Genomic DNA, 63,139 nt, shown 5'->3' with positions numbered 1-63,139 from the left:
TCTAGTGGATTCACTGGACCTAGGAGTCTTGTTATTCCCTACTGTGCACACAGTCTAAACAAAACCTAAAAAGGAAAAATGAGGCTTCAATAGTCCAGGGACTATTTTTATAGTTCACTCTAAAATCTAAGGATGGAAATTTGGTCTTAATTTTGAATTAGATACTATAAACATTAGAACATGACCCCCAGTATATATACACATGTAAAGTGAAAAAATAACTTATTTATAGTAAATGTGGCCTTCTGATACGCGCGTAATCATATTCCTTAGTATATAATCCACGACTCATTAATTGTTGGAAAATCCTCTGGCATTGATTATCAAAACCATTAAATAATCCCAAAGTCACTTATTAGGCTCACTTCACATGCTATAAACAGTGGTAAAATCCATTTTCAATGTTTTAATTCTTGACTTTATGCGTGGCTTAGCCTCCTTAACACTCGTATTAGGTAAACTAACTTGTCCTACAGTTCAAACAGACACCCATTTTCAATTTTAAATGTTCCAAGATTCAACAAGTGAGTTAAGCATCTTCCTCATAAGTCCATTTTTCATATCTATACCGATTTGATCAGTAAATTGAATTGTTAGAATAATTGAATGAACAATTATATAAACATCTCTATGATGATTAACCAAGATTAACGGATAAGGAGCAGGAACTGAAGAGTGGAAGCGTACATTGATCCATCTTGAATTGGACGGCGGAATTGCTTTGCAGCGTTTATGGATCTTCCAGACGATCAGAGACGTTCTTCACAATATATAGTTTGCCTAGAGAATACAAAGATATCGAATCGTTCTTCTGACGCATGTGGACCATAACCCAAGCTATTTATATAAAATATAAACCCCCTTTATTTTATATTCGGTCTCTCATCAAATAGAAAATCTCGTATGGTTTCTACACTTATTTCCAACAAATAAATACACTTTTAGCTCAAACTTAATCTTTATCGGATCACTTTAATTGGACGACTAAAAGACAGTCATACACATTAAATTAGTCATATGGAAGACCAAATTTCTAAAAATATCCATTCTTTGCAACACAAAAATAAAAAAAAAATGAATATTGTTCTAAAATTATAAACTTTGGTCCAATTATGCAGTTTCCCATCAACTTTAAAATGGTCTAAAATATTACAAATTTTACATTATTCCAGGTGTTATTTTCTAACGTGGCCCAAATAAGATATTTTTGGCAAAAACTTATTCTATGTGACAAATCGTGAAATATTTGTAATATTTTAAACAATTTTTAAAGTTCGTGGTAATCATGATAAAAACTCACGTTCATTTAAACAAAATTTGGTCTCTCATTTATTTTCTAAAATTAATAAATTATATTTTTATTATAATTAAATATAATTTAATTTTTTAACTACAATTTAATTAATACTTAATAGTTAGCATATAAGATATGTAATTTAATTTTTTAATTATATATTAATTTCATTGACTTGTGATATTTATAATTTTGAATTTTTTTTTATGATATTATTGTTAGATCTTGATTCTTATGAATTATTGAATTGTGATATTTATAAAGGATGAATGTTTGAACTTATTAATTTTGATGGTTATTGACTTATTGTGGATGGATGAAAGATGTTAATATGTATAACTTATGAATTTTGTATTTTTCAAATTTTGTAGTTATTTTCTTTTAAATTCGAACTACTACATCAATTTTGTAATCCTAAAAGTTTGTAGTTATTTTCTCTTAAATTCGAGCTACCGTATGAATTTTGTATTTCTAAAAGTTTGTAGTTATTTTTACTTGAATATTAGTACTTCAACTTTGTATTAAATTTGAATTTAATAATATTAAATAAATTCTAAAAGTTTGTAGTTAATTTTTAAAAAAAAAATCAAAATCACAATTGGGACTGGATACCCGAGTCGGGTATCCGGGTACCCAAAATCAAATTCGCGTCGGGTATCGGCTATTGGATTTTGAGAATTTCGGGATCGGATACCCGAAAATTTCGAATCGGGTATCCACGAGTACCCAATTTGACAGGCCTATGCATATATGTTTTCGGTTGCGAATGTTCAATTTTGGGATTGATTTACTCAAAGTTTTTTAAAATGGACATGGCATCAATTTAAGTCCCTTTATATCATTCCCTTTTGTTGGGAACTGCTTTGAGGCCGTGCGTGATTAGAATTTAAGTCTTTTTGGTCTGTTCCTCAATTATTTCGTTTATAGTTCCTTTTATTTACTTTTCTTAGATATATTCAAGATAGTAACATTCGGGGACACATAAATAATCTTTGATAGGAGCTATATTTTTTTAAAAAAATTATTTAAAATATAATTATGTATAATTAAGCTCATTAATAGGGGTTTTGTATAAAAAATACATAAAGGTGATATAAATATAGAAATTTAGTACAAAAGAAATAATAGAAAAAAAAAACATTTCTAATAGGAGCTTAAGTGTGTCCACCTATGATACCATACCACTTACACTTGATTCTGCATTAATTATGTTGGCGAATCACATTCACAATCCTAAACAATATATTCCCCGGTTCCTAAACAAGTTTCATTTGATCCACAAATTTGTTGGACTTTATATGTGGAGTCATATCAGATCCTATTCGTAGGGTTTGTAACTTTGTGTACAATGTAATTATTAGACTATTTACTAGAGTTGATTTTTAAAAAAATTTGCCAAAATTTAGGGTGAAAAAAAAATCATCCTTAAATTGAGGATACAATTATCTACTGCATTTTAATTTTTTGTTTTTTCTATTATAATTTCATTTGCATCATTTATTTTTAGTTAGAACACCGGAGAATGATGATGTGTTTTAATAACCATGTATCAATATTTAGATATAAAAATTAACATTAATCAAAAAAATATCCTTAGCCATTTTGATTGTAGTGTAGTAAACTGCAATACTCTTGTCTAAAGTGGATAAAACGTAGAGTATTTGGACTTATCATATTATTTTTTGTTGTTTGGGGAAAACATCAATAAATTTAATATGTTGAAAAATAACAATTGAGTGGACGCAATTTTTAGATGGAATGTACGTGTCCAGCTAAAAGATGGAGTAGTAACCCAAGAGGTGTGATCGAGTGGCATGTGACTCGTCCATCCTTAACCAAATGGCCAAGGGATCAATCTCTGCCATTGGGTATGAAACAACTTTAAATTCTTGGGTCAGTTGTCTCACCCACTGAGGTGCCTACAAATCAGCGCGGGGAATAGTTATTAGGCTCGCAGGTGAATATCCTTGTAATTACCAAAAAGAAAAAGATGGAGTTGTAAGTATTCAGTTGTAATATTACATTAAAAACGATTCAAACATGTGTGTGTATGAAAAAAATACTCCGTAAATATTTTCCACAGTATCCACGGTGTCCTTGGAAAGTCCTACTCATCTTTCCTTTAGTAGAAATATTTTTCACCTGACATACAACTTGTTGGAGAGGTCGGGAGTTTTTTTTCAAATTATTTTAGGCTGTGTTTGGAAACATGGAATTGGAGCTGTGGAATTGGAATTGGAGGCTCCAATTCCAATTCCATTGTTTGATAACACAAAAATGCAAAGAATTAGAATTGAATTTTAATTCCAAATTTTTCAATTCCATAATCTCAATTCTACGGCTCAACAAAAGAATTCTAATTCCAAAATTTCAATTTCCGGGTCAAATTTTAAAAAAACGCGGATCTTATTCGGGTCAAAATAAAAAACCGGGTCATAATTTTTTTTTCCCCAACGCTCTCCGCCTCTTCTCCTCTCTCACGACTCTTCCCTTCTCTCTGCAGATCTGCCTCCATCGCTGTTCACAGGATTCATCAAGGTAATTATTCCCATAAAAAATTTAGATTTACAACTATCTTCTTATGTTATGGTGTGTATTTTCTCGTTTTTGCATTTGAATTTGCGAATTTGTAAAAAATTAATCAGCCTAAAAAAAATTCAGATATCGATTGTACGTTTTAGGTTTATCTTAGCCAACGTTTTTGGCTTTTGGGTATCTATCTAGGGTTAATTTTTTCGGATCTCAATTGTAGTTGTTAGCTAGGGTTAATTTCTTTGTGCTCTTTTTAAATCCGCCACAAAATTTGTTTGATTTCCTAATCTTCTAAATGACTAGGGTTAATCCTAATCACATTTAGAAAATTAGGAAAATCAAAAAGGAATCGACAATCCTTATGCAGTGCGTTATCCCCAAATTAATTAAATTTTAAGGCACAGAACATACAAATCACATTCATTTTAGGGCTGCCTACAGCAGCGGTTATGCCCAAGCAAATTTTAGGGCACAGAACATACTAATCACCTAGTTTGATTTTCCTAATCTTCTGAATGTGATTAGGATTTAATTTTTAAATATGCCGATTCCTTTTTGATTTTCCAAAAATTTGGTTGATTTGGGAGAAGAATAAAAGGAATAGGTGTGAATATTGAACTTGTAAATTCAAGTTGTGAAAGGGGAAGGCTTCTGCATTTACACAGGTTTTATTTTCTCTCAAAATACACCTTTAGTATACCTTTGTCCTAATTCACCAGATTTTCTTAATTTCTTCTCCACAAATGTTCTTTCAAAGCACATTATTAGACTAGTTTTACATGGTTAGATGTATGAGTCATGAAATAAAACATTAATGTCCAACTGAAAATTTAATCCGCTTTCCCGATTCTATAAACGATTGCCTGGTAATAAATGGCATGTCCTCTAAATAAGTGTTACCACCAGCCCTACTACTTTTCATTATCTTATCCACAGGTTTGCCCTTATTGATGATGTCAGTCAATCTGTTAAAATAGCAAATTACAAGTTGAGTTTTGATTGATCTCTTTTATGTTGCTCTAATTTTCTTGTATGGGTAGAATATTATGTTAGGATTGCTAAGAAATTGCTGGGACATCGTTTATGAACGGTCAAATTGCTGGGCTAGCTCAGAATGGACAACCAGGTATGATGCAGAATGCTATGTCTGAACAACAATGTTGAAGCCAGCAATATCCTCCCCAAACACTTCGTCATATCATATTCAATAACAGCGACAACAACACCTCATCCAGCAACATTTAGCTTCTTCGCAGTTGCTTCAAAATTCAGCGGGCATTAACCCATAGCATTTGTCTCAAATGGTACAGCAGCAAACACAAGCCCAATCACAGATGCAGCATCCTCCACAACAGCAGAAGTCACCGAGAATCTCTGGGCCTGGAGGCCAGAAATCTGTGAGTTTGACTGGATCACAGCCAGATGCTGCTGCATCAGGAGCAACTACACCAGGTGGCAGTTCAAGCCAAGGCACAGAAGCATGTATCCAAGCAGCACCATCTCAATTATTAACTATGCATCAATTAATATTTAATGAAGCTATATAAATTTTAGGGATAGTCTAGCCGAAGCTATGTTTCTTCATTATCAAAATAGGCGTAACTTGTAGTGTCGTGCTTATGAAACTAAATACTATGTAATAGAATTTGTTTTGTGGTACAATGTTTTGTGGTGTTTATTAATCTAAAAGTTATGTTTTGTGGTGCTTATTAGACTAAGCCCAACTTGATAAGTAAGTTGTCTTTCAATTTGACCTTTGTTTGAATTTGAATATGTTTTGTATAGTCTAGTAGACTTAGTTTATGAAGAAACTAAAGAATAGTAGCTTTTAATGTACCTTTTATACCTAAAGTATCTTAACTCACATAATTAATCATCATTACTTTTGTTATTATTATTATTATTATTATTATATTACGTACTAATTCTATAGTATTTTTTATCTTTGGAATATAAGAAAAAAAGTTTAGATTTACTTAGTTAATGCATATATAATATAGTATATTGTTCAAAGTGAATGTGAAAGTAATTATCAAAAGATAATAAAAAATAATATAGTATATAGTTCAAAGTGAATGTTATTTTAACAATGATTAAACCAATTCCAAATCTATGTTAATTTTTTAAGTTATCAAACAATGGATTTGGAATTATAATACAATTCTACATCAATTCTGTAATAATACCAAACAATGGATTTGGAATTGAATTAGAATTCAATTCCATCCAATTCAATTCCATAGAATTCCAATTCTAATTCCGTGTTCCAAACGCACCCTTAAGGTTTTTTACAAAATATTCAGACTTTGGTCATCCCAGTGTCCAACTATATTTTCAATCCAATTTTTTCATGAGCTAATTTTACATTTCTTCGAAAAGATTAGAATTAATTTTACTTATTTTATAATCCGCCTAATGAGACCATCTCCAATCATACTCCAAAAATGAGTTTTTGTGTAAAAATCTTCTCCAACCATACATCAAACTCAAATCCATTTTTTGTGTTTTTTTGAAACAATAATACCAAACATGGTCTTACTGCAAATTTTCAGTGAGTCAAAAACTTAAAAATGATTTAAATTTTAAATTTGGTGCGATTGAAATAGAACTACTTTTTAGTGTAACGTATACTCAAAAATATATTTAAGTTTGGTATAAATGGTTGAAAATGGTCTGACGAGGCTATAGTTAAACTAACTCTAATTCTAATGAAAAGGCAAAATATATACGCCGGTTGAGAAGCCCAACGGTCACAACTTAATCAATTTATACGAAGAGTATAATACTACTGTAATACATATGGAATGATGGTCGGCTAATTGTAAAGAAACACGATATAGATAGAGTGGCCCACAAATATTAGATCCAATATTGTAGGGTTTAATTAGGCAAAAATTAAGACCAGCCTGGCTTTCAAAATTGCATAATGATCAGCTGATTTTAGAAATTTATACTTTGATACAATGATATACCTGTGTTTTTTCAATTAATTTTTATAAAATGAACTACAACGATGAAAAAAAAAAAAAAAAAATTCTATGATCCAATAATGAACCTTCATATTTTGATTCTGTAGTTCTACATTAGAAATTAATTATATTTATATCACAACTTTATTACTATATATATCTTTATATACAATATGTATACTACACATACACTATTACGGTATAATACTTTACTCCATTCATTCGTTATTAGGAATCTCATTTGAGTTGCGGATCCAGATGCGTCTTCTCACAAAACAAAAATAAATTTGAAAATTTTACTATTAATTGAATGGGGTCAAATTTAGACGTAGGTTAATACACTTTGTAAGTCTCTATTATCTAGAATCGAATGCAAGATAATGTAATATTATTATTACTACTATTTTTATTCCTTGAACTTTAATTGGATATATTTATATTTGCAGCTTTATTTATTGCATCCAAAGCCCCGGTACTGCATGCATTCCTTAGCTAGAATATTGTAATCCCCCGTCTCTCCGAATATATAAACATTTACATTTTTGGTATGTTCTGTAAAAACTTTCTATATTATTGAAATTTTTTTTTAATGAGTTGAGACTCATTTTCACCTAACATATTTTTCTTTCTGTCTCTTTCTTACATTACTATTTTGCATTAAAATTCGTGTCGTTTCAAAAGTTCCATTTTTAGGAGACGAAGGAAGTACCACTATCAAAGAATTTTTGTTGTTATAATCCGCATTTCCTTCTAACTAGTACGCAATCAATATTGTTTACTTATCGCTGTGATTTGTATTTCCTTATGAACTTGTGCTTGACCTTGCTTTTTGATTCATGTCTCGATCTTGAGAACTCTCTTTTGGTGGCTTATGCTCTAGGTGTCTCTCTTGAGTTTGTGTTCTCTCTGCTAGTTCTTCTCTTCTTTTTATTTCTCTTGTTGCTCTTTTGGGAAGATTGTTAGCTAGATTTTGCCTTCACTTTTTTTTTGTTTTATTTTTGTTGGACATTTTGGATATCGTACTTTAGCTCGCCACAGCTGTAGGCTCGAGCGGTTGTTATTTTATCAAAAAAAATGTGCTACCTCCATTTAGCATTAAATGTCACATATCTGACCGGTGCGCGTTTTAAGAAATTAGTTGACTTTATAAAGAAATGAATAGAAAAGTTAAGTGAAATGTAAGTGTAATGAATAGAAAGTGGAATGTATGAACCCACTTACTAAATACTCCAGTAAAAGTGTAATGAAACATTTAATAACGGACGAACAAAAAAGAAAATATGAGATATTTGATGGCGGACGGATAAAATAATTATTATAATATTTAAATTATGTATGTACTTATTTTCTAATTGAACATATATAAGGCCATAAAGGGAGTGGTTCTTAGTGAGAACTTTTTAAAAACGAGAACTTTGAGAATTGGAAATCATATTAATTCTCTGATATATTAATGTCAGTTACCATTATAAAACATATAAATTATTGATATTGAGTCAGAAATATTTATGAATCAATGAACTGGTTTGAATAAAAAACTGATATATTTTGTGTTACTAATTGATATGGAATACTTTTATGTTCAGAAAAATTTAATTACGATCCAACGCATGTATATAACCCTATTGATCATCGTACATTAAAATTGTGAAATCGATCATTCCAAGTAAGTAAACACTGCAAATAAAATGACTCAGTTATCCGCTTACTAGTCACATGAGAAATATCTTAGTACTAAATTTAGGGATTTTAGGACACGTATGACTAATTCATGTTGAGTCCAGCAAAATAGAATTGTAACCCTAAATCCTAATTATTGGTTATGCCACAATAAGATCGAGAATTCGAGATGACATGTGGGAGCACCACCTCCATGTTGTTGCGATGATAGATGGATAAAAAAAAGAATATAGATAAATGAATTATTTTATTTTATTTAAGTGGATTCACTAATTTTAAAAGAACACCTATCTCAGTATTAGTATACGAAATCAGCATTGGCTAAATTTAAACAACCTTTATTACAAAGTCCCAACTCTCAAGGTATACCATATTATATAGAATAGCTATGTAGTATATGAATAAAAGAATTAATTGAGATGCTCAAACATTTATTGTTATAGCATATTAGCATTGATGGCTGTTTCCCATTTTCGAAGTTTGATTTTGGTATTTTCAAAGGCATGGATGTGTAATTGCATATGCATATTGAATTTTCTTTAACAAAGCATCAATATAACTTTAGTTTTTGTTTTATTATTATTTTGTAAAAAAAATAGTCAATAGATGTTAACTTTAGGCTTTGCTCATTAAGGAAATTAATCACGCCACAACTTTATTAGTGCATGCGTTGATTATCAAGTTGTGCCATTCATAATTTTCTTGGCCGACATTAAAATGGTAAATCTCTTTTATATGTAAAAAGTTAGGAATATAATATTAGTCGTGTGATCAAATACTAACTAATTTACAGTAATAACTAATAACTAATATCAATTTTGTATGTTAAAAATATAAACATAAAGACATAAATTTATCAATTTTCTTGTGTTGCTAAACTTATGTCTTTGTGGTAATATTTAAATTTACATATTGTATTAATATAATTATGTCTTTGTGTTGATAATTTTAATACACTGAATTGAAAGTTATTAGTTATTACTGTAAATTAGTTAGCACACTCACACGACCTATATTATATCGAAGCAGTGATGTATGAATGTATCTAACATTTTCAATTTGAAAATGCAATAAATAAATACTCCAATATACAACCTAGACTGTTAAATTAAGGATTTGCAACGGAGTACTGATAATTTTGGTGTTCAATGTAAAATTATACTTCTAAAACCATCTCCAATCATTTTCACTAAACTCAAATTTATTTTAGTGCTAAATGTCATATCAAATAGTGATTTTACTCCAATTATTATTTTATACTAAACTCAAATTTAAAAGAATATTCTCAATGTCATACTTCCTCCGTCACCCAATATGTGTCCCATTTTAACCCGTAGCTCGAATAGAGTTGGCCCGAAATCTGCTAGGCTGATCCAATGAACATACCTAACAAATTGTATTGATATAGTCAAGTAACATATCAAAATCCGCCAATCCACTATGAGCATCTCTAGAGAGAGGGTAAATGGAGAGGTAAAGAAAAATAACTACCATATTTACCTCTTCTTCATAAAATTTAATGCTCCAATGGAAATGGTATTTGAGGAGGTATTATACCTTCTTTCATTTTGAGAAGATATCTTACCTCTTCATGATAGAAAAGATAAAATGTTAGTTATTTTGTTTCCCTTATTTAAGTTACATTCTTTCCTTGGAGTCCATTCCTTCTTATTTTTTAAAAATGTATAATAACTTTTTTTAAAAGGTAAATAAGAAATATACCTTCTTAGTATACCTTTTTTCCTTGGAGATGCTCTAACGGTGCCATTGCCAACATATGCTCAAACCCCAACAGTTGGAAATTTTCCTAAATAAATAGGCATTTCATTTTGATTAACAATTTAATTAAACCATATATATACCCTTTTGCTGACATTCGGCATGAAACGTATTAACGTTAGTTAAAACTCATCATGTCCATTTATTTCTGGTTCCAACTATCTATAATGGTAATTATGCACTAGGGATGACAGCACCTTAATAGGACCTTATACGCTATATTACGCCTATATATATTGAAAAATGTTCAAATGAAAATTATTCTGTATCTTTGAAATACTACAATTTAAATTATAAATATATACTTTGACTGTATACAATTTGAAATATAAAATTAAACCAGCAAAAAATATACTAAAAGCCAACAAAATCACGAATGAGTAAAGTGACAAAAATAGAAATTAAGTAGACAATTCATTATTAATGTAGTCATTGTTAATGAATTCAGAAACTTACAAATACAGATTATTAAGATTATGCTAAAAAGCATTTTATCCCTATTCTACTGCAGATTGAGTATACTGTTAGAAAAACGTATTTATATTTTAAGATGAAATATGATGAAAAGAGATAGGGGATTATTGTTGACAAATTAGCATAGATTTCACAGAATGGATACCGATTTGATAAAAATAGTTCAAAGTTTGATAATCCGCTTAGCCAGCCTGGTTTATTCTATTTATTTATTTATACATTTAATGTATTTGATTTGAGTGTTAATAATATTATCCTAATTCCTAAGAGAGATTGCACTTGCACACATGTTCGCTGACACTTTCCTATTTCATGGGCAAAATATATATTTGTTGTAATATAAAACCAACCGGCAATATATATTTTCCATTTATAGTAGTTTTATTTACGATGGTCAATCAGTTTTCTCCCTTCTATTCTTATCCTCTTTATCCTACTTATATATAAAAATATGTTAATAATACCATCCCTTTATTCTTTTTTTTACCATTCCAATTTTGTATTAAAATTTATATCATCCATTTACGTCAATACTAATGGATGCAGTGAAGTAGTAATATAATTGCATGTTTCAACAAGGAGATAGAAGAGAAAATTATTTGAAAAATTAGAAAATTTTCATTTGAATTGGAAAAAGGTGGCCATTATATGGGAAATATATATTTTAAAAAGCTGGAATAAAGTCGTGTATGTCACGAGGGAGCTGCGACATACTATACTTGCATTTTTAATTTTAATTCACACATCAAAGAGAGACTTTGTTTAGAGTTGACAAAATGAGAAGAACCAAAACAATTATTGCGATAAAATAATTACTAGTACTAAAAATTTCAGCTGTATATGTATAGAAGTCAATATTGCATAGAGCAAGGAATAAATCCAAATTTGTTTGCAGAAAAACAATGGCGGATGTTTACGGCAACAGTAGAGGCGGTGGCCTGCTCAGGGTTTCAATGTGCGGCGACGCTCAAGCACGTGAACTTGAGCAGCTCTCCCGCGAAGGCAGTCAATACAGCCTCTCTACTGGAATTCTCCCCTCCCTCGGCGCCAGAAGTAATCGCAGAGTTAGGCTTCCTCCTTTCATCGTTTCACCTTACGATCGCCGCTACAGGTTCCTTCCTTTTTTTTCATTTCACTTTAATTTCTGTTTTTCTGAGTTTTCTACTCACCTGCATGTCTTCCGCATTTTTCGAATTTTTTGTGTTTTTCCAATTAATTTAATTTATTGTTTTGTTTGCCTGATTTGGAAGATCGTATGAGTGCTTGATTTCTCTCTCTTGGAATATTTCAGTCTTAACACTCAGCTTTTTTCCCACCGCAATCTTGTTATTGTGTATTGAATTTCTACAGAAATGAACAACAATCTATGGAGAAACATAAATATATTTCCAACTTTCTGGTCAAAAAGGCTGAGTAGATCTTCAAATATTCCCAACTTTTCGAATTGACTTTGAGAAACTTGCATAATTGACATAATTTGGATGTCCTTTTATCATTTTGCACTATGCTTTCTTGTGTTCATTTTTATGCAATTATATTTCTCTTTGCTGCACTTTTTTTTTTTTTTTTTTTTTTTTTTTTTTTTTTTGTATTTTTGTATGCCGCTAAAATCACCCCAGGTTGAATTGAATCTTACAGAGCATGGCAGAACTTTCTTGTTGTGCTGGTTGTTTATACTGCTTGGGTGTCTCCATTCGAGTTCGGGTTTCTTGATAAACCAGCAAGGCCTCTCGCCATCACTGACAATATTGTCAACGGATTTTTCTTTATCGACATCGTCCTTACATTCTTTGTAGCTTATCTGGATAGAAGCACATATCTTCTTGTTGATGACCGGAAGATGATTGCGAAGAAGTATCTATTATCGTGGTTCGTGTTAGATGTTGTATCTACTATCCCATCCGAACTAGCTCGTAAGATAATGCCCAAACCATTACAAAGTTATGGAGCATTCAATATGCTACGTCTCTGGCGTCTTAGAAGAGTTGGCTCCTTATTTTCACGGTAGCACATTGTGAATTTTCTTATGTATATATTCTCGACTATAGTGAAGCAAATGTGCTCTTTTTTACCCTTGTGTCTTTCTTCAAAGCAGATTGGAGAAAGATAAGAATTTCAACTACTTTTGGATTAGGTGTGTGAAGCTCGTCTGTGTAAGTTAAATCTCGAGCCTTTGGAACACTTTGGTGAAATTATAGTTTTCATTCTATTGAATATAGCTTTGTTTGGGTGTAGGTTACTTTGTTTGCAGTTCATTGTGCTGGTTGCTTCTATTATCTACTTGCTGCCCATTACCCTAATCCACAAAACACATGGATTGGAGCAGTCATAGAGAATTTCAAAGACAAAAGCATATGGCTACGCTATGTGACTGCAACTTATTGGTCCATTACAACTCTCACAACTACTGGATATGGGGATTTGCATGCTGAAAATACGAGGGAGATGATATTTGGTATATTTTACATGCTTTTCAACTTGGGGCTAACAGCATATTTGATAGGAAATATGACAAATTTGGTCGTCCACGGGACTAGTAAGACCCGAAAATTTGTGAGTAACTTTTGATGCTGTATATTGAACATTTCTTTGGTGGTCCTTCATGCCTCAAACTGAATGTTTTGTTGTATTTCTGATATGTGGTATCCAACATTAGAGAGACACAATTCAAGCCGCTTCAAGTTTTGCACAAAGGAATAAACTGCCCGCTCGCCTTCAAGACCAGATGCTTTCACATTTGTGCTTAAAGTTCCGAACTGACTCTGAGGGCCTTCAACAACAAGAGAGTCTTGATTCTCTTCCAAAAGCCATTCGTTCGAGTATTTCCCACTTCCTTTTCTACGCTCTAGTAGAAAAAGCATACTTGTTCCGCGACGTGTCAAATGATTTGCTCTTCCAGCTGGTAATTTCCTGTAACTATATTTCATTTTTCTCCCATTGCTATACACTAAACATTTGTCATTGTCATTCATGGAACCTTTTTGTATGGAAGGTATCTGAGATGAAGGCTGAGTATTTCCCTCCCAAGGAAGATGTGATCTTGCAGAATGAAGCTCCAACCGACTTTTATATCCTGGTCACAGGAGCAGTGGTAAATTTTGGCATTAATAACCTTCACTTATTTTTCTCTCTTATTTGCCTCGAATATTTCTGCTCTGTAAAATCATGCTAGAGCATGGACTGACTTCTCATGTGTCCTCCATTTGTACTGATGTCATAATGTATGAATTTCTTTGCAGGATTTATTGGTCCAAAAAAATGGAGCAGAACAGGCAAGTCCAATTTGCATTGGTCGCAAAGATGTTTTATATTGAAAACCGGACTAAAATTTCAACAATTGTTTATATTCAGGTTGTTGGAGAGGCCAAAAATGGTGAATTATGTGGAGAGATTGGTGTCCTTTGCTATAGGCCTCAACTGTTCACAGTGCGTACAAAAAGATTGTGTCAGCTATTGCGTCTGAACCGTACCACGTTTCTGAATATTATTCAGGCTAATGTTGGAGACGGAACTATAATCATGAACAACCTTCTTAAGGTATGTTTTCTATACAATAATCCTTAATGTGGGTGATGAATATGTCCATCTCAGATTCTTTCACTGTATATTCTAGATCACTGATTGAGGCTCATATAAGATTTGGAGAATACTGATACATTGATTTTTCTGATATTAGCATTTGAAGCAATTGAAGGACCCAATAATGGATGGAGTTCTTGTAGAGACCGAGAACATGCTTGCTCGAGGAAGATTGGATCTACCTCTCACATTGTGTTTTGCAGCACTTAGGGGAGATGACTTGCTATTGCATCATCTGCTGAAGAGGGGTCTTGATCCAAACGAATCTGATAATAATGGAAGAACAGCACTGGTCAGTACATTTCAGCTAAATATCAGCACACTTTCAGAAAAGAGCCCAATCTTCCTATTTATTTACTAATATAATTGTCTTTATACTTGTATTTATTCAGCATATAGCAGCAGCACAAGGAAATGAGAACTGTGTGCTTCTTTTGCTGGATTTTGGGGCAGACGTCAATTGCAGAGGTTCGTTATAGTTACATAACAATACTTCTTCTAAAAACCATATTATAATTCTGTTCAAGTCAGATTGGTGTGCTTTAAGATGTGGTGGATAGGCTTAAGTTCTCTGTGCTTGGCTAACTATAAAATCCATAATACTTCTTTGCGATCAACTATGGACTGCTTTAGCTACAAGCATCGACCAGATATGATTTAGTGCGTGTCATTGTTTTGGTTCTACTAGGGATTCTCGGACTAACTATCTGTTTCCTAATGTGGAACGATAAATAAAGATAAGTTTAATGCATAATTTGACATATGAAACTCTAATATGCCCATTGCTTGCTACAAGAGCTGGGGTTGCATTAAGTAAGCCATTTTCTATCAGGTTCGGTTGACTTCATCATTCACTCTACTATTCCTTCATGTTGTGTTCTATAACCGACTTTTGACAATCACTGGAAATTGTTTATGTTTAGCAATTCACGTCAATATAGCAAGGCATGTATTATTACGTGGCCATACAAGTTGGCGTGGCTGGTTTTTAAATTCTGATTGACTCATCACTCTGGTGTATGTGATAATGCTTTTGTATGAACTCACTTGCTGTTTTCAAATCTTATCTTGATTTGTTTATTTTCTTTAATGATTGATTGATATCATCATCGTGTGATAATTAACTACCATCCTTTTCAGCATTCAATTAAATCACAGATGTTCATTAGGGGCATCTATCCTTAGTTTTCTAGTTATATGTTTGCTACAATTGGCATACCTTTTACCTGATAAGCAACCCGTTATTTGTTTAATAGCTAATGGTTGGTGCGTCTGGGATCACTCTTGGGGCCCTTTACTTGTAATGAACATTTATTATATTTAGTAATAAACGATTCCTTTTTTATATGAATAGGATGAAGCTACACCAGTTATGGCCGGTAATGGTCAGAAATACTTATTTATTGTAATCTCACATAATCTGACTTTCAGAAGTCAACTTCATGACTAAAGAAGCACATGACTACCTGTCATCTTGCCACATTAGGTGCATTAATCATCATCAGCTGACTTTACTTCAAATGGACTTTTTCTTGCTGGATATATTTTAGAAAGTAAAAGTGTATTATTTGACTTTTTCAGTATTATTGTTATTATTAATAATTAATTATAATATTGTGTTTATTTTTTTACTGTTTTCTGTGGCTAAGAGAATGGTTGTTTGGCTGAACTTGCAGATTCAGAGGGAAGTATACCACTTTGGGAGGCCATGTTTGGCATGCACAATCAAGTTGTTAAGCTATTGTCGGACCATGGTGCTGCAATAACCATTGGTGATGTTGGTCTGTTTGCTTGCAGTGCTGCTGAACAAAATAATCTGGTTTTACTCAAGGAAATTGTTCGCCGTGGAGGGGATGTCACTCTACCAAAGAGCAATGGCTGTACAGCTCTCCATGTTGCAGTTTGTGAAGGCAACATTGAAATGGTCAAATTCCTCCTTGACCATGGCGCTGATGTGTACAAGGGGGATGAAAATGGCTGGACAGCAAGGGACCTTGCTGAGCAGCAAGGGCACGACGAGATTAAGGAGCTCTTTGATTCTTGTAAGGTATCTAAGACTGAAGAGCCCGCTGTCACCGTCCCTGAGGAGCGCCATGGAGTTCGTTTCCTGGAGAAATTTAGAAGTGAACCAACAACAATTTCACCTGTTAACCAAGACCCCTCATTTCCTGCAGCGGATGGATCATGGGGAAGGTCTCGTCCAAGACGCAGGACTAGTAATTTCTATAATTCTCTGTTTGGAATAATGTCAGCAGCACAACTGGGAGACAACAGCCCACATTTGCCTGTAGACAACAATGGTGCAAGTGCAGCACCGGCAGAGAGAACTTATGCTGCCAGAGTGACTGTGAGTTGCCCCGAGAAAGGGGATATAGCAGGAAAGCTTGTCCTCCTTCCACAAAGCTTTCAAGAACTACTTGAAATCGGGACGAAGAAGTTTGGATTTGTTCCTGCAAAAATTTTGAGCAACGATGGTGCTGTAATCGATGATATAGAGCTGATCAGAGATGGTGATCAATTAGTCCTTGTTAGTGATGATAGGAACTATGAAAGGGATTAATGTTTGCTTGTATTGACTCCAAAGTGGTCACTTGTATCTTTAAATCTCTTATGTTATCCAACACCATTTCCTTTGACTGGAAGTAAATTAAACCCCAGCTCATACACACACATATACCATCAATAAAATTTTCAATGTGCTCAAGTTGAAATTGTAGATCTGTGTGTAACATTGGCTCTTTCACAAACATTGGACCATTCTAGTGAAAAGGCTAATATGATCAAGGCATGTATGCTTCCAAATTAGATCAACACACAAATACTTAAGCTTATCGTTGTGGGCAAGAGGAGGTCATAAGAGCATCCACGATAGAAATACGCTAGCCATATGTCAGCCACTCTCTCTCCCTGCCACGTCAGCAGCACTAAAAATCCACCTGCCACATCAGATTTAGGCCAGTCATAGGCCAGCCGTAATAAAAATAGTTCAAAAACAACTACATTTACGGAATTAAATTTACGATTAAATTGCGGAATTAAATTTACGAGACATATACGGGAAAATTCATTAATTGCATTAAAAAAAATTACATTCATTTAAAAAAATAAATTACATAATAAAGAAAAAAAACTATCGCCGTGCAGTCTTCCGTGTCCACAACTCTTCAATTATATCCTTTTGGAGTTGAATATGAGCATCCACTTGGCGCATGTCGGCATATTCCTGGAGGCGGCCGACTTCATCGAGAGGTACCCCATGTCGTACGCTAGGGGTGGCCGTTCCGTGGCTTGGACCGGCTTCATCGTCATTGGCCCAACTAGTCGGTTGTACGCCTTCGTCTTCGACGATCATGTTGTGCATGATAATGCGGGCGTACATTATTTGGGAAACGCATTTGACATCCCACAAACGCGTTGGACCCTTAATTGCCGCCCATCGAGACCGGAGCACACCAAATGCGCGCTTCACGTCCTTGCGCGCCGACTCCTGTCGTTCCGCAAAGTAGGCCTTCTTGTCATCCGCCGCGTGCCTGATCGTCTTCACAAAGACGGGCCACCTAGGGTATATCCCATCCGCCAAGTAGTAGCCCATATCATGCCGGTTGTCGTTGGCCACAAATGAGACGGCTGGACCGATGCCCTGACACTTCTCGTTGAAGAGGGGCGACGAGTTGAGGACGTTGAGGTCGTTGTTCGACCCGGCTACCCCAAAATACGCATGCCAGATCCACAACCGGTAATCAGCTACGGCCTCGAGGATCATCGTGGGATTCTGTGACTTGTAGCCGGGTCGTGTAGGCCCCCTTCCAGGCAGTCGGACAGTTCTTCCACTCCCAATGCATACAATCTATGCTGCCTAACATCCCGGGGAACCCATGCTACTCCCCGTGCATCTACATTAGATTCTGACAATCTTGGGGGGTAGGGCTTCGAAGGTACTCCTCATCGAAAATTTGAATCACGCCCTGACAGAAAAACTTCAGACATTGCAGAGAAGTTGTCTCACCGATGTGGAGGTACTCATCTCACATGTCTGCCGCGCCTCCGTAGGCCAACTGCCTGATTGCCGCCGTGCACTTTTGGATAGGGGTGTGGCCGGGTCTGCCGGCCGCATCGTGCCTGAAGCGGAAATAAAGATATCGACGCTTCAAAGCGTCAACGATACGCATAAACAACTCCCTACGCATTCTAAAACGCCGCCTGAACATGGTTGCTGGAAACCGCGGGTCCGGAGCGAAGTAGTCGTCATATAGCCGCTGATGTGCAGCTACGTGATCCCGATCAATCACTGCTCGACGGTGGACAACCGGTGGAGGGCGAGGTACCGCCTGCTGTTCCACCCTTTGCATGTACCGCTCCATCTCGCGGTTCATGTAGGCCTCCATAGCCTCGTTCATCCGCCGTTCATACTCCTCAGCATCCCAACCACTACCACCACTACCACCACCACTACCACCCGCGTTACTCATCCCTCGATGTTGCTCTTGTACAGAAATTTAGAGAGAGAGAAAACTCGTTAAAACAAGTGGTGCAAATGAAAATGAAACTAAAATCGTGTATATATAGGTTTTCAAAAAATTAAAAAAAAATGAAAATTGGCGCTGGCCGATCGGCACGCCACAATGGCGGCCAGCGCATCGGCCAGCGCCCTCTAATCGGCTAGTCCACGCCGATTTTACGCCGATTCGCCACTGGCCAACTGCAATAGTTCGACTAGCCGATCGGCTAGCGACGCGAATCGACTAGCCGGCACTGTGGATGCTCGCGGTTTCTGACTAAAAGTATCTCAAAGGGGGGAAAGGTAAATTGAGAAGAGAAGAAGAAACGTCTATAATGTAGTGACTAGTGGATTAGTACCACGATGTTGGGCCTAAGAACTTCAAGTTTATAGGCCGATGCAAATAGGCCCAACTATTATTGTGCGCACAAGAATGAAATACTACAATAGTTGGAGCTCAACAAGTATACACAAGTTACAAAATTAAGAGTGAATTATTATTTCACCATCTCGTCCAAACGTTTTTAAAAATCGGTAATAATTCTTATCCTTACTTTAACATATAATTGATACACAATGCACATGTTTCGTTTACAAATCGAGATTTTCAATCAAATTAAGGATAAGAATACTTGTGTGAGCACGCGCATTTGCTATTAATTGGCATTAAGTATATGAATTACAAAATTAATTAAGATAATTAAATTTTAATTAATACTATTATGATAAATAAGTGTTAATTAGAGACACTAAATGCATGTTTATAATGGAGCGCACATGAGTGTCTCCCACTTTTAAAACGTTTATTTGTTCATCTTCTCTTTTTACACAACTTGGAGTTGGAATTTAGACATTTATCCGAGGTCAAAATTCAAAATCTATTGAGTGCTCTAAAATCCATCGGTCTTATTGACGGATTAACCTAATTACGTCTAGAATCACACCCCAAATTTTTTTTAAAAAAAAAAAAAAAAAAAAAAAAAAAAAAAAAAAAAAAAAAGTTTAATTATGCCTTCCAACTCTAAGAGCATCCGCAATGGTCGGCTAGCGACCGGCTAGCCGATTCGTCGTACTGGCCGATCGGCTAGCGAACCATTGGAGTCGGCCAACGCGGAAATCGGCGCACGGCCGATCGGCTGGCTGCTGGCGATGCGCTTGCCGATGATCGGGCTGGCCGCCATTGTGGCGGCCGATCGGCCAGCGCCGAATTTTGTTTTTTTTAAAATTCTTTCGGCTAGCGGCAAACTATAACAGATTCAAGGTGGCTCGTGTGTGGAAGCCCGGATTTTTTTTATTATGTTATTTTTATGATTTTTAGTTAATGTACTTTTTTTTATTTAAATAAAATTAATGAATTTTCCCGTATATATCTCGTAAATTTAATTACGTATTTTAATCGTAATTTTAATTCCGTAAATGTAGTATATTTTGAATTATTTTTATCGCGGCTGACCTAAATCTGATGTGGCAGGTGGATTTTTTAGTTTTGCTGACGTGGCAGAGGAAAGAATGGCTGGCCTATTGTTGGCCTATGGCTGGCCTAAGCACCCTTGCGGATGCTCTAAACTTAAATAGTTAGCCCATAACTAAATTATCAACAAACACCATGATTTTTTCAAATGAGTGCCTTCTTTTTACTTTCTAGAACCCCACTAGCAACTCACTGATGTCTCTGACAATATTCTAACAACTTGAGCTGATGGATGTGGTCTTTTGTTACATCCTTCTAATTCATTACATTAATAGTGAATAGATTTAATTATTCTCTGGTTTAACATAAATTCATCAAAATCATGACACACCTCAGCAACGGAGAGGGAAGGATGCATAATTTAAAATTTAGAAATGGTTGAGTGAACATACAAAAAGATAAACTGAGAGTGGTGGGCAACAAAAAAGTACTACTGATGTAAAATATGAAATTCATTTCGTATCATCACAATCAACATTATAATCCCACCCTGCACACACCCTCTCGTAGCTTCCATTAACAGTAAAAATGCACACACACACATACATACAAGTATATACAACTTGGTCCACTCTATATAATACTACAAATATTTGTCCAGAAACATGGAGTATACAACAAAGAAACAGCTACTGCTATTATTTTTTATACATTTGAAAATCCCCAAAAGAAAAGATAGAAAGGGACAGTATCAACGAATAATTAAGCTACTTGCTAGATTTGTTTTATCATACATATATCACAAAGAGTATATATGTGCTAGCTACATTCAATTCCTATTAACTCTTATGATCAGTGAAATGTATCTACTATTACTCCTGCCGACAATGTACATGGACAATACAAATTTTACTAAATTAATACTGTAATAATAAAATAATAGTCTTAATTATTTTAAATGTGTGCCGCTAAGTATTGCCAACTATATAGATCACTGTTATAACTATACCCTCTGTCTTATTGTAGGTGATTGATTTTTTTTTTTTTTTCTCACTACAAGTGATTGGTTTATATTTTTAGTTAAGAACAAAATATATACGGAGTACTATTTCCTATTTTATTTTCTCTTCACTTAAGTTAATAAATACTATCGATTTTTCAAATCCTGTGTCAAAAGAGCAAAAAAAAAAAAAGAGAATGAAAGAAAATAAAAAAATCTCACTCGATCTCCTAATAAAAATCGATCCATAACAATACAAGTAGAGCACTCTCTTACATTAACCCTAATCTACTAAATTACCTCCATCAAGAGACAAAAATAAAAACCTAAGCCAAATTTGAATATAAAAAAAAATCAATCATTAATTAACAAGGCCAGATGATAGAGCCATGAGCAAGATCGCAGCATCCTTCTCGTCGTCTGGTAACACTCTGTTTAACGCCAAATTATCGCTTAAATTTATTAAGAAATCTTCAAAACTAATCCGCTTATGCCCATTTCCACCCGCGGTAGCCGCCGTCTTGCAGCGTTTCTTCAGCTGCGACGCGGTGTGCCCGTTCTCCCCTTTGTACGTCACTGGCGCCATTGCGGCCATGGCGCGCCTAGCTTTCCTCTGTCTGATACCACATGCGTTGCATAACAACTGCCGATATATATAAATACAAATTAATAATCATGTTAAAAAAATTTACCTGACTTTATGATTATTGAGAAATGATGTGCTACATAATTTATCTGAACACCATACTTGTTTAATGCATGTTTAGTATTATTTGTTATGTTTTCATTTCTAATACATTAAAATTGTTATTCATATTTTTATTAATATAGTTTTCATAGAAATCAAAGCTTGATATGTCATTTTATTCATTTATTTGAAGTTATGGAGAAAACTAATAAACTGAGCTTTGATTTGTATGAAAATTGTCAAATTAAAAATATGAATTGCGATTTTAAAAGTATTTGAATAAAACTAAATGTATGAAACAAAACAAATAACAATAAGATGCATTAAACGAAAGTTGTCCGTACATAAGGTTCACAGCATACCATTTCTTCGTGGTTAATTATGACATTTATCCATAACCTCTATTAATCTATTACTACTACATTTTTTTTCATTTTTTACCAATTTTTATAATACTCGGGCAAATTAATCACGACATGACGCGTCTACGAACGACCTATTATTCTGCCACCAGTAAGTCGTTCCTCGGCGCGCCACTGTCCCGATTCAATTTCCGATGATAAATTTGACAAAAATGTAAGGGTGAAGACATATTAAAAAAAATTGTGATAGAATCGATAAAATGAACAAAACTTCTTTAATTACCTTAGGGCCTTTGGGACCACTTCTCCATAGAGGGGTCTTGGTAGTGTTGCAGTCCGAGCAAACCCTAATTGGACTGTTGTTGTAAGAGAAGCTGTTGCTTCTCTTCGTTGTTTTATCAGAAGCGCGATCACAGTTCGTCTTCTTCATATTCTTCTGCATCACCCTCATTTTTGACGACATCCATCTCATAGGGTTACTACTACTGTTCCTGCTAATTTGAAGCTCATCATTTTCTTCCTTCCATAGGGTTAACTTGAGGCCGCTTTCGCCTGCGAACTTCGCCTCATACGCTGATCCATAGTTCTGATATCAGAACAAGTAAACTTCATGTCACAACTACAATTACTCTTAATTTTATTTTTTTAAAGAGAGAAAAATTGTACCGTTAAATGATGAGTGGATTGGTATAGTTGGTGATGATCGTAGAATCCTGTGTGATCGTGCGTCGGATCAAACAAAAAATGGCAAGAAACGGAAGAGGATCGATTTGGGACAAAGGGTTGCTCACGATCATTGCCATGACAAGTAATTTGGTGCATCGAAAATTGAGAAGGGGAAGGATTTAAGTTCATTTGTGACTAGTGAAGAAATGGTTTTTTTGCTCAATCAAATCCGAGGAAAATGGAAGTGGTATATTGTGATTTTGAGGGGGAGGGAATGTAGTGTGTGATGTGTGTGTAAACAAAGGGCCTAATAAGGTGAGGTTTAGACTTTAGAGGGCGTTAGAAAGTTGGGGGGATTTATGGGAGCTAGGCATTCACGTGACTTCATGGCAACCAAAGAAACAAGACTAATAAAAAGACAAATGGAAAAAGGAAGGAGTCGAATGCTACCACACGACCATTTGCACATAACCCTATCTTTTAAAATAGTCATGCTATTTAATTAGTAGTACTACTTATAAAATAAAATGATTGTATATAATTGAAATCTATAAATGTGTGATTAGTTTCATGCCACATATGATTAAGAGCTCCCGTTAACACATTAATTTGATAGGAATAATCGTATGACTACACCAAAACTAAAATATCCTTCCACAATTGGAAATAATATATTTTGATCCAAAAATAATATTTGTGAAAATCAATTCAAAACATTTATTTTTATAGATTGTATGGTCCAAACTCCAAATTGAGTTATTAGTTCTCATTTTAAATAAGTTATTACTAGTATCATATTTTGGGGTGGGCTAGGCCGAGTTCTTTGACTACATAGATGGGCTTATGAGGACCCAAAAAAGCCCACAAATTGAGTGGATCAATATTCGCTAATAATTAAACACATGTTTATTTAGTGGTAATATTGGGATTGGACTGGCCAGCCTAACACGACATTATTATGACACATCAATGGTAACACGTTAATACAACCTATGACATATTAGGTGGTATTTACATGTTAATGAGTCAATCAGCGTGAGGTAGGTGAGATTTTCTTATACAGCCTATGGAATGAGATACTCTATGAGATATGACGAGATTAGAGTGAGAAATAATAATGAGGAGAAAACGACAATTGAATGAACAATTCTACCTAGTTTTGCGCCTATCCTCTCAATCTGTCATTTCATTATCAATCCATATTATTATTGAAAGCCACACAAAAATGTAGACATAGACCACACTACGCGAAGTTACACTCTTTACTTTTCAGTACTAAGTTATGTCAAAAAAAAAAAAAAATTACATGGATTTTATTTGTGTTTATTTTGCTAAGTAAAATTTTTTATGGTCCCTCAAAACAATCTTAGGCCTGAGGTTTTTTTTTCATATAATAATATTAAAACTACAAATTAAACCAAAGAACCTAGCAGAAAAATATATATAATCTAAAAGTAGTTAACTTTTGACTTATCATATCTATCGTCCAAATTAACCAGGCCCTTAACGTGCATATACCAATAGTGACACAAGGTTGAATTTTTTAGAGTAGTTGTTATATTATCTCTGAAATTTTCAGATCATCACATACTCATCAAATCATATTCATAATTTCAAATGTAAAAGTTAGGTTTAGGATGCAAGAGAAGTTAATAAGGGCAAGATTGACACCATGGAACTGAAATTGGAATTGAATACAATTGAATTTAAAGTAATTGTATTCTAATTCATTTCTAAAAATTTTATTTGGTTAAATGAAGTAATCATGAAATTGAATTTGAAGGAGTTGTGCACACCCAGAATACATACATTAATTGATGTCACGACCATTGATGAACAATGAGGATTTTAAACAAAGAACGTGGCAAAAGATTTGCTAGGATGAATGAATGACACTATAAATAGGATGAATGAATAGTTTGATAAACCATACTTCTCATGTCCCAAGTTACTTGAGTCATGTTCCATTTTGAGTTGTCTCAAGTTACATGGTTAAAAACATTTAATCACACTTTTATTCTTTTTTAACTTTTACTTTACTCTCTCTTATTTTATTCTCTCCTCTATTTTATTGTACTTTATTGAACCCACTAAACACAACTTTCTTAAATTATGTGTTAAAAAGGAACGCCTCAAATAATGTGGGACGGAGAGAGTAATAGTTAATCGTTTGTTAAGTCTTGTTGATGGATTAAAAAGTATGATCTTATCTTATCGCTCAAACCATATATGCCTTTACAACGAAGAGGTGTTTCAGTAATAAAGTATCCTATCTTAGTAGAAATATGTGTTTCTAACTTTCAATAATATTTCTCAACTGCATTGATTAAATATTGTTTTTTTTTTGGAAAGGGGAAGTTGACCAACTGTTTGTAGAGGATATAAATAGCATAAAAAATCAGTTATGCTTCAATAATTGCAATTTGCAAGTATCTAGGATAGTACAAAAATCATCGACATGATTTGATTCGTGGATAGTCAAATAATATAATCAATGAATAGTATTTAGTACAATAGATCAACTTGATTATTAAATAATCAGAATATAGATAGTCTCGTGCACAAGCTTAATTTAGTGCAATCTTTTGCTTCTAACATCGTGACCTTAAAATAGATCAACTTGATTATTAAATAATCAGAATATAGATAGTCTCGTGCACAAGCTTAATTTAGTGCAATCTTTTGCTTCTAACATCGTGACCTTAAAAATATGTTTAAAAAAAAAAGTAAATTAATAAATAAACGCAGAATAATAATGATTGATCATAAGACAATATTATTAATTAGATATGTAGCCATCACTTATGAAACCGTACCACGATGGTAGAGTCCGCCCATAAATTTATTTTGGTAAGGTTTAAACATTCTAAACTTAAAAACATTATATTAATACATTTTTTTTGCAATAAAGACTTTTGCACAATAATTTAGAAAATACCAAAATTTTGATAATAATAATAATAATAACAACAACAACTTGGTAGGGGCTTAAGCCCCAACCTCGCCCTAAGGTGGGTCCGTCCTCACGTGGTGGTGAATGGTGATCACACGGGCAATCGACTCTCCTATTCTTATCAAATACTACTCCCTCCGTTCCATAGTAATGGAGGTAAAACTTTTCGGCACGGAGATTAAGAAAAATTGTGTTAGGTGAGTTATGTAAAGAGAGAATAAAGTGGAAAATGAAAAAGGTAGAGAGATGGAGATAGAAAAAAGTAAGAGAGAGTAAAGTAGGTGTGGAAAAATGTGTTGACTTTTACTAAAAAAGGAAATGACTCTATTACTATGGAACGGACGGAAATGGAAAAACGCCCCTATTACTATGGAACAGAGGGAGTATAATTTAGTGTATATATACTTTCACAGTTAGAACTTTTACTATATTTCATTAAAAAAAAATGTTCTATGTACCCCTATAATCTAATTAATTTCCTAATAGCACAATTAAAAATATTAATGAGAATAACACTAATAAAAGGGAAAGAAAAAAGTGTTTCCATTTCCTTGAAAAAGGGTAAAAAAGATGGAAGATCATATTGATACGTAATCTTTTGAGGTCACCTTTTGAGAGCATCTTTGCGTTAATAGGCTTTAATTTATTCATTTATTTAACCATTTTTAACGAATCCACGATCCTCAAATATCTTCACTTCCTTCTAAGTAGATTTCAATAAATGATGCATATTTTTATCTTTGATTATTAGTAGTATTAAATTAATCCAACGATTGGCATGCATCGGTATAAGAGAAAAAAATCGTACATGATTAAAAATAAATAAATTTTCTCTTACTAATACTAATAAAGACGGCAACAAACCCAAATAATTAGTTCGATGCAGTTGCAACTACTGTTGCATAGTTAATCAATACTTAATTTCATTAATCAAGAAATAATTGCGTACAAGAAAAACTTTGAAAGCTCTTTCATCATAATATAGGGTCAAGTACACCTCATAATCAACATTATCACCTTAATAATGGAAAAACATCATCTTAACTCGCATACTATTTTGGTCTGGTAATTGTTCTAAATTTTTTGAAAATATCATTATAAAAATGGCATAGGGTTTGATATTCGTTTCAGGTATGCCTAGCACACCTAATTTCATATTATAGCTAATGCATGAGGCCAAAGGTCTCAGGTTCAAGTCTATCATAACACAGTCTTTAAATTTATGTTTATTTATTATATATACCTAACCTAAATGTGGATATTATTGAGTGTGGCGATGGTATTAATTATATTAGTTAAAGACATATTTTAAAAAGCTAGTATTTAAACCTAAAGTGATATTTTTTCTATTTAGAAGTATTGCAATAAAATATAGTACTAGTATATACTTCTCTTTTACAATCTCTCAACATCTAACTTATAAATAGAATCATAAGAGAGATGTTGATGACAGCAAAATCCAATGTGGATCCAACAACAAATGGGGTATGCACAACTCGAAAAGAGCCTGCAAGTTGTATGGATGTTACATTTTGGCAAGATCAGTTTACCATATAAATAAATTTTTTTGATACAATCATAAAAATAAATAAATAGCACATATTTATTTTTCTATTTATTAGCTATTAAATCAAAGAAATAGACCACATCGATCTTCCCATCTTTGTTAGAAGCCATTAATATTATACAAGTGGCAATACCCTAACAATTGGAGTTCTATACTTCTATGTCTCCAAGTCCAAATCATCTTGCTGCCATCCTGAAAAACAGATCAACTATGAAGAAACTTGATTAATTTCGCACACTAGATGATGTTTAGTATAGTATTATAACACCAGCACCAAATTTGCAAGTTTTCTCGGTTAAAAAATGTCATTAATTCAGTAAACATTACGATATACATCAAGAAACGATAAAATAAAGATTTGATTTTAGGTGTTTGAAGTCGAGTTGTTGCAACGGATAACATCATGATCAATATATTTAATTGTCATTTAGGGGATTATAATTGACAATGTCAAGGGTATAAAAATATGTTAATAACATATTAATTGCAGAACAATATTGACCAATGAGGACATCCATGGTGTTCGGTTTGAATGAATATTTGCATAGTTGGATAAGCGGCTAGCTAACTTTTTATCAATTGATTGTTTTAATGAGTTTGTTGAGTTCTGGAAAAAAAAAAAGATTTCAATCAGTCTTTCAAGGTTACTAATGTCTTCAGTTTTGAAAGAGCTTCGTGCATGATCATGCGCAGCATATTTTTTCAGGGACCGTGATTGTGTAAACCCAGAATTCAATGATTTATGATTATATATAGAGTTCAATCCGAAAAATAAAGCACAAAGGCTTCAAGTAAAATAAGATGAGAAAGCTCTATTTAATTTATTATTACAAAAAAATAGAGTAATAGTATATTCAATTATTTATTCCACCTCAAAGTTCAATGTTAGATCCGCTATTGACTATATTCACATCGACATTTAATTAATTAGATTAAAAAAATAAAGTTAAAATAAAATTTTAATCAATCAAAAACTTCACACTCTAGTGTTGTATCCAACGTAGACTTCTGAATCAAATGAGTAACAATTAATTTGTGAGAATGGACTATAGTGGATTCCTCGCAATACTTCCTAGCCATAGACTGCATACCTTATTATGACAACAAAGACAAAACTCACATGCCACATTATACTAACTGCCTGCTCATTTTTGTATATACGAGTGCATGTGATTTCAATCCACAAAATTTGCATATATGCAACATACCAGAACCCAGCTTCAACAAAAGTAGAGTCATGTTTTTATTAGCCTAAATAAATATCATCAACATTAAATAAAGTAGTAAGCTCTATTACTACTATGCCATCACCCTATATATATTCTCTCCATTTATCCCACTCTCAACCTCAAAACATCACACAATTGTTTTTTTTCAACTATGGTTAGCAAAAAACCCAGGGTGGTTATAATTGGCGCCGGAATGGCCGGCCTCACGGCTGCCAACAAGCTCTACACAGCCGCCGCGAGCTCCTTGGAGCTCGCGGTGGTGGAGGGCGGCTCCAGGATCGGCGGGCGAATCAGCACCGCCGAATTCTCTGGAGACCGGATTGAGCAGGGCGCCACGTGGATCCACGGGATCGAAGGCAGCCCCCTTTACGAAATCGCCGGAGACACAAACTTGCTCGTCTCCGGTCAGCCGTGGGAGTGCATGGACGGGAATCTCGGAGATCCCGTCACGGCGGCGGAGGGCGGCCACCTCCTATCCCCCGCCTTCGTCGACCCGATTTCCCGCCTCTTCACCAATCTCATGGATTTCATCCTCGGAAAGGCCGATGTTCAATGCCTTGTTAACGGCGGCGCTGATCTCAGCGTCGGCTCCTTCCTCCGCCGCGGCCTCGCCGCGTATCTGGAGAAGGAGAAGGAGAAGAAGGGTATGTCTGTGGGGAGATGGAGCAAGCGATCGCTGCAGCAGGCGGTTTTCGCGATGCACGAGAGCATACAGCGGACCTACACCTCCGCCGACGACCTCTCCGGCCTCGACTACAATGCCGAGAAGGACTACGTGCTCTTCCCCGGCGAGGAGATCACCGTCGCCGGCGGATACTCCGGCATCATCGACCACCTCGCCTCCGTCCTCCCGGACGGGGTCATCCAATTAGGCCGAAAAGTCGAAAAAATTGAGTGGGCCTCGTCCTCCTCCCGCGAAGGCCGCCGCCCCGTCGTTCTGCATTTCAGCGACGGGACGGCCATGTCCGCGGATCACGTCATCGTGACAGTGTCCCTCGGGGTGCTCAAGGCTGGGACCACCAGCGACAGCGAGGGATGGAATCTGTTCCATCCCTCGCTGCCCAGTTGCAAGGCCGGAGCCATTTCCAGGCTCGGCTACGGCCTTGTTAATAAGGTGTTTTTGCATCTTAGCCCGAATTACCGTGCCAGCGACGGGTTCCCCTTCTTGCAAATGGTGTTCCATCCCTCGGATTCCGAGCTGAGGAACCCGAAGGTTCCTCAGTGGATCCGAAGGACGTCGTTTCTATGCCCTATTTATAGCAACTCGAGAACCGTCCTGTCCTGGTTTACAGGGCAGGAGGCTCTCGAGCTGGAGAAGCTGAGCGACGACGAGATCATCGGCGGCTTCTCGAGGACGGTGTCGAATTTGTTGCCATCACAACAACAGAATGAAATCAGCCAGAAATTCGATAAAGTGTTGAGGACACAATGGGGGAGTAATCCACTGTTTTTGGGATCATACAGCTATGTGGCAGTTGGTTCGAGTATAGATGACATGGACACATTGGCTGAGCCGCTGCCGAAATACGGCGGCGTGGATTCAGCTCCGCCGCTACAAATCCTTTTCGCCGGCGAAGCAACGCATAAAACGCATTACTCGACGACTCATGGAGCCTACTTCAGTGGCCTCAGGGAAGCCAATAGGCTGCTTAAACACTATAATTTGTATTAATTGAAATATTTTGTTTGTTGCACTATTAGAATTTTTCTAAGTCGGGGAGTTTTTATTTTGGAAAGTGTTTTTCTTGGATATTATGGTTAATTAATTTTTTCTCTACATTCAATTTGGAAAATATCTTGTTAAGCCTTCTTCTCTCTACTTGTAAAAGATGTTGGGGAAGGGAGCAATGAAAAGGAGAGATGGGGAGGCATGTTTCATATGTGGTGAATTGAAATTAATGAAGCTTCGTTTTCAATATTTTTGAATTGATTCTTTAATGGAGATTAGTCTTGGATAATTAGTATTAGTATTGATAATTCTATGTGACAAAAGTACTTTTTGAAGCTATGCTTTTATTCTTTTGGTATTGATTCTTTAATTGAGAGTTCAATACCAAATAAATGAACCGTGTGATAAATTAGATAAGATTGTTATTTATTCTCAACAAGAGGTTAGTTTTGGTAACTCAATTCAATCACGAACGATTTTAATTGAGATAATTTAATCTTGAATAATCGATTAGCCTTTAATAGAAAATTAATGATGGGATAGAAAAGAGTAAAAAAGGAAGCTTTGAATCTCATTTTGTGTAGGTTTGATGGGCTCTTTTTTAAGCTATGGGAGAGGACAGGATCCGTGAAAATCGGCTAACGTTTTCCGTCTCCATACCCCCTCCCTCCATTTTTGTTTTTGTGGGGTATCTTCAAACTTCTTTTCCTAATTTTTTATTATAATTTTTTTTAGATAGTATATTAAGTTGTATAGTCTCTATTAAATCATTATTTCATTCGTGCATTACATAAACGATTACTTCAGCTAGTCTAGATTAATAATCATTGACTTACATATAAGTTGACCTAATTAGATTGTTAAAAAAATGTGGAATCTTGGACATCATCATTTGAGGGGGTACCCCTCTTTGTATATGACCATGTTTTAATTAAAAGGGTAATTCCACTATAATGATAGCGTGTGTGGCTAATAATCTAGAGTAGGGTTGTGGCTAATTATGCACATTGAATTGTTATTTTGTTATTTGGATAAAAATCTAATTTAGTACGGTCTAATTCGAATTTGGTCTACAAATGAAATCATCAACTTAAAAATGAATTTGATTGGCAACCTTCAAATTTAAACATGACCCGCACGCATACAATACAAACTTGTTAACGATATACTATGATATGAGTTGGTACGGCATAAAACAACGTGATAATGACATTAACCTGATTTGCAAGATAAAAATATAACATTGCACGACTAAACCTGATTTACATGAACTAATATTTCTAAATGAGTTATCCAGACTCAACCCAACCTGATCCATAGGATTCTAATGGGCGAACCTCAGTACACGAACTCAATAAGGCTCGAATCAAACTAATTAATTTTGTGTGTGTTTGTGTCAAATTTTTGTATCGTGTAAAAAATTAACAGTCATAATCTCAAGAGTGACTTTGTAAAAAAATATTTATATCGTGAATTATTAATAAATCTCTTTAAATATATTATTATCAATATCCTCCCAATATCAATTTGTTACCTGGCATTGTGGCCTTTCCTCCAAATCATAACCTAGTAACAAATCAACCAATTGTCATAAAGTTTCGGCCGCCTTTTTATTAATTACTAAATTGACTTGAGATTTCTTTTCAAAGTTAGCCATTAATTCATCAAGAAGTAATTTATGTGGCGATGAATGCATAGTTGCTGCTACTTATTCCTTAGGTTAGAAGCATTGTTTTCAATTAGACGGTAGGAACTTAGTACATTAATTACAATTTACAATAAAAAAAAATACCACACATTATAAGTATGTAGGACAATAATCGAGTGAAAATCCTAAAATTAAAATGGCAAATTGGAATCCATTTAAAATACTCCATTCAACATGATGATATTTAATAAGTACTAGTATGAAATATGGGCAATTACTAACAATGGAACCGAAAGTGTGCCTCCAATATATACTAATCCATTTACAAAGTATATAGGACAAATAAGTGCACAATTTTTTTTTAATCTTTCTTACTTTACTGGTTGTATATTAAAATCCGTATTCCTTTAAAAGAATTTATGTTTTTAAGAGAGAAAAAATTAGTTCATATATGGGCATGCAAGTAGAGAGGCAGAATGTTATACTCCATTGGAGCCAAGAACACATTGCATAGTTCCATCAATATGACTTTTCTTAATATCAAAAAATATCTAGAAGACAAAGAGAGTATTTTATATATATTGAATACTTAATTCGTTATTATTCATTCTCTTAATATAGAATACTTAATGTAAACATATACTACTACTAACTCATTCTTATTCATTTTCTTAGAATAGTTCTGCATTTTGTTTTAAACGCAACTTGATGCCTTGCTCCAAATATTATGCCGCAAAATCAAATAATAGCATACCCATACAAGGCCAGATAATAGCATAAATCCACTTCATTTCTACATATTCAACACAATGAAGTCATTGTCACACATAAGTGCGCACCTAAACTAACCAACAATTAGTGTTAGATTTGTTCCTACGCCCATCAAGAAGTCTTGGAGCACTCACTCACATGGTCTTTGAATTTTTGAAGCTCAGCCAAAACTTCATCTTGAGGGCCGGTATAGAAGATCTATCATACGCCAAATCTGCAAAACGTAGCATAATGCGGGATGAGTCAGATTTAAAGCCTATCGAGACAGCTAGAAGATGTGTTAACTGCCAAACAGTATGATACCTGAAGAGTACCACCCCCACCGGCGAATTCCCCATCATCAGATACACTAGCAATTGTCCATGGATCATCAACATTCCAATGGAAGTCAACAACCTTATCCCTGAAACCCAAAATTACCACTTTTTAAGAAAAAACAACCTTATTCCAATGGACTGATGCTTGTGTTGTAATTATCCTCACAGTATATCATTCATATATAAAACACAGCATCACACAAGAGTAATCACCTGTGCCCAGCATGTTTGAAAAACAACCCTGCTGGAGTATTAGGGTCTGACCCTGTGTCTTCCTTCTGACCAACCTGCATATATCAACCAAAGAGTGAAGTAAAAACAAGAAGCATTCTTTTTAGAAATGCTTGTTTAGTGTGTTAATTGGAGATAGAATATAGAGAGGATGGCATTTCTGTTTTTAGAAATGTGTCACTTTGATAAGGGGCATCGCAAAAAAAGGAAAATGCATCACTTTGAGTGGGACGAAGGGAGTATACAGTATTTATATTGCAAAAATATCACCTAAAATCCTACCTTCTCATAGTCCCAGATGTTTAACATGCCATCTTCTGCAGAGCTCCCAAATGCAGAGCATTTGTCAGGTGACCACTGGGATTTCCAAACATTTAATTGTATTAGGGTTAGAAAACATACTAGATATATTGTGAAAAGGATGTGATACAATTAAAAGAAAATGAAATACCTGGACAGAGAGAACAGCTGCATGGTGACCTGAAAATATATGGACAGGGGCACCTACTCCACTCGCTGATATATTACGGCGGTCAAACATGCAAACTGTATTATCCTCAGACCTGAAAATTTACATAGTGGAACCAGCTCAATCATTATGAGTTCAATTAGCAACCAACATAAGCATCTTAAAATCCTTGCATACCCAGTTAGAATATAATTCTCATCATGCGGATTCCAATCAACGCAATGAATATCAGCATCGTGTGCCTTCTCAACCTAATAGTTTGAGCAACATCTTAGGGTAAGGAAGAAGTAAAATGAACTAATAGAAACAGCTTTACTTGAAAACAACTACCAAAGAAAACACATATTCAGGAAGATAAGATGCATAAAAAGGAAAACTTCAATAGAAACACAACTATTTCTTTGACCAAAACCTTGAGCTCCCGCCTTAACTTTCACCATGAAACAACCAAATACATTATATGGAGGCAGTTTTGATTGTCTAATGAATTACACTCGAGAGAAACTACACTGCTTTGATCTACTTCAGATCAATCAAATCTCTTTATTGGTTATGTATTGAAACTGAAAGACTAATTATGAATCAGGACAAGCTGACTCCCAAGATCCAACTGCTGTACACAGACTACTAGTTTCTGGAGCTAAAGAAAAGACAACAAGCATGCAGATAAAAAAGAAATCAAGAAAATATCCACCCAACCTTAACAACCGGATCAATTCCAATCCTTGCGTCCCAAAATATCAAACAAGAATCATCTCCAACACTACAAAATTGCTGAGAGCTACAAAGTGCAACGAATATGACAAATCAGCAAAGAGAAATCGTTCACTAACACTTACTAGTATGGAGTAGCAGAAACATAATAGAACAGACACAATTTAGAGAAAGAGAAAGGCATCTGAAATCAATTATTAAAGCACATGCACAAAATTGAAAACAAAATATAGTACTATGAATTAATGTAATAGGTAAACAGAAACATAAATAGGTGTATACATACAATACTCATCATATCATTCAATATAAATAATGTGTATCAAAAGAGAAGATAAACCTAAATAACACTTACTACAGCACAATCAGTGTGTGTAGCTATTATATTTCTGTTCTGATGCAGTTCTCTAATTCTGTTTACCTACAAAATTAGCTACAGAATGAGTACAAGTACAACCACACAACAATGCTACCAGAAATAAAAACATATAGATGAGGATAATTACAAAAGAAAGTAATGAAGTTTATTCTAAAAGACATACCAAATGATTAAGTTGCAGATATAAAATGTAAAAATAAACATATAGTCCCTTCGTCCCATTAAATATTAAGCATTTGCTTTTCAGCACGAGATTTATGTAGTGTTGTTTTGTGAGTTAAGTGGAGAGAAAATATAGTAAGAGAGAAAAAGTAGATATGATGATGTTTCCATTTTAGGATTGTTTCATTTTCAGTGTGACAACCCAAAAAGGAAAATGTTTCATTTTTAATGGGACAAAGGGGGTATAAACTTTAAGGACAGGTAAATACTAGGAAATGCATTCTACAATTCTTCAAATGAATCTTTTATCAAGTAGCTTCGAGAATAAGAGATTACTTATAAAAAACAAAGTAATACATTGTGGTACTGCAAAATGCTCGAACAGTATTTCTCTCATCATAAAAGGGCCAAGAGTAATGGCAGTCAAGCTGGTATGGAAGATGATATAGAGTGCTACTACATCTTCTCACACATACATGGAACTAAGGTGTTCTAAAACATGAACTACATCACAGGTTTGCACTTTCTCAAAATTTAAAATTAAATATAAGATCAATGCAAAAGGGACCTATCATTTTTGGAGGGATGAAAAAGAAAAAGAAACTTTTAATATGCACATACTAATTATAAGAAAAAAGTTAGCTTTTATTGCAACTAATGGGAATGGAAAGTAAAAAAAAAAAGCAAGTCAGTATTTTGAGCTTATATCATACCTCTCCTGGATGTAATATAGTTTTGTACGTCTTTACATGTGGCGAATGTGCATCTTCATCGATCTAATAACAGAGTACAAGAAATAAATCAATAGAAAAAAAATTATAAGTGCAATCCATAATTGAGATTTAGAAATTGTACGAAGTATATGTACATTGGCTATATGACTTTCTGCAGCAACGCGGCACTTGACAACATCACAATTTGCTATGATCAAAGTGTTCGGCTGTGTACGGTCGGTCTGATTAACAACATGAAGGATATGCATTGATTAGATCCATCACTTTTGAATATAACAGGAAATTACTACTAACGGAAAACTGTAGGGTTAATACCGGAGTATTAAACAACATGACACAAGAAAGTAATGCAAGAAGACCAAATCCCAAACACACTAACGTAAAACAATATGCAAAGAGTCGGGACAGATGCCTGGATACAAATACAGGGTACAACAGAATCAAGTTCCATATTGAATATAAAAACATAGAACCCATTTCAAAAGCAAGAAACAGAGATAAATATATGACAAATATAGAAAGTTCACCTGCTCAGACAGGTAAAATCGTTGTATGTTCTTCTGAGCTCCTCGTTCAAGAACAGGCCCCCAGCTGCAAACAAGAAAGTTGAAATATTTTGATAATAATTAAAACAGAGGCAATTGAAGTAAGACAGAATTCAAGAAAACACAAGGCACCAAATGTGAAATTCTTGAGGCATAAAACCCTAAGTTTGGGAGACGTAAAACATTTTTTTCTGAGCAGTAAATGTAATTGCGGGATTAAAGATAAACAAGATACAGATTCGAAGAAGTTGCTGTGTTCAAGAATGCGCCAAACAGAAAAGGAGCAAGTGTTAAAGGCGTACCGGCAGGAGAGAGAGGGCCAGGTAAGATTGTGAGAGGCGATCCAGTCATAAAGCAGGGGGACGTGCTGCTTCCAGTTGTTGTACCCCTCGTTAACGGCGGGCTTCCTCTTGTAGGAGGCAGACGGTTTAATTCTGGAGGACGTTCCGGCGGCATCTTTGCCCTTGCCCGTGGAGGATGTCCTCCCGCGCTTCGGCATCTTTCCACTTGTGTTTGTATTTTGGTTTCCCCCCTTTTCTAATTTTGATTTGGTTTTCTTCAGCTGCTCCTCACTATTTAAACCACCTCACTCGCGCCAAATTTTATCGTTTGCGTAATTTCCCTAACTAACTCGCATTTCATGGAGTAACCGTCATTTTCTTGCTCATAAACACTCTTACTTTCTCAGATGTTTTAAAGGCTTATATATAAAGCTACAAGATCGCTCATTCCTTTTCTTTTATATTTAACCAACAAAAAATTGAAGAATGCAACAAGATCAGTAAATTGTCGAATCAAATCGTGGCTCGTAGAAGCACACTTGGCTGTTGTAGGATTGGAGATCGCATCCGGCAATCCAAGACCATGCCTTCTTATCCACGTCGTACAGAAGACCTTTCCCTTGGTTCCACGACGTGAAGCATATCAAATTGTCCTGTCCGAAGCATTCAAATCTCTCGGCTGAGAGTCTCAAGAGAGATCGAAAGAACCTTGGCGGCATCCTGCACAACTCGGTCCAAATAAATTTTGTATGATCAAGCTCCCAAATCCTCATACTCTGCAGAGTACTGTACAGCCCGATTCCTCCAACGAGAAACAGGCGTTTCTGAGTCCCGGCCACCAAATATCCATCCAGCAAAGACCGGGGGAACTTTGCAGGTATGTGCTCCCAGTACCCTGTATCGAGCCGATACATCATTAGACCGAGTGGTGAAAGAGTCTCCAGATACAATCTTGAGTTGCAGAAAGCCATTTTTGAGGAGCACATGTTCACAGCAGGCATGGTTTGGTGAACTGACCATTTGTCGAGCTTTGAGTCGTATACTTCAGTGGCCAATGACTTGTCGCCATAAATATCGCTAGTGGCTATGACTTTAAACAATCGATCCTTCCTATCAACAACCATAATCAACTGCCTCTGTTGATTATAATGCAAACTTGGCAAAGTCCTCCAAGTTTGTGTTAAAGGATTACAAACCAACGTCTTGAAACTTGTACCATCCATTCCAGAGAAACACACCAGACCCCCCGAAGAGCCAACCAACCAGAAAGCCCACGGTGGTAGAAAATTAAACGGAATCTTGAACCACTGCTTCATTGGCAAGCTGAACACGGAGCACTGAAGAATCTGTGGATTCCTCCAATAAGTCAGAAGGCAAGGCCCGTGAGAAGGTACCTGTGAATGAAACCTCAGAAAGCTATTATCCTGCAAAATCAAGTTCCATCTTTTGCAAACAGAACGGAGCCTAAATATCATGAACGGTGGAATTCTAGCCAGAATCTCATTCAACAAATCCTCTGGCAGCATAGCCCAAATGGTATCCTCCATGCATACATCTGGCTGAACAGATTTACAAAATGTTGTCTCAGTTTCTTCGTCCAAACCCCGGGGTTTCGTCTTAATGACTTTCTGCCTGGAAGGACTTGTGTTCCTAGACCCCAATCAGCCAAGAGGGCTAGTATTCTTAGCTCCACTGCCCCCATAGCTCATCTGCCGGAGAAAGCGCTCGTCCTCACCAGACGAACCACTTGTCACCAATCTACAACTCAGCATTCTGGACCCGGGTTCAGATGCCTCCCCCAATTCAATCATTGCATAAACATTCAAAGACTACTCCGCCCACTAACCCACAATGCCCAAAATCTTGCTCCACACTCTTGGAACCCTAATTAGCTCCAATTCAGCTGAGATAATTGAACATTACCAAGTTAGTCAAACATGAAAGGACCAAGAATTTCATAACAAATCTCAACAAACATATCCAATAACCCGATTCAAACAATAAGGATATCAGATTAGAAAGCTAGAGTTGCTGCATAAGTAGGCAATCTGATGAAATTGGGAAGTGGAAATGCGCAGCATAAAACAAGCTAAGTAAACAAAAGCAACGCTCATTCAATTAGATCACAGCCCAAGTCTTTAAAGTGCAAAATCGAATCAGTTAGGCAGAAAGACTGAATCTTTTGAAGCAAAATGGTAGTAATAGAAATCATTTAGCGGAAAGACTGAATTTTGACGCAAGTTAAACCGAGAAACCATTTCTAGAACCAAGAAATTGAAATGCCAATGCGTCTGAGATGATAAATTACCTTTTGCTGTTGTTGAAAACTCTGATTCTGACGGAAGGTTAGCAGATTTCCTCCAAAATTTTAGTAAAATTCGGCAATTCGAATGCAATTAATGTTTTCATTCCAATCGCCTCTACCTGATCGTCTTTTGATTTTAGAATATATATAGCTTCGAATTACCTCAAATTCAATATTATTTGATCGTAGTCCATAGATTCGAAATCAGGAAATAAGGACTAGGTAAGTGGTAGTATAACTAAATTTTTTATTTGAAGTAACTGACCAAAATTTTGACTCGTAATCAATTTATAAAATGTAAAATAAGCTCCAAAAAGCTTATATATATAAGCTCTCAAAAAATTATATTCTTGATTCTAATTTAATTTTCATAATCCTATAAGTAACAGTAGTAGTAATTTTTGAAATTCGTTATTTTTAAATGTACATTTTCAATTTTAACTGTATTTTATTTTAGTCAAACGCCCATTATTATGTATTCGAATATTGAGAATATTTCAGATAGGATTCAAGTGCTATTTGTGAAATTTGACGGAAAATAATTTGTTATGGCCCAAAGAATGTGTATATCTACTACTAACATTTCATAGTATTCCTTTGTGTGTGTGTTTTTTTTTTTTTGAAATTTGAATTAATTTTGTTTTATATAGTTCAAAAACTGGGTAGAACCAAATCGATTAAAAACGTCTAGTGAAATGTTATTTTATTTAAATTTAAATGTTTTCATTCAAATTAACAACTCTAGAGTCACACGGCTAAGAAAATAATTTAGAAAATTTTATCTGCGATCGGATTCAAAGAATATTAATAACCAGGGAAGCAAGCTCCAAGTCATGTTCATTTTTTTCTGTATGTATACATTTGTGATTCTGTAAAAACTAAATCTTTGACATTTCACCATTTTGTTTGTTGATTCTTTTTTATCAACGAGTAATGTTTAAATCAGAGGATATCACAAATTTTACTGCAACTTAACTTGCAATTCATTAAGAGCAACAATTTGATTAAATTTGAATTATTTGATTTGTATCACAGTATTTAAAATTTTCCATGATATAAATAACATACTTAAATAAATTAAAATTCCACGCTCGGCCAAATGATGCTCATTCCCAATTCTTTTGGAATCAAGCCAAAAGTGGTATTCTTGCTCATTATCAACTGGACAACTACTACTACTCCACGTACTTATACCTTCAAAAGATGAAAAGTAACTTGGGTATTTTCACAAAAGTCTAATTTCAAAACAATGACTACTTGCATAATCTAGATAAATGACATTAATTATCAAGGAAGATTGAAATTAATTTCAAAAGCAATAAAACATGGAGTACCTCAAATTGCGGCGAATCTCCTCAAAGTCCCGACTATGCATTTCTAAAAACGTGTTACCTAATCAAGAATTTACTCCGTCCGTCTCCTAATAGGAGTCTCTCTTTGACCGGGCACGAGTTTTAAGAAATGTAAAGAAAAATTGGTTGAAAAAGTTAGTGGAATGTGGGACCCATTTTTTTATATTGATTTTACAATAAAATGTCAGTGAATTGAGTTAGTGGAATGTGAGACCTACCTACTATTTATGGTAAAAATGAAGTGTGACTCTTAATTGGGGACGGACCGAAATGAAAAAGTGTGACTCTTAATGGGGAACGGAGGGAGTATAAAAAATGATAATTACAATTTAAGTCATAGTAATTTTTTATTAACTTATGATTAAACTAATAACTTAACTTTTGAAATCAAAATATAAAATCACAATATTAAAATTTTTCTCAATTAGCCCAAAATTAGCTAAAATTGAAATTAAATTAGTAAAATAAAGTGTAAAGTTCAATATTGGTCATAAACATATAGTCAGAATACAAATTTGGTCCAAAACATTCACTTTATAAAAATCGGATCCAGAACATTTGAAATCGTTATCGAAGTGGTCCTTTTTCATAAAAAACTAAAGGTTAACGCCTAATTAATGATTTTTAAACTCAATTAATATACTAATGCATAATTAATTAAACAAAATTAAATAGAAAATAAATAAAATGCTAAGAATTTCAAAATCGACGACCACAAACATATGGAGAGAAGATGACAATAGGTTGGACCGAGGCAAGAACAGCGACGATGAGGTCATGGAGCAGCAATACTGCTCGACCGACAACGAGCAGGCAAAGGTGACGGAAGCGAAACCATCTTCCGGCAACAGTGACAACGTCAGCGGAGATAACAATGTCAGACCGCCGAGAAAAAAAATTGAGAGAGAGATGAGGAGGCCGAAAGGAATGGGGGTTGATGGCGACAACAATGGTGGACGGCGACAGTTTCGATCTCGGACAGCAGCAATGCGGAGAAACGCACGATGGTGACGATTTGTGGAGGAGCGAGCAGAGAGAAAGACGCGACGACGTTGAGCGCCGGGAGAAGAAGAGAGAGATTCCGATTTAGGAAGAACGAAGGAGAGATGGAAGAGAAGGAAGAAAAGAGAGAAATGGTCGATTTTGGAATTTCTTAGCATTTTATTAATTTTATATTTAATTTTGTTTAATTAATTATGCATTAGTATATTAATTAAGATAAAAAATCAGTAATTAGGTGTTGACAGTTAGTTTTTGACGGAAAATGACCACTTCGATAACGATTTTAAATGTTGTTGATCAAATTTTCAAAAAGTGAATGTTTTGGACCAAATTCATATTCTGACTATATGTTTAGGATTAATTTTTACCTTTACTCTAAAATAAAATGCAATTTGAAAACAAAACCAAACAGTTTTGGATATACAGACATGTTTTAACAAAATTCAAAATACAATAATGTTATTTTAGAAAAAATTAACATCACTTTGTTATTATGTCGCAGGGGTCCTTGATTTTCCATATTTATTTCAATTTTGATTAATACAATTAAAAAACATTTAAAAATAATATTTAAAAAAAATTAGTACTCCTACGTTAACATAAAATCAATAAAAAAGTTATAAGAATAAATGTCTCAAAAATTGATTACCGCCCTAAGTCCTAACTAACTCACAGCAGGGTTGTGTTGATCAGTAATGGCGGAGAAACCCCAACCAGTTCAGGTTCTCTACTGCGGCGTATGCGGCTTGCCCGCTGAGTTCTGCGAATTCGGACCCGATTTCCAGAAATGCAAGCCCTGGTTGATCCAGAACGCGCCTCATCTTTATCCGGATCTCATTAAAGGTTTTTCGCCCTAATCCTTTTTCTTATTCAGTATTTTTGTTTTAGGGATTTGCTGCTTCAAGTTCGCTGCTTTTTGATGCCTTTCTCTTCTGTTAATTTTTCTCTTACCAATTTTCAGATGCTGGTGAGAAGGACGGATTATCTGATCAGCTTCAGTCCACTTCTATTTCCGATGGTAATACATATATACTGCTGTGCTTATCTGTGCTTGTGCTTGTATTCATATTCCTTCAAGTTAAGTTTTTCCTATGTGTGTGTTGCTTGTTGTTTGCTTTCCCTTTTGGGATACCCCTTCCTTTGTATTCAGGTCCTTTGAAGCCCCATCACCAGTAATCTGGTATATGTTTTTCTGTGATACAATTGACTTTTTTTTGGTTCATGGGGGCAATAAAATGTGCATTTTTATGAATTCAGGGGTGGGAAGTATTAATTTGTGTTCATTTTTTATGTTGTTGAGTTCATAGAATGTCTGAACAATATGTTCATGAAGCAGAACACAGCATTTTTGAACTTCTTGTATATCTCTTCTTCTGTTATAATTATAACGGTTATGTTTACATCGGGGAATCATACTGTTGTGTTCTGGATGGCTAGCTTCGTCCCTTCATCCATAATTGAATTATGCGCTGCATTGTATCATGTATGCTGAATTTCTTACCTCGGTTGCAGCAGGTTCTTCAAAACCCAAGGAAGAAGTCAAACGTCTACCTGGTGGGAAGATTAAAAAGAAGGTAAGCCTCTTAGTGATCATTCTTCTCAGACCATGGCAAATGTCATTTGTTTGTAGGATTCAGCTCCTTCCACACGTACCTCATAATACTTTTTGGCTTGTGCTATATACATTCATGTGATTGCATCTATGATGGGAAGCTGGGAAAGTCTATATATTTGATTGAACGCCATTCCTTCAGGAGGATTGGTTGATGCATAATTCATAGCTACTTTAATAAGTTTTGTCTCCCTAAGTCGTAAACCTAATTTATTTGAGTTCAGCTTTCGAGGGTTAATATTCAGAATGTGAACTTCCAATCACATTATCACTATTTTGTCGTTCATTCTTCTTTTGGGCTACATGGGAGTTATTGCGAGGTATGGAGGGAATGCTTGTGTGTAGTTTTTTTTAATTACAAAGATTACAAATTAAAATCAGTCAACTTTTAATTTTCTAGTATATTATTCACAGGATCTATTTTGCTGGGTTGGTATTGACTAGAGTTTATAGATCCATACAATTCAAGTTTTTTTTTCCTGAAAGCTAGAATTAAAAACTTTTGGTGGATTTGAAGTAGCATAATTATAACAGGTTCGTATCTGTCTGATCATGTGAAACCGATAGCATCATAACTGTCCATGGAAAATTATTGCATGCCAGTTGGTGGACACTTATAAATTTACATTTTGTATCTAGTGACTGGTAGTTACAATGAAAATACTGGTTAAAATTCCAAAATTTGTTTTCCTTCCTCAGATCCGTATACATATTTTGACTAATGAATGTATTTTATAAAGTTGCTTGTACTCTTATGTTGGTAGGATAGGATTTAGTGCATAAATCAGCCACTGAAACAGCTTATTTCTTTTTCACAGGAGAAACAAGAAGTTATTATTGAAAAGATGACCCGTAACAAACGAAAATGCATAACTACAGTGAAAGGCCTAGAGCTTTTTGGTAAGGAGGTGTTTCATGTTCTTTTACTATCATATCTAGCTCATCTTTCTGTATTTTTTATACCATTTTGTAATGCCACGTTACAGGTGTTAAACTAAATGATGCATCAAAGAAGCTTGGCAAAAAATTTGCCACTGGAGCTTCTGTAGTTAAGGTTGGTTGGGTTTTCGGAATTGAAATCCTTTGGACACTGAGCAACTGTGAACTAAATTTGATCCGTTTCATTCTGTAATTCCCACTAGGGCCCTACTGAGAAGGAGCAAATTGATGTTCAAGGAGATATATCCTACGACATAGTGGAGTTCATAATAGACACCTGGCCAGATGTAATCTCATTTCTTCTCAATCATAATTTTGTTTGCTTTGCTCTATGAATTTACTTTTAAGTAGTTTTGTCTGCCTTTGTGTTGCATATCTAGGATAAGTAATCAATGGCTGCAAAAATGTGGCTGTATCTTATGTAACTTCAGCTTGCTTTGCTCTATGAATTTACTTTTAAGTAGTTTTGTCTGCCTTTGTGTTGCATATCTAGGATAAGTAATCAATGGCTGCAAAAATGTGGCTGTATCTTATGTAACTTCAGCTAAGTCGCCAGAACTTCACATGTCTATTGAGGTATAGGAATCTTATAAGACCGAAAATTGGTTAACTATCAGTTCAGGACCCTATGGATGAATTATAGTATTATCAATTTAGGACTAGAAAGATATACATGATCAATTTAAGGCTGACCTTTTAATGGTTTTAAAAGACCATAAGACTCTAAGAGATAAAAAATTATTAATTTGACGACTTATCTTAATGCTATTGAAATATCATCCAATGGAAGCCAATGTGGCTGGCTAATAATAACCACTTCATGTAGACACATCATTTTCTTCATGAGTAAATTAAAAAAATTCAAAATACACAATTAAATGTCGAATGAATTTTAATCGAGAAATCTCCTTGGATACAATTTTGAATGGAAAGGTTTTTCTGATTGCTGCAACTTGTTTGACATGTCCTGATGGAATCGTATGTGGCATGTGTTTTGTTAATAGTTTTTTAGAAGTTTTGTTATTAGTTACTTAGTCAGTTATTTGTTTGATTGAGCCTTGGTGGTCGGTTGCAGATTGCTAAAACTTGCCCCAAGTGAGTGGTGCACTTGTTGCTTTGATGCTGCTTTTTTTGTTAATAATATGAATAATCTTTTAAATGATGCAAATTGGTGATGGTGATTGCGTAGTTGGATATTAACAAAGATTGTCATTGCGTAGTCGGATATTAACAAAGAATTGTTGGTCCTTATGACTTGCAGCAGCGGTGATTGTCTATTTATGATCTCACATCCCTTATTTTCTTGTTATTTTCACATGCAATGTAACGACAGAACATTTTCTGGCGCTGAAAGAGGTCTTTGAATGAATAGACATGTCGTTTTAAGACTTTTGGAAGGTTCTCATTAGTACTACATGTTATATGGACATCTTCATCTCTGGGAATTCATGGTCTAGAAGCAATGGCTTTTTTATCTAGTGGTGATAACTTATATTTGCTGGTGGCATGCATTTATGCTTTACTACCAGCTAGATACTGAATTGCTCCTACTTTTTCTTGGATTTTTAGGTCCCGGAGACTGCGATTTTCTTTATTGAGGATGGGAAAAAGGTGGCTGCCGCATAGATGTGAAAAGGCTAAAGAAAGGAGAAGCGGCGTCTGTATTGAAGAGAGGTTGCAAACAGTAGTAAAGTTGGTTTTGTAGTTGACGATTGCATTGAACAAGTCTTTTTGCTTTTATAGAGGTAGAACAAACTTTGCCTTTTTTTTCTGTATACACATTCACTAATCGAATTGTACTTTGCTTATTAATTACGAACGACTAACTGTCATAATTAAATCAATTAAGGAATCAAACTTGCATTCCTGCTTTCATTTAAACTTTCATCATTCTTTTATTCATTCTCGTAAATAGTTATCATTCAGATTTAGTCTCCTCACCTACATATTTGTAATTTGTAAAATATTAGTAGCACTTTGATTTATTAGTTGAGATTCTTTTCTCAATGTTTTTCGAAAGTAGAAACGAAATTTGCACATTAAAATTAGCATCTGGTTGTTAGGTGATTTCCTACGGCCATAAGCTATCGATTAGAGTAAAATATCCGTACTCAACAATTGAATTACGCTCTTGATATATTTTTTTAAAACTATATACTCAGCCATATTTATTTTAAAATTTTGTGGTTGAATTGTTGGTGTTTACGCTAAACTCGAGATGGTAAAGATCTAACTAAGAATTTGAGGCTAAGTTGTGGATGGCCTAAACCGCCGCAACCCTTGGCAACATTGAATTCACAATTGAGAGGAAAATGCATCATTTCTCTGCTAACCATGAATTCTGCTATCTTCAAAAGATAACCACATCGCACGTCTCAATCTCATCCATTTTTAAAATTACAAATTCCAAGTTGTACATGAATATTTGGAAATCATTACTCACCTAATAGTGGTGTAGTAGTACTTATTAGCTATCATAAACCACCTTCCAAATGATAAGACAATGTTCTAAGCGCAGATGATGAGAGTTAATTCGCATAATAATCGGTAATGGTCTAACAGATATTCAAGTTGAGGAAATCGACCAACTTAACTGGGAGGCATGTATTCATCGCGTAGCACACAATTCCTTTAGGAAAGGCAAAACAACTGAGACCAATTCATCTTGATGTGAAGAGTATCCATGATTGGCTCCTTCTATGATTTTTAGCTCATGGTTTGGCAAGATCTTGGCAAACTCTTTCGCATCTTCTAGTGGGATAATCTCATCAGCTGATCCATGGACTGTCAGCAACCTAAATAATACAGATTTTGATAAGTTAGATAAGTTCTGCTACATATTTTTATCATTACTGATGGGTAAACTAGAAATCAAGCACACGCGCAAAAACAATGGCACGCTAAAAGTAAGTCCTTCAAGATAAGACCTTCATGACAAAATGTCAACTTTATGAATGCCCATGTTTCTTTTTTTGTTCAAGTTGACTCTACCGTACATTTGCTCTAATACACAAGTCTGGCTTCAAATTTATAGATTTTGAAACATCTTTATAACTAGTGCTGGGCCACATTTATTTTAGATGAAGAAAATAATACATCTAGCTTTATTCCTGATGGAGCCATCGTCTCCGCTACACGCATGCAATGTATTGCCTAACATAATAAACAGTAGGATAAAGAGAACAAAAGGTTAAGAATCTCATATTTATTAAGAATCAACTTTTACACACTTACCAGAATGGCCTTTAAAATTCTGAAGAGAAAGGAATGAGAATAGTATTTAGAAAATACTGCACATTTTTGCCATTAAGTTTGAGATTTGAGTGTAATTCCTGTTTACGAAAGAGCAATGTGAAGCTTGAGAGTTGAGCATGGAGGCACTTTCTTGCACAGTCCAAAGAAGGTAAAAAAAAAAGAAACTAATGTAAAATTAGAATAAATTAACATTAAACTGACCTGCAGCTCGGATCAATTAAAAGACATGCTTCATGCATGTCTGTATTAAGTCGCTCCTTCATGCTTTCTTCAGTGACTCGGTATTCAACTTCTCCTATTAACAAATGTTAAGCTTTATTTACTGAAAACTAGATTGCAAGCACTAGTATCCAAAATGAAAAAGAACCATAAAGGTAGGTGTAAGTTGTGCACTTAACTTTCCATTTTCCTTCAAGATCATTCACCTAATGCAGATGTACATGTGTATAAAAACACAGCTTTTGAAATAATGAAGGAGAACCAGTTTTCCATTAAGGTAAACTCTAATAATAAAGGTTAGAAAAGAACCATGTTACATTTATGTTAATACAAGGTAAACAATTTTATGCTCATTTATAGGATCGTTCAAAAAAGTTGTGATCATGCAGTTCACTCTTATCTTATCTCCAAGTGAAGTTGATGAATGAGATGTTAAAGAAGCTGCATAGAAGCATCTGCGAAATGATAATTCCAGTTAAAATTTATCAAGTTTAGAAAGAAAGAGAAGAGGGGAGGCTAACCAATCCACCTTATAAGGGACCTATTCTTCAATTTAGGATATCAGGAAGGTTTTAAAGAAAGTAAAATTCATCAAAGAAACTTTCAGATCACTCATGAGTGATAGAAACTCCCTAGACCTAGGGTTCATTCAGTAACAATCCACACCCATTAAATGACATCACCAAAAAATCACTTCATTGTTTCAGAAACAAGCAAAACCAAACAATTACCTTTTTTGGTTTTAACATCTATGTATCCGTCCTTCTTGAGTCTTTCCATGAAATCTTTACCAAACCGCTCCTCAATTCCTCTTTTGAGATCATAACGACCAGAAAGGTTTACCACAGCAGGCACATCATGATATTTTGATGCATACAGAAGGACAACATCCCCTCCTTCAAAGTGGAAAAAAACAGTCCATGAAAAAATATGGCATATGAACCTAAGCAAAATTATTAAAAAGATCTAAGTCAATGAAATATTTAGATAGCCAACACTACACTGGGTTGACAAAGTGACTAAATGGTTATTTCAGTTTAACTGGCATTACAACAGGATATAAAGACAACATTGCCCACAGCAACTATCCAAAGGTTTTTTATTTATGTTTTTTTTAAAAAAAAAAGAAGAAACAGCAAGAATTAGTAGACTATTGAAAAGAGGACAGGAGTCCATCCCAAAAACCATTTAAATGCTCAATTACATAATGATATCTACTTTCTAGAAAATGCTATCAAGATTCTAGTAGTTCCAGGTTGTTTAAACTTTAAAGTATAAAGAACATACAAACAGAAAGTACTATCCACATCCTCAATGTAAATTAAGTGCTATTATTTCAGAGGTTCTGAAGATATTCTAAGAAACTACGGGGATCAGTAGCTTGCACTGTAGGATAGAGTTAGCAGTTAACTTTATTTGATTTGATTAAAATCACAATTACAACACAGGAAGAGAAATGTGATTCTACTAGCATAAATTCACACATCCACTGTAGAAGATTTGTTCTTTGTGTATCTGGAGACATCAAAACACAATAAAACTTGACAAACAGGCACTCTTGCTCCTCTCTTTCTCTTTCTATCAAATGAATGAGTAAACTTTATGGCATTAATAGCCAGAAGTAAATAATCATGAATTACATGGGGGTAGTAATTATGAAAATGATCAAAATATGTGACTGGCTATTAAATTCAGACACCGGATTGCACGTGTTACACCAAAATGGATATCATTAGGGAGGAAAAGGTTTAGCTGAATCTTATCCACTCTCATCTCTAGGATTGAGTGAGTGGAAGTTCTTGGTTATCTTCAACTTTTCTGATCGGCATTTAAGCATTTTAAGATATTTAGATCTAGATACTCGGTATACCTTTACTGTGACCAAGCACTGCAATGGTTGAGCGGTTTGACCCAGCAAAGTAATCAACCACAGATCTCAAGTCATCAACTTCATCAAAGTAGTTACCGAACTGAAATGAACCTTCACTCTCCCTGCAAATCAAGTAAGCACATGAAATCCAGAAATGAAAAGAAAAATTAAATTCAAGTGGTTAGCAAATAACAAAGAAAATAACTGATAACATATCATGTTCTAAAACCATACCCATTTCCAGAGAAATCAAAGCGAAAAGCACTGATTCCTTCTTTTTGTAAAGCACCAGAAAGATTGACCATTATTTTGTATTCCTACAAAAGGAAGCATGATTTGAGTGGAATTATTAAAGATAATCTGATTGTAGCTGCTACACTGAGATTTCCCAGACTTCTAATACACATACTGTGTATCAAAAATCTAAATGCAGGATGGGGTTATGTTTCATGAGGTTCTAATGCATGACCCTACTATATTTCATGAGCCTCTGAAAGTAAAGTATGACCCCACCGTATGCATTATAACCAGTCAAGAAGATTATTCTTGTCTTCAGTGCACCCAATATAGGAGTATCTTTTACTTAGAGATATAAAGGTTCAGTCAGTCGTCAGTTATGACAAATCAAAACTAATCATTTTTTAACCTTTATTTTCCTGGGAAAATTTAACCAGAATAGAAGTAAGCAACTCATGGAAGATGCATGCTTACACACACAGTGATATTCCTTAGACCTGGATGCTGGATGTTAATCTTCTGCTAGTTGCTATTTACGAATCTTCAAATTGAGAAATCGAAATGTGAAGTAAATCAATCAGGATTTGAAATGTCCATATACTCAAAAGAATTGAGACCTAGTAGTTACAAAAGGCCAATGCAGGCATCATGTACTTGAGTAAGCAAACATCCATTCCATACATATAGATCCTATATGATTTCTTTTGGCACTTGACAAGCCACATGAGATTGTGTGACAGCAATCAAATAATCCACGAAAATTTATCTGCGTCACAATTCAACCTTCTTTCTGAGAGAAGAGGAAGATAGTGAGAGAGAGAGAGGAGGAGGAGAGAGATTATACTTCAGACGATTTGAATGAAAAATGAGTTAAAGAACTGGAGATCAGTGAATATAGAGACATACGCCAGCCAAAAGCATATGCCCATACATCTAAAAGTCCAACTACAAAAATTAAAAGCATATTAAAGCAGCTCCCACCAAAAACCATCTTAACATCATACTGCACTTAAAATGTCCAAATCCATTCAGATGTCTGGGTCAGAAACACCACAGATATGATACAGTAGCAAGTTTAATGTAAGCAGACCCGACAAGCTCATGATATTTAATGAAATATTAATGCACAATGGTTACATCACTAGCTGCATCTCGAACTCATCTCTAATAGAAAATCTCATAGTTTTTCTTTTATGCAAGGAGGAAGGTGAAATCTTGTACAAAATTTGTATGAAAATCTGAAAGTCTATTAATTCAATCACTAAAAACTCAAGAAAGTGGTACCTTTGTGGACCTAAAACCATGGCAGAGAACAACTAGTTGTGGTGATCCCGTGTCATGCAATAAGCCAACAAGGTTTTTACCATGCTTGTTCGGTATGGTTACTTTCTGCTGCATAGCTGCTGAAAAACTGCAATTGATATGGATTACCCAGCAGAAAAAATTATGGTTATTGCGTTTACAATCGAGGTTTTAGAGGATAAAATGATCAAACAAATTCAAAATCGATCAATTCATCAGTTGTAAATTTAGGGCACCTAAATACCCCATGGTGAGATCAACGGTTATAGTAGTAGAAATATGCGACAAACAACCTTCCGACATGGAGTATAACAAAAGAAGAATAGATATATAGTAGTATATAATTACTCCAGCAAGGAAATCCTCTCTCTCTCTCGTTCGATCACATTCAACACCCATGATTCCACCAAACCAATCAGGTTTTTTCCTACTTGATTGGGGATTCTTACCAGAGTATTGAGCTGCTGAGTTGAATAGATGAGAATTGAGAGCAGTCCTTGAATTGTCAGTTGCTCACTCCACCAACATTTTCAATTACAATTATTATTCCATTAAAGAGGATTACGAATCTTAATGTATTAACAGTACAAATTAAATTAATTAGATCGACTCTTCTCCTTTTTAAAATGAAATTTAATTAGGTTGCGAGTGAAGAGGCTCAAAATAAGTCATTAGAGCTTTATTAAACAGTAACCCAGCCAAGCTCGGTCATTTTCATTTTTCGAGCTTGATAATTATTCGAATCAAGCACGATGGTGTCCGGTTCATTGCCCCGGCGAATATATTTGTATTTGGTTGTTTAATAACACCACCGTGAGCTTGTTCGCAAACCTTCAATTCAACTCTCAATTTTTATTGCCTTTCACAAGCTTTTAGTAAAGCTTGGACACCACTTATACGAATATCCAATGACAATGTGTGCAAGAAAAGATGAATTTCATTGAGATTAAATTAGCTGCATAATGTTATTGATAAAGAAGAAAAATACTTCACCACTGTTTGGATTAGGAAATTGTTGTGTACATAAATAGACATAAACATACACCATAATCCTATTTTCTTGAAATTTAAAATGTTCAAAGTTGCATAAGTCTTTTCTGGAACAAAGGATGGGGCATTATTAGCTATGAATCAATCCCTGCACCCTCCACATGATGAGCCTAATAGAAATCAGGTAAAATTAGCAGAAAAAACCACAAACAACTTTTGAAGCACATAAAATCAAGAGATCGACATACCTGAGCGGCTCATGCATTCCTTGAGGAAAGGCAGAACAGCTGAGACCATCTCTTCTTGATGTGAAGTGTATCCATGATTGGCTCCTTGTATGATTTTCAGCTGGTGGCTTCGTATCATCTTGGCAAACTCATATGCATCTCCAACCGGGATAACCTCATCATCTGTCCCGTGCACTGTCAGCACCCTTAATGCACATTTCACAAGTTAGAGCCATTAACCAAAACTGTTTCTTCATTTAAAGATGAAATTAGCATAATGCTTACTTACCTGCATTTCTCATCAATTGAACGGCAGGCTTCACGCATGTCTGTATTGAGTCGCTCCCTCATGCCTTCTCCAGTGAGACGGTATTCCAATTCACCTGTTAAAAGATTAATTAGATGTCAGTTACCAAAATGGAAATGAAAATCAAAGTTCTACTTTTCTTTGTGCCTAAAGAGCATTCATCTAATGCAGATATACACCTCCAACAGAAGATACCGTGTAATTTCTATGTTCATCTATACCAGAATTAGTACCAAACGATGATTTACAATGCGATCCTTGAAAAGATTTTCGTCTATTACATCTCAACAGAAGGTGATCAAAACTTTCAAAATCGAATAGGTCAATCCTTTCATTATTGAAACTCTAGCAATATAAAGGTCACAAACCAACCATGCCATTTTGATCATTTATCGCATCAAGACTAAACAATTACCTGTTTTGGATATAATATCCACATATCCATCTTTGGTGAGTCTATTCCAGATATCTTTACCAAACCGGTCCTCCATTCCTCTTACGAGATCAGAAGGACTAGAAAGATTCACCACAGCAGGTATATCGTGATATTTAGATGCATACAGAATGACAGCATCCCCACCTGCAAAGTGGAAACAAGCTATAGTTTTTCGACAACAACTAAAAATGACATATTGGTCAGACAAAAATGGAATCATTTTCTTGTTAACGTTACTTTCCTGTCAAACAAACATGCCCTTAGTTAGATATAAATACTCTGGCATACCTTTACTATGACCAACAACTGCAATTGGGGAGCGGTTCGATCCAATGAAGTACTCAAACACAGATCTTATGTCTTCAAGCTCTCTTGAGTAGTTAGCAAACTGGAAAGAGCCTCCACTTTCCCTGTAAATCAATCAACTCAAAACATGAAAAAACAGAGAATCACAAAAGAATTGAATGATTTGCAACTAACAAGTCAAGTTTAGACCAAAACATATCAAGATCATACCCATTTCCGGAGAAATCCAAGCGAAAAGCACTGATTCCTTCTTTTTCTAAAGCAGCAGCAATACTCACCAAGATCTTGTCATTCTCCATGATATGAATTGAAGTATATTTATAGATAATAAAATTGAAAAGAGGGGAAATGAGATGAATTGTTGAAAATTAAAGACTAAACCAGCACCTTCGATGATCGAAAACCATGGCAGAGAATTACAAGGTGTGGAGAGCCAGTGTCGTGGAGTATGCCAACAAGCTTCTCACCGTGCTTGTTGGGGAACGATAGCTTCTGCTGCATAGCTGTGCAATTCATAGCAACCATCACAGCAAAGAAATAGTAGTGTGATTAACTCAATTCTACAAACCCCAGAAATATAGTCCATATATATAGAGTAGAGGGGAGAAGGATAAAGGTAAAGAAACCAAAAAGGCAAAATCTGACAGATAGGAGTAGTAAACAAAAATTTCAGAAAGCTTTACTAATCATAAAAAAAAAACAAGAATGACTCAAGTGTTTTGTGATTAAACTCAAAGACACCATGTGCCGGTGAAGGAGGAAGATTCTGTCTCTTTTTCTTTGAAAACATACCGGCATCATGCACTTTAACAGTTTTGAAAGATGTATGCTACATTGTCTTTTTATGTACTCCCTCCGTCCCAGATAATTCGACCCAGTATTCCATTTTGGGCATCCCACATAATTTGTCTCATTTCACTTTTACAATTTTTGGCAGTGGACCCAATATTCCACTAACTCATTTCTACTCACATTTTATTATAAAACTAATACTTTAAAAATAGGACCCACATCCTACCAACTTTTTCAACTCACTTTCCATTAGATTTCTTAAAACCTGTGTCGGGTTAAAATGTCTCAAATTATCTGGGATGAAGGGAGTAGTTTTTTACCATTCAAGTTGACTAGCTAGTTTAATTATTACGGCATTCTTTTTAGCAAGTGATTTAAGAAAAAAATATATTAAGTGAGTTAAGTAAAAGAAGAATAAAGTAGGAAATGAAAAAGATAGAGACATAAAGAGAGAATAAAGTAAGAAGAAATGTGCTTACTTTTACTGAAAAGGTAAACGATTCCACTATTATGTAACGTACCAAAATGATAAAATGACTTCATTACCATGAAACTTAAGGGATAGTATCACAAAAGATATAAACATTATCTTCTTGATTGGGATAAAAAAAAAAAACAAAAATGAAATATGGCTCTTATTTTCAAAGAGTAGTATAGCCAAAAAAATTGCCAAAATAATATTTGGGGAACAACATCATAGTACCATTCTTTTGCAAGTAAAATATGTTACTAAAATTTTTTAGTCATACAATATAGTACTCCCTCCGTTTCATAGTAATAGAGTCATTTTGTCATTTTGGTACGTTCCATAGTAATAGAGTCATTTCTCTTTTTAGTAAAAGTCAACACATTTGGCCACACCTATTTTACTCTCTCTTACTCCCTCCGTTCCATAGTAATAGGGGCGTTTTTCCATTTCCGTCCGTTCCATAGTAATAGAGTCATTTCTCTTTTTAGTAAAAGTCAACACATTTTTCCACACCTACTTTACTCTCTCTTACTTTTTTCTATCTTCATCTCTCTACCTTTTTCATTTTTCACTTTATTTTCTCTTTACTTAACTCACCTAACACAATTTTTCTTAATCTCTGTGCCGAAAAGTTTTGCCTCCATTACTATGGAACGGAGGGAGTACTTTTTTCTCTCTTCATCTTTCTATCTTTTTCATTTTTCACTTTATTCTCCATTTACTCAACTCACCTAACACAATTTTTCTTAATCTCCGTGTCGAAAAAAAACGCCTCAATTACTATAGAACGGAAGGAGTACTGCTCTTGAATTTGAATAACTTTGTTGAATAGAGACCGTGTATTTGGTATCAGAGCAAAATCGTGAATATAGAATTGGAATAACCACATTCAAAATACGCGTGTGCTCTATAAAAAAATATTCATGCATCGATTTTAATGAAATTTGATGTGTATATTATACAGAAAATTAAAACATAGAAAAGTATTCACTACTTATGTTCCGTGTTTGTAATACTATTAATAATTACTACTAGTTAGACAATGTTATGATCACTATACAATTCGTTTATTCTCAAGTATTTTGTTGTAAAAATAATAATAACAAAAAAAATACAAACAAATCCATATATTTTCTTCATCAAAATTCGATAATACCAAAATTTATCTACGTCAATTCATGGTGTAATTTATGCGTATTTAATTCGGGGTACGAATCTTCTGCTTATATAAATAAATTGCTGTAATTCCAAGCAATAAATTGCTGTGATATTAATCCATAAACTCCATACTTATCACAAACTCTTTTTCTGTAATTCCACGCAATAAAGTGCTGTATACTAATATTTTACTTATATTTTCATAATTACTACCTTACATAACGTAATTATGCATACCTTTCTGTAAAACATATTGCACATTAATTGCATGATTGATGTTCTTAAAAAACTATATGTACTTCATTAATTCAACTAGATATAATTTACTTTAATATATATATAAATTCGACATATAGATATCAATTAAATTAAATAACTGGGTATGAATGAATAACATTTATAAATATATGGTAAGCATGAAACTGCTTAATGACCGACTGAAATCATATACTCCATTCATACATTTTCAAAACCGAATAGTGAGAAGAGCGAAAAGAAAAAATAATGGTGCCGAAAAAATCTGAAATGCAACACAAAATAAAATTATGTGACCAAAGCAATGAATTTTGTACATTTCATACCATTAACTATTATCATAAATATAATTTCTTATATACGAACCTTTGATGAAGTTCTTCACACTTTGATGCTGCGGCTGCTTCAATGGCTCTCTTGCAGAGGGAAAACCATTCTTGTACTTGAATTTATAATATTCCACCAACATTATTATTGTAAGGATTACGTCAGATTAACCGTCACGGCGTCACCTAATATTATGTCATCTATAGTTGAATTTATGCAAATATTGTCGTTGCAAAGGTTGCTTGAGATGCATGATCTCTTGACTCTAGTCCATTCCAGTTACTACATTTTTAGGACACAGAATAAATATGAAAAAGAAAGTGAGTGATTAATTAAGCAGGAAAGATAGAAAAGTTTTTGAAAAAAAATAAAAATGACTCAACTAATTTATAAAACTCTAAAATGAATTACGACTCTGCTAACTTGAAACGAAGAGATTACTATAAAAACTTTACAACGCTCATCCACCTAGCTATATTTTGTCAAGTGAACTCACCTATTAAGTGATTCTGGTACCCAATTCTTTGATTATTTTTAAATATTATATAAAAATTCTAAAAAGCAGAGCAAATATATGAATATCACTAAATTTTAATTTCATTATCTTTATTTAAAAGTAAATGAAATCATGTTTTTCATTTAAAATTCCAAATTACTGATCACTAAATCTTAGTTTCGTTAACTTTTGTTTAAAAATAATCTTAGTTTCATTCAAATATTTTAATATAATGACCAATAATTTAGTCATTATGATGTGAAATTTGAAGATAGCTCTTCACCATAAATATTTTTCACACTAATTTAAAACTACTTTCGATGGTTAAAACTTAACACTTTTTAAATATGATTAAACTTTTTAATGAAAAAAATAAAATGCAAACGTTTTAATTCAAAAAACATAATAAAGTTGTTGTAATTATTTTGGGAAAGGATCCCCTGCTGTGGTTAAAACAACAGCACCCCATGCTGTGCCACAAAACGCAATAGTTTCCTAATGAAACGGCAACAACAACATTTAATATTCAATTAGTATTCAATCATCCCATTACCCCCTCCCAGCCCACCCCCTCCGGCCCTACCCATACCCCACTTTTTCTTTTAAACATTGTTGTTTGGATGTAAATTCATTTAATCTCCATTTAACTTTATTCTTTTAATCATTGGTAGGAAACTTGGCATGAAATATTTCTATTAATTCATTTATTTTTTTAGGTAACGAATTGTATTGAATTCTTTTCATATTTTTATTTTTAATTATATTTCTTATTGAATTCATTCACATTAATTTATTTATTTGTTACACTAAAAATGCCATTGAATCCTTTGTAATCATTTTCTTAATATCTCGTATTTATTAATTATTTTTATAAATTTAGTATACCATGATTGAGTTTCAATAATATGCATTTGATTTAAAAGTAAGTAACTTTTTGGCTATATATTTTAATTTTTTCATTTTGATAATTAAATTTAAAGTATTTTTATTAAATAAACAAATAAAAATATACCAAAAAAAAGAATAAAAATATTAAGGAAAAGAAGTACATTTCTGTCAAACCACAACATACACTTTTTTTTTCTTTTAAATATCAAAATGACTAATAACTAAAAAATTAGAAAAAACAAAATACTACTGTATAACAAAGAAATCATGAAACAGAGTTAAAGAATTATGTATATGCTCAAACAAAATATAAATGAATTAAAGAAAACGTGGGGTATGGGTTGGGCCGTAGGGGGTGGCTGGGAGGGAGTAGTGGGATGATTGAATACTAATTGAATATTAAATGTTGTTGTTGTCGTTTCATTAGGTAACTATTGCATTTTGTGGCACAACGGGGTGCTGTGGTTTTAACCACAGCAGGCGATCCTTCCCTAATTATTTGTCACAATCCTAGATAAAAAAAAAAAAAAAATCCTAGATCTGCCTCAGGCCGCAGAAGGTGTCCATATACATTCATCACAAGGTGCCATATACATTCATTGCTTCCTTTTTTGTTAGTCTTATTCAAGATGACCATTTTTCAATTTTATAAATAATCTTTTCTCTCCTCTCTCTTCATTCTAATATTCAACTATCTTTTTCCTTTCTACTTTATTATACTTGACAACACTTTCTTAAATCATGTATCACTTAAGAATGTGGTCATCTTGAGTTGGACGGAGAGAGTAGATCGCAATAGTAGAATTCATAAATGGTCAATTTATTTGCATCCAAAGCAAGCAACAAACACGAAGGGCCTAGCAATTTGAAACTATAAATATTGTTTCGTTGACATAATTCAATTTCCCATTCATGTATAAATTGTTGTGAAATATGCGATGGTGGAATGTAACTGTAAACATTGTGCGATAAATGATGATTTCATTTCTGTTTTTAAGATAAGAGAGTAAAAATACTCCATCGCTCAAAACATCAGTCACTTGAAGCTTATGTTTTATTAAATTCAGATGGTTAAATCTCTACCTAAATGCCCAATTCTTTAGTACCTTTTCTTTTATAATGAACAGTGTTATTTTAATGTTTGACAAAATGTTATTTGAATTTTTAATGACATTTGTTTTTGGGATAATTTACTTTTTCATTGAAAAAATGAAATTTAGGGCGTGTATAACCTATTTCAGCCAAACTCTAATTTTTAATTTATACGTACAAGTTTTTACTCATCCTAATCATAACATCTGAGCTCCATTCAGCCTCATTTTCAACCACAATTTAGTTCACCTTTTTAATAATTAATAATTTCATTTATATTACTCCGTAGTACAATTCCACTGAATCATTTTCTACTTTATTGAAGTAAAATTTAACCAACTCTTTAGTTAGGTTGTAAATGAATAGGCTTCCCTGAAAACAGCCCGTTCAAAGTTCGATTTGATAGTGAACAATCCCAGTTTGAGCTTGTTTTCGAACGTGATGATTATTCGAGCCAAGCTCGAGCCTGATGTTGCTCAGACCACTAGCCTTGCGAATATATTCAAAGCTCGAACCTTCATTCAATCGAGCTCATACACGAGCCTTGACTCAAACCTTCAATTGAGTTCTAGTAACATGTGATCAAGAGGACATTTTGAATATTTCTCAAGCCTTTCACAAGCTATTAGCTAGCTCGAGCTCGAACACCATATACATACACGAATATCAGACAAGTCGAGCTCAAGCTCAATTCAAAGACAATATTATCACATGACCCGAAGCTCAAATAGATCAAGCTCGGGTAACTAAGTGGCGAGCAAGCCTCAGACATCAATATAGAACCTCAAGTGATCAAACTCAAACCAACAAATCAAAAAAGCAGAGATTTGATTGGGAAATGTTGACAGTAGTTTGTAAACAACCACAAATATGCATCTTAAACCTCTTGTCTTGAAATTTAGAAAGTTCAAACTTGCCCAAGTCTTTTCACAAGAACAAAGGATGGTGCACTATTATTTAGGAGGATTTGATCATTGCATTTTTCAATCAGTCATTGCACTCCACCCTCCACATGATCAACCTAATATCAAGCAGCAAATATAAGGTAAAAGAGCAATAAAAATCAAGAACAACTTTTGAAGCACGTAAGATCAAGAGATCGACATACCTGAGTGGAGGCGCGGCTCATGCAATCCTTAAGGAAAGGCAGAACAGCTGAGACCATCTCTTCTTGATGTGAAGAGAATCCGTGATTGGCTCCCGGTATGATTATCAGCTGATGGTTTCGTATCACCTTGGCGAACTCATATGCATCTCCAACCGGGATAACCTCATCGGCTGTCCCGTGCACTGTCAGCACCCTTGATTCACATAATTAGAGCCATTTCAATATTTTGTTACCATTAGTGTCTGGAAAACTAAAACTGTTTCTTTACAACTAAATTGTTAGTGTGAGCCTCATTTATTTACAAATTAAAATTTAGAAATATCTTAACATACAATCATGAAATAGAAAAAATACTCTACTTTTAGATGAATTTAGCATCATGCTTACCTGCAGTTCGCATCAAGTGAAAGGCAGGCTTCACGCATGTCTGTATTGAGTCGCTCCGTCATGCTTTCTTGAGTGAGACGGTACACAAAATCATCTGTTAAAAGGATTAGATTTAGTTCTCATTATGTGAACTCTGCTAATAGGAAGGCTAGAAGACACCATATCGTTTCTGTGTTCATCTGTACCAGGAGTGGTATGAGACGATACAAGCCAACCATGTCATTTTGACTCATTATAGCATCTACAATTGGGACATTTATATGCAACCAGAAAGACTAAACAATTACCTGTCTTGGATTCAACATCCACATATCCATCCTTCTTGAGTCTGTCGAAGATATCTTCACCAAACCGGTCCTCCATTCCTCTTCTGAGATCAATAGGATTGGAAAGATTTACTACGGCAGGTATATCGTGATATTTGGATGCATACAGAATGACACCATCCCCACCTGCAAAGATAAATCACTTATAAAAATAAACGAGGAAACAAATGATCAAACATGGAAAATCACTTTAGATATAAATACTGGGCATACCTTTACTGTGACCAACAATTGCAATTGGAGAGCGGTTTGATCCAATGAAGTACTCAACCACAGATCTTATGTCTTCAACCTCCTTTGAGTAGTTTCCAAACTGGAAAGTACCTTCACTTTCCCTGCAAATTAATCAACTCAAAACATGAAATCTACAAATGTAACAAAAAATCACATAACAAGTCAAATGCATTTACTAATGATTGTAGTCAAAAAATGATTAAATTTATTCTTTCATTACAGAAAATACTGTTTAATATATCAGTTTGTGAGAATCATACATACCCGTTTCCGGAGAAATCCAAGCGAAAAGCACTGATTCCTGCTTTTTCTAAAGCAGCAGCGATACTCAGCAAGATCTCGTCGTTCTGCGTAAGAAAGTGAGCATGCTATGATATGAATTGAAGTGTTACAAATAATAAAATTACAGCTTCCAAAAAGAAGTGAATGAAAATGAGAGAAAACAGAGGTTCAAATACTAAAACTGAGTAAATGCATAAGTTGTTGTTACTAGTTAGCTTGAAAGTGGCAATTAGAAGTGAATGAAAGCAATTGGTTTACCTTCGAGGATCGAAAACCATGGCAGAGAAGAACGAGCTGAGGAGAGGCAGTATCGTGCAATGTGCCAACGAGTTTCTCTCCATGCTTGTTGCGGATCGATAGCTTCTGCTGCGTAACTGTGCAGTTCATATCCATTGTCGCAATCAGCAAAGAAATACTATGATTAAGAGAAAGGAAAAGAAACCAAAAACTGTACAAGCAAGATACTACTCTCTTTTGCATTAAATATCTTCACGAAATGACGCAATCTCTTAACAAGTTTTGAAAGATTCTGACTGGAGTTAATGCACAGCACAGCAACATGTTGTGCTACAAATATACTACATGATTAGTACTTATCTATATGACTCTATCATGAAGCTTATCAAATCCTAATCAATGATGACACTCAAACTCATATGTTTTATTAAAATAAATATTTTTATTATCCTTTATGATCTTATTTCTTTGAAATATCATCATTTTTAACATGATTTATTCAACGAAAAAATGAAAATTTGTAAGTTATTAATCCAACTGACCAAAATTTCACCATATTTCATGATTTAATAACCATTATCCATATGTATATAATATATATAACCCTTTTTACATAATACTACTACTAGTAATATTGTTTTTGCAAATAAAATTATGTTGCGTGCAAATTTTATTGATATTAATGCATTTGAAAAGACGATGTATTATGGAAACCAGAATATTTTATTATGAATAGTCATTTTAAATTATTTGTGTGCTAATTGTCTTTTCGAAATAGATGTAAACCTAAATATTTTATTATATATAGAGAGTCGTTTTAAAAATATTTGTGTACTCTACAACGAAATATTCATGCATCAATTTTAATAAAATTTGCATGTGTACTCAAATTTAAATCATAGTACTCTAGCTATCTATATTCCGTGCTTATAATATTAAAAAAAATACTACTACTAATCTGAAATTGCATTTAATTTCCATTACTTTTTCTGTGAATATGAGTTAACAACTATATACTGGTAAGTGTGAAAACATTTCCAAAAAAATGAAAACAATGATGCTGAAAATTTAATCTTTCATTCCGTTCCCACACAAACAAAATCAGTTACACACACGGAATCAAATCAGTTATTGTCATAAATACACTTGTTTTCTTAGCATTATTTTTGTGAAGCTTGCGTGAGCCACATGCTAATTGTAATTGCTACTGAAATTTAGCCTAATATCTGCAAGTATTGTTGATTTGTCGTTGTAAAGATTGTGCGAAACGTATTTTAATATTCTGCGAGTATTGTCATTAAAAAGGTTACGTGAGAAGTATATTAAATCTATCATGCAAGTATCTTGAGACGTGTGGTTTTTACTTTGCTCCTTGCGGGTTGTAATATATGCACAACTATTTCCTAGTTCTAACCAACAAGGAGTTTATTTAGATAGCACAGAGTTCATTTAAAGACTGTTTGGACTCTGTAAAAATAAACTAAAACAGACTAAAAATGAACTCCGTGTTATTTAACAGTGTTCTAAAATTAACTAAAACAAACTAGAAATGAAGGGTTCGATGCTTCGGCACTAGAAATTAGTTCGATATTGATTATAGCCCTTGCTCTATGTTGATTAAAAAAATTTGTTATCCCATAATTATTGTCTCAAAATAGTACTCTCATACCGTGATTAGAAACTTATGACATTAGATGCATCATGCATGGCTATCACTACTGACTAGAAGATCATTTGGATGTTCAGAGAGAGAGAGACCATTTATTTGAATATCAGACGAGTCAAGCTCAAGCCCAAGGCCTAATATAATATTCTCGTGTGTATCACACGAGCTAAACACGGACCGAGATCAAACTCGAGTAATCAAGTGCCGAGCCAATCTCGAAAACAATAAATATGCATAATTGGACAAGAAAAATATTAAGACACATTGAAAAGCAGAGGTTTTATTAAGAAATGTTGATAGATTGTAAACAACCACAAACATACATCATAAACCTCTTGTCTTGAAATTTATAAAGTTCAAACTTGCACAAGTCTTTTCATGAAAGCAAGCAAACAAAAATAAAGGATGGTGCATTATTCATTAGCAGGACTTGTTCATTGCACTTTTGGATCAGTCACTGCA

At 34.4% G+C, this 63,139-nt stretch overlaps 7 protein-coding genes and 2 pseudogenes across 15 annotated transcripts in view; 3 read left to right on the top strand and 6 right to left on the bottom strand.

Moving 5' to 3' along the window:
* The first annotated feature begins 11,567 nt into the window (after nucleotides 1-11,567).
* LOC125189681 (potassium channel AKT1-like) lies at nucleotides 11,568-16,979 on the top strand. Of its 2 annotated transcripts, none has more exons than XM_048086934.1 (11): nucleotides 11,568-11,839; nucleotides 12,367-12,732; nucleotides 12,824-12,881; nucleotides 12,964-13,281; nucleotides 13,385-13,630; nucleotides 13,721-13,819; nucleotides 13,968-14,000; nucleotides 14,080-14,265; nucleotides 14,405-14,599; nucleotides 14,700-14,775; nucleotides 15,984-16,979. In XM_048086934.1, the coding sequence occupies exons 1-11, from the start codon at nucleotides 11,631-11,633 to the stop codon at nucleotides 16,865-16,867; spliced, it is 2,670 nt and encodes an 889-aa protein (XP_047942891.1). In that variant the 5' UTR covers nucleotides 11,568-11,630; the 3' UTR covers nucleotides 16,868-16,979. The 2 variants fall into 2 exon arrangements, with proteins under 2 accessions (XP_047942891.1, XP_047942892.1); XM_048086935.1 differs by having other exon boundaries at nucleotides 11,718-11,839; nucleotides 12,348-12,732.
* A 4,445-nt stretch (nucleotides 16,980-21,424) lies between these two features.
* LOC125191327 (putative GATA transcription factor 22) lies at nucleotides 21,425-23,271 on the bottom strand. Its single transcript, XM_048088865.1, has 3 exons — nucleotides 22,933-23,271; nucleotides 22,550-22,852; nucleotides 21,425-21,859 (listed from the first exon to the last, which is right to left on the bottom strand). Exons 1-3 carry the CDS (start codon nucleotides 23,119-23,121, stop codon nucleotides 21,578-21,580), a joined length of 774 nt encoding a protein of 257 aa, XP_047944822.1. The 5' UTR covers nucleotides 23,122-23,271; the 3' UTR covers nucleotides 21,425-21,577.
* A 5,502-nt stretch (nucleotides 23,272-28,773) lies between these two features.
* Nucleotides 28,774-30,599, top strand: LOC125187166 (probable polyamine oxidase 5). Its single transcript, XM_048083698.1, has one exon. It carries the CDS (start codon nucleotides 28,833-28,835, stop codon nucleotides 30,351-30,353), a length of 1,521 nt encoding a protein of 506 aa, XP_047939655.1. The 5' UTR covers nucleotides 28,774-28,832; the 3' UTR covers nucleotides 30,354-30,599.
* Nucleotides 30,600-32,694: 2,095 nt separating this feature from the next.
* Nucleotides 32,695-36,820, bottom strand: LOC125189476 (annotated as a pseudogene).
* A 278-nt stretch (nucleotides 36,821-37,098) lies between these two features.
* LOC125191121 lies at nucleotides 37,099-39,065 on the bottom strand (annotated as a pseudogene).
* A 2,839-nt stretch (nucleotides 39,066-41,904) lies between these two features.
* On the top strand, nucleotides 41,905-45,686 carry LOC125186961 (translation machinery-associated protein 22-like). 2 transcript variants are annotated; one of them, XM_048083452.1, is made up of 7 exons: nucleotides 41,905-42,103; nucleotides 42,222-42,278; nucleotides 42,776-42,834; nucleotides 43,691-43,772; nucleotides 43,859-43,926; nucleotides 44,015-44,098; nucleotides 45,381-45,686. In XM_048083452.1, exons 1-7 carry the CDS (start codon nucleotides 41,956-41,958, stop codon nucleotides 45,435-45,437), a joined length of 555 nt encoding a protein of 184 aa, XP_047939409.1. In that variant the 5' UTR covers nucleotides 41,905-41,955; the 3' UTR covers nucleotides 45,438-45,686. The 2 variants fall into 2 exon arrangements, with proteins under 2 accessions (XP_047939409.1, XP_047939408.1); XM_048083451.1 differs by having other exon boundaries at nucleotides 42,773-42,834.
* Nucleotides 45,687-46,177: 491 nt separating this feature from the next.
* LOC125189147 lies at nucleotides 46,178-56,045 on the bottom strand. Of its 7 annotated transcripts, none has more exons than XR_007170836.1 (8): nucleotides 53,348-53,731; nucleotides 53,171-53,253; nucleotides 52,943-53,064; nucleotides 52,634-52,798; nucleotides 52,201-52,294; nucleotides 51,933-52,117; nucleotides 50,677-50,803; nucleotides 49,390-49,472 (listed from the first exon to the last, which is right to left on the bottom strand). XR_007170836.1 is itself a non-coding variant. In XM_048086390.1 (8 exons), exons 2-8 carry the CDS (start codon nucleotides 53,459-53,461, stop codon nucleotides 51,826-51,828), a joined length of 792 nt encoding a protein of 263 aa, XP_047942347.1. In that variant the 5' UTR covers nucleotides 53,462-53,463; nucleotides 56,001-56,045; the 3' UTR covers nucleotides 51,635-51,825. The 7 variants fall into 7 exon arrangements, 6 of the variants coding, with proteins under 6 accessions (XP_047942346.1, XP_047942349.1, XP_047942347.1 ...); XM_048086390.1 differs by lacking the exons at nucleotides 49,390-49,472; nucleotides 50,677-50,803 and adding exons at nucleotides 51,635-51,854; nucleotides 56,001-56,045 and having other exon boundaries at nucleotides 53,348-53,463; XM_048086389.1 differs by lacking the exons at nucleotides 52,201-52,294; nucleotides 52,634-52,798; nucleotides 52,943-53,064; nucleotides 53,171-53,253; nucleotides 53,348-53,731 and adding exons at nucleotides 46,178-46,606; nucleotides 47,268-47,361; nucleotides 48,017-48,181; nucleotides 49,156-49,277 and having other exon boundaries at nucleotides 51,933-52,086.
* A 3,201-nt stretch (nucleotides 56,046-59,246) lies between these two features.
* LOC125186253 lies at nucleotides 59,247-61,200 on the bottom strand. The gene is made up of 7 exons (XM_048082604.1): nucleotides 61,033-61,200; nucleotides 60,757-60,839; nucleotides 60,472-60,593; nucleotides 60,220-60,384; nucleotides 59,933-60,026; nucleotides 59,546-59,738; nucleotides 59,247-59,458 (listed from the first exon to the last, which is right to left on the bottom strand). The coding sequence occupies exons 1-7, from the start codon at nucleotides 61,165-61,167 to the stop codon at nucleotides 59,429-59,431; spliced, it is 822 nt and encodes a 273-aa protein (XP_047938561.1). The 5' UTR covers nucleotides 61,168-61,200; the 3' UTR covers nucleotides 59,247-59,428.
* Nucleotides 61,201-62,939: 1,739 nt separating this feature from the next.
* The window catches only part of LOC125186328, a 2,332-nt gene continuing 2,132 nt past the window's right edge, over nucleotides 62,940-63,139 (bottom strand). The window contains exon 7 of the mRNA XM_048082679.1: nucleotides 62,940-63,139. This exon is cut by the window's right edge and continues 22 nt beyond it. The gene's annotated coding sequence lies outside the window, so the exon portion shown is untranslated.

Source organism: Salvia hispanica, chromosome 5 (genome assembly GCF_023119035.1).
Source record: "Salvia hispanica cultivar TCC Black 2014 chromosome 5, UniMelb_Shisp_WGS_1.0, whole genome shotgun sequence".
NCBI classification, from domain to species: Eukaryota; Viridiplantae; Streptophyta; class Magnoliopsida; order Lamiales; family Lamiaceae; genus Salvia; species Salvia hispanica.
Note: the sequence above shows the minus strand (reverse complement) of the source record. Positions and strands in the feature narration are given on the sequence as shown.

What these genes read in the sequence shown, in the direction of transcription:
- LOC125189681 (XM_048086934.1), top strand. Translation starts at nt 11,631, where the DNA reads ATGGCGGATGTTTACGGCAACAGTAGAGGCGGTGGCCTGCTCAGGGTT. An exon ending in GGTGTGTGAAGCTCGTCTGT is followed by an intron (nt 12,882 to 12,963) that starts GTAAGTTAAATC and finishes GTTTGGGTGTAG; the next exon opens with GTTACTTTGTTTGCAGTTCA. An exon ending in ATGATTTGCTCTTCCAGCTG is followed by an intron (nt 13,631 to 13,720) that starts GTAATTTCCTGT and finishes TTTGTATGGAAG; the next exon opens with GTATCTGAGATGAAGGCTGA.
- LOC125191327 (XM_048088865.1), bottom strand. Translation starts at nt 23,121, where the DNA reads ATGAACTTAAATCCTTCCCCTTCTCAATTTTCGATGCACCAAATTACT. An exon ending in AATCCACTCATCATTTAACG is followed by an intron (nt 22,853 to 22,932) that starts GTACAATTTTTC and finishes TTCTGATATCAG; the next exon opens with AACTATGGATCAGCGTATGA. An exon ending in GTGGTCCCAAAGGCCCTAAG is followed by an intron (nt 21,860 to 22,549) that starts GTAATTAAAGAA and finishes ATATATCGGCAG; the next exon opens with TTGTTATGCAACGCATGTGG.
- LOC125187166 (XM_048083698.1), top strand. Translation starts at nt 28,833, where the DNA reads ATGGTTAGCAAAAAACCCAGGGTGGTTATAATTGGCGCCGGAATGGCC.
- LOC125186961 (XM_048083451.1), top strand. Translation starts at nt 41,956, where the DNA reads ATGGCGGAGAAACCCCAACCAGTTCAGGTTCTCTACTGCGGCGTATGC. An exon ending in GTGGGAAGATTAAAAAGAAG is followed by an intron (nt 42,835 to 43,690) that starts GTAAGCCTCTTA and finishes TCTTTTTCACAG; the next exon opens with GAGAAACAAGAAGTTATTAT. An exon ending in GAAAGGCCTAGAGCTTTTTG is followed by an intron (nt 43,773 to 43,858) that starts GTAAGGAGGTGT and finishes GCCACGTTACAG; the next exon opens with GTGTTAAACTAAATGATGCA.
- LOC125189147 (XM_048086387.1), bottom strand. Translation starts at nt 53,485, where the DNA reads ATGGTTGCTATGAATTGCACAGCTATGCAGCAGAAGCTATCGTTCCCC. An exon ending in TCAATTGATGAGAAATGCAG is followed by an intron (nt 52,118 to 52,200) that starts GTAAGTAAGCAT and finishes ATGTGCATTAAG; the next exon opens with GGTGCTGACAGTGCACGGGA. An exon ending in GGAATGCATGAGCCGCTCAG is followed by an intron (nt 51,855 to 51,932) that starts GTATGTCGATCT and finishes GATTTCTATTAG; the next exon opens with GCTCATCATGTGGAGGGTGC.
- LOC125186253 (XM_048082604.1), bottom strand. Translation starts at nt 61,167, where the DNA reads ATGGATATGAACTGCACAGTTACGCAGCAGAAGCTATCGATCCGCAAC. An exon ending in ATGGTTTTCGATCCTCGAAG is followed by an intron (nt 60,840 to 61,032) that starts GTAAACCAATTG and finishes TTTCTTACGCAG; the next exon opens with AACGACGAGATCTTGCTGAG. An exon ending in TTGGATTTCTCCGGAAACGG is followed by an intron (nt 60,594 to 60,756) that starts GTATGTATGATT and finishes ATTAATTTGCAG; the next exon opens with GGAAAGTGAAGGTACTTTCC.